Source organism: Triticum urartu, chromosome 6A (genome assembly GCF_056163025.1).
Source record: "Triticum urartu cultivar PI428250 chromosome 6A, HENAU_Tu73, whole genome shotgun sequence".
Lineage (NCBI taxonomy): Eukaryota > Viridiplantae > Streptophyta > Magnoliopsida > Poales > Poaceae > Triticum > Triticum urartu.
In genome coordinates this window covers 575,491,859-575,559,007 of record NC_141878.1, presented here as the reverse complement: position 1 = coordinate 575,559,007, position 67,149 = coordinate 575,491,859, and the positions used below count along the sequence as shown (strand labels likewise).

Here is a 67,149-nt window from a genome sequence, read left to right as displayed (position 1 = left end):
AGCGGCCATTGGTCTCCCATGACCAAGAGACCAAGTCCGACACATCCACCTGTGGCTCCCACGTGCTCACTTTCATCCAAAGCTCCAGGTATTCCTGCAGTGCGGCCACACCGATATTCGGGCCAACATTTATTGCCCAAGACCCATGCTCCACGGCCTGAGCGACTGATGTCGTCGATCTGATCCGCCTCGGGATCATGTCATATATCGTTGGAGCAATCTCTTGCACCCGCATACCGTCGATCCAACGATCCTCCCAGAAAAGCGTATGAAGACCACAATGTGCTTCACTCCTCGTAGCCGCCTGGACAAATAGCTTAGCTTCTTTTGGGATCTTTATTTTAAACTCGCTGCAAGATCTACTCGTGTCCACTCTTGCGAGCCATGACCACCTGGCTTGCATGGCCACATTCAGCCATCTGAGGTTAGGTATCCCTAGGCCACCAGCCCATTTCGGCGCACACACCGAATCCCAAGCTACCGCACAGTTGCCTCCGTTTGCTTCCACTCTTCTGCACCATAAGAATCCTCTGCACACCTTGTTCATCGCCGCTATCGTCTTCTTTGGTAGGTCAAGCGCCATCATGGCATGGATGGGCATGGCACAGAGCACAGACTACACCAGTGTAAGGCGTCCACTCTTCGGCATTAGAGCCGCTTTCCACTTTGGCAGACAATTTGCCATCTGATCTACTAGGAACTGCAACTGTGCCGCTGACTGCTTCCTCAAGGACAACGACAGTCCAAGGTACTTGATTGGGAAGTCCCCTCTCGGGCATCCCAGCCCCTCACACACCATAGCTGCTTCCTGATCATTGCATCTTATCGGTAGTGCCGCCGATTTGACCATGTTTATTCGCAAGCCCGAAGCCTCACCAAACATTTCCAGTATGTTCTTGCATATGTGTAGCTCCATATGCTTTGGTTTGATGAACACCACCACGTCATCCGCAAAGATGGATAGACTCTGCCGCATACCTGTATGTGCCAAAGGCTCCAACACGCCTCTAGCCGTGACTCGCTCAAACAACCTCTGCAACGGTTCCATAGTAAGAATGAATAGCATCGGCGATATCGGATCCCCTTGTCGCAGCCCCTTGCAGTTATATATAGTATCTCCGGGGTCTCCATTCACCATGACTTTGGTGTTGGATGTCGCAAGGATTCCACAGATCCAAGATCTCCAGCGAGGTCCAAACCCCATTTGTTGCATCACCTCAAGCAGGAACGGCCACTGTACAGAGTCAAACGCCTTCGAAATATCTAGCTTTAATAGCACCGTGGGCATCCTCAGGGCGTTCAGCCTTCGAGCCATACTTTAAACCAGCATGAAATTTTCATGTAACGATCGGCCTTTCACGAAGGCGCTCTGGTGGTTTCCAACCAACAGCGGAAGTTGCACCACCAAGTGGCAAGCAAGAACCTTCTCAAATATTTTGATAACCCCATGCACAAGGTTGATCGGCCTAAAGTCGCCCACCTCCAAGGCACCATCCATCTTGGGCAATAATGTGGCCAAAGATTTATTGATAGCAGCCATGCCCCTTGATACGTCTCCAACGTATCTATGATTTTTGATTGCTCCATGCTACTTTATCTACTGTTTTGGACTATATTGGGCTTTATTTTCCACTTTTATATTATTTTTGGGACTAACCTATTAACCGGAGGCCCAGCCCAGAATTGCTGTTTTTTTGCCTATTTTAGTATTTCGAGGAAACAGAATATCAAACGGAGTCCAAACGGAATGAAACCTTCAGGAACGTGATCTTCTCACCGAACGTGATCCAGGAGACTTGGACCCTACTCCAAGAAGTTTCCGGGGAGGTCACGAGGGTGGAGGGTGCCCCCCTTGGGCGCGCCCTCCTGCCTCGTGGGCCCCTCAGAGCTCCACCGACGTGCTCCTTCCGCCTATATATCTCCATATACCCTAAAAACATCAGAGAGCAACATAGATCGGGAGTTCCGCCGCCAGAAGCCTCCGTAGCCACCGAAAGCCAATCTAGACCCGTTCCGGCACCCTGCCGGAGGGGGCAATCCCTCTCCGGTGTCCATCTTCATCATCCCGGTGCTCTCCATGACGAGGAGGGAGTAGTTCTCCCTCGGGGCTGAGGGTATGTACCAGTAGCTATGTGTTTGATCTCTCTCTCTCTTGTGTTCTTGAGATGATACAATCTTGATGTATCGCGAGCTTTGCTATTATATTTGGATCCTATGATGTTTCTTCCCCCCTCTACTCTCTTGTAATGAACTGAGTTTCCCCTTTGAAGTTATCTTATCGGATTGAGTCTTTAAAGATTTGAGAACACTTGATGTATGTCTTGCCGTGGATATCTGTGGTGACAATGGGATATCACGTGATTCACTTGATGTATGTTTTGGTGATCAACTTGCGGGTTCCACCCATGAACCTATGCATAGGGGTTGGCACACGTTTTCGTCGTGATTCTCCGGTAGAACTTTGGGGCACTCTTTGAGGTCCTTTGTGTTGGTTGAAAAGATGAATATGAGATTGTGTGACGCATATCGTATAATCATACCCACGGATACTTGAGGTGACATTGGAGTATCTAGGTGACATTAGGGTTTTGGTTGATGTGTGTCTTAAGGTGTTATTCTAGTACGAACTCTAGGGCTGTTTGTGACACTTATAGGAATAGCCCAACGGATTGATTGGAAAGAATAACTTTGAGGTGGTTTCATACCCTACCATAATCTCTTCGTTCGTTCTCCGCTATTAGTGACTTTGGAGTGACTCTTTGTTGCATGTTGAGGGATAGTTATGTGATCCAATTATGTTAGTATTGTTGAGGGAACTTACACTAGCGAAAGTATGAACCCTAGGCCTTGTTTACCATCATTGCAATACCGTTACGCTCACTTTTATCACTTGCTACCTTGCTATTTTTATTATTTCAGATTTCAAAAACCATTATCTACTATCCATATTGCACTTGTATCACCATCTCTTCGCCGAACTAGTGCACCTATACAATTTACCATTGTATTGGGTGTGTTGGGGACACAAGAGACTCTTTGTTATTTGGTTGCAGGGTTGCTTGAGATAGACCATCTTCATCCTACGCCTCCTACGGATTGATAAACCTTAGGTCATCCACTTGAGGGAAATTTGCTACTGTCCTACAAACCTCTGCACTTGGAGGCCCAACAACGTCTACAAGAAGAAGGTTGTGTAGTAGACATCAAGCTCTTTTCTGGCGCCGTTGCCGGGGAGGCTAGGTAAGTGAAGGTATATCTTTAGATCTTGCAATTGAATCTTTTTGTTTCTTGTTTTAGCACTAGTCTAGTTTATAAAAGAAAACTACCAAAAAATGGAATTGAGTTTGTCTCATATGCTTCACCTTTTTAATATCTTTCGTGAGCATGATGGAAAGGATAATTGTGCTCAAGTGCTAGAAGAAGAAATCTCTAAATTGTTTGGCACTAAATATGTGAATGATGAGCATGATTGCAATGTTGTTAGTATGAATTCCTTGAATATCCATGATGCTAATGATATGCAAAGCCACAAGCTTGGGGAAGCTATGTTTGATGAAGATGATATTTTTTGTCCCCCAAGCTTTGATGAGCAAATTTACTATGATGAAAGAATGCGTCCTATCTATGATGATTATTGTGATGACACGTATGCTATAAAGAATAATGATAACCATGAAACTTGTCATCTTGATCTTAATTTTCAATCACATGATAACTATTTTGTTGAGTTTGCTCCCACTATTATTCATGAGAAGAATTTTGCTTATGTGGAGAGTAATAAATTTTCTATGCTTGTAGATCATGAAAAGAATGCTTTAGGTGCTGGTTACATTGTTGAATTCATTCATGATGCTACTGAAAATTATTATGAGGGAGGAACATATGCTTGTAGGAATTGCAATAATGTCAAGTTTCCTCTCTATGTGCTTGAAATTTTGAAGTTATGCTTGTTTTACCTTCCTATGCAAGTTGATTCTTGTCCCCATAAGTTGTTTGCTCACAAAATCCCTATGCATAGGAAGCATGTTAGACTTAAATGTGCTAGTCATATTCTTCATGATGCTCTCTTTATGTTCAAAGTCTTATCCTTTAGGTGAGCATCATTGAAATCATCGTGCCTAGCTAGGGGCATTAAATGATAAGTGCTTGTTGGGAGGCAACCCAATTTTATTTTTGTTTCTTGCTTTTTGGTTCTGTTTAGGAATAAATAATCCATCTAGATTCTTTTTATATGTGGTTTTTGTTGGGGAACGTAGCATAAATTCAAAATTTTCCTACGTGTCACCAAGATCTATCTATGGAGAAACCAGCAACGAGGGGAAGGAGAGTGCATCTACATACCCTTGTAGATCGCTAAGCGGAAGCGTTCAAGTGAACGGGGTTGATGGAGTCGTACTCGTCGTGATCCAAATCACCGATGATCCTAGTGCCGAACGGACGGCACCTCCGCGTTCAACACACGTACAGCCCGGTGACGTCTCCCATGCCTTGATCCAGCAAGGAGAGAGGGAGAGGTTGAGGAAGACTCCATCCAGCAGCAGCACAACGGCGTGGTGGTGATGGAGGAGTGTGGCAATCCTGCAGGGCTTCGCCAAGCACCGCGAGATATGAGGAGAAAGAGAGGGAGGGCTGCACCAATAGGCAGAGATCAGATCGCGTGTTATGGGCAGCCCCAGGCCTCACTATATATAGGGGAGAGGGAGGAGGGTGCGCCCCCTCTAGGGTTCCCACCCCTAGGGGGGCGGCAGCCCTAGATGGGAAACAAGGGGCGGCCAAGAGGGAGAGAGAGGGAGGCGCCCCCTAGGGTGGGCCTTAGGCCCATCTAAGCCTAGGGTTTCCTCCTTTTTTCCTCCTAGCTGCCCCTTGGGCCTTGTGGGAGGCGCACCAGCCCACTCAGGGGCTGGTTCCTCACCACTCTTGGCCCATGCAAGCCTCCGGGGTTGGTGGCCCCACTTGGTGGACCCCCGGGACCCTCCCGGTGGTCCCGGTACATTACCGATAAACCCCGAAACCTTTCCGTTGACCAAAACAGGACTTCCCATATATAAATCTTTACCTCCGGACCATTCCGGAACTCCTCGTGATGTCCGGGATCTCATCCGGGACTCCTAACAACATTCGGTAACCACATACAAACTTCCTTTATAACCCTAGCGTCATCGAACCTTATGTGTGTAGACCCTACGGGTTCGGGAGACATGCAGACATGACCGTGACGTTCTCCGGTCAATAACCAACAGCGGGATCTGGATACCCATGTTGGCTCCCACATGTTCCACGATGATCTCATCGGATGAACCACGATGTCAAGGACTTAATCAATCCCGTATACAATTCCCTTTGTCTATCGGTACGACACTTGCCCGAGATTCGATCGTCGGTATCCCGATACCTTGTTCAATCTCGTTACCGGCAAGTCTCTTTACTCGTTCCGTAACACATCATCCTGTGATCAACTCTTTGATCACATTGTGCACATTATGATGATGTCCTACCGAGTGGGCCCAGAGATACCTCTCCGTCACACGGAGTGACAAATCCCAGTCTCGATTCGTGCCAACCCAACAGACACTTTCGGAGATACCTGTAGTGCACCTTTATAGTCACCCAGTTACGTTGTGACGTTTGGTACACCCAAAGCATTCCTACGGTATCCGGGAGTTGCACAATCTCATGGTCTAAGGAAATGATACTTGACATTAGAAAAGCTTTAGCATACGAACTACACGATCTTTGTGCTAGGCTTAGGATTGGGTCTTGTCCATCACATCATTCTCCTAATGATGTGATCCAGTTATCAATGACATCCAATGTCCATGGTCAGGAAACCGTAACCATCTATTGATCAACGAGCTAGTCAACTAGAGGCTTACTAGGGACATGGTGTTGTCTATGTATCCACACATGTATCTGAGTTTCCTATCAATAATATTCTAGCATGGATAATAAACGATTATCATGAACAAGGAAATATAATAATAACTAATTTATTATTTCCTCTAGGGCATATTTCCAACAGTCTCCCACTTGCACTAGAGTCAATAATCTAGTTCACATCGCCATGTGATTAACACTCACAGAGTTCTGGGTTTGATCATGTTGCTTGTGAGAGAGGTTTTAGTCAATGGGTCTGAACCTTTCAGATCCGTGTGTGCTTTACAAATCTCTATGTCATCTCCTAGATGTAGCTACCACGTTCTATTTGGAGCTATTCCAAATAACTGTTCTACTTGGAGCTATTCTAAATTGTTGCTCCATTATACGTATCCGGTATCTCTACTCAGAGCTATCCGGATAGGTGTTAAGCTTGCATCGGCGTAACCCTTTACGACGAACTCTTTTACCACCTCCATAATCGAGAAAATTCCTTAGTCCACTAGTTACTAAGGATAACTTTGATCGCTGTCCTGTGATCCATTCTTGGATCACTCTTGTACCCCTTGACTGACTCATGGCAAGGCATACTTCAGGTGCGGTACACAGCATAGCATACTGTAGAGCCTACGTCTTAAGCATAGGGGACGACCTTCGTCCTTTCTCTCTATTCTGCCATGGTCGAGCTTTAAGTCTTAACTTCATACCTTACAACTCAGGCAAGAACTCCTTCTTTGACTGATCCATCTTGAACACCTTCAAGATCATGTCAAGGTATGTGCTCATTTGAAAGTACCATTAAGCGTTTTGATCTATCCTTATAGATCTTGATGCTCAATGTTCAAGTAGCTTAATCCAGGTTTTTCATTGAAAAACACTTTTCAAATAACCCTATATGCTTTCCAGAAATTCTACGTCATTTCTGATCAACAATATGTCAACAACATATACTCATCAGAAATTCTATAGTGCTCCCACTCACTTCTTTGGAAATACAAATTTCTCATAAACTTTGTATACACCCAAAACTTTGATCATCTTATCAAAGCATACATTCCAACTCCGAGATGCTTACTCCAGTCCTTAGAAGGATAGCTGGAGCTTTGCATACTTATTAGCATCTTTCAAGATTGACAAAACCTTTCGGTTGTATCACATACAACCTTTCCTCAAAAAAATGTCGAGGAAACAATGCTTTGACATCCTATCTGCAAGATTTCATAAATAATGCAGTAGTTGCTAATATAATTCCAACAGACTCTTAGCATCGCTACGAGTGAGAAAGTCTCATCGTAGTCAACTCCTTGAACTTGTCGGAAAACATCTTAACGACAAGTCGAGCTTTCTTAATGGTGATACTTACCATCATTGTCCGTATTCCTTTTAAAAATCCATATGTACCTAACAGCCTTACGACCATCAAGTAGTTCTTCCAAAGTCTACACTTTGTTTTCATACATGGATCCTCTCTCGGATTTTATGGCCTCGAGCCATTTATCGGAATCCGGGCCCACCATCGCTTCTCCATAGCTCGTAGGTTCATTGTTGTCTAGCAACATGACTTCCAAGACAGGATTACGTACCACTCTGAAGTAGTACGCATCCTTGTCATCCTACGAGGTTTGGGAGTGACTTGATCTGTAGTTTCATGATCACTATCATAAGCTTCCACTTCAATTGGTGTAGGTGCCACAGGAACAACTCTTTGTGCCCTGCTATACACTAGTTGAAGTGACGGTTCAATAACCTCATCAAGTCTCCACCATCCTCCCACTCAAATCTTTCGAGAGAAACTTTTCCTCGAGAAAGGACCCGATTCTAGAAACAATCCCTTATTGCTTTCGGATCTGAGATAGGAGGTATACCCAACTGTTTTGGGTGTCCTATGAAGATGCATTTATCCGCTTTGGGTTCGAGCTTATCAGCCTGAAACTTTTTCACATAAGCGTCGCAGCCCCAAACTTTTAAGAAATGACAGCTTAGGTTTCTCTAAACCATAGTTCATACGGTGTCATCTCATCGGAATTACGTGGTGCCCTATTTAAAGTGAATGTGGTTATCTCTAATGCCTAACCCATAAACTATCGTGGTAATTCGATAAGAGACATCATGGTATGCATCATATCCAATAGGGTGCAGTTATGATGTTCGGACACACCATCACACTATGGTGTTCCAGGCTGTATTAGTTGTGAAACAATTTCCACAATGTCTTAATTCTGTGCCAAACTCGTAATTCAGATATTCATCTCTATGATCATATCATAGATATTTTATCCTCTTGTCACGACGATCTTTCAACTTCACCCTGAAATTACTTGAACCTTTCAATAATTCAGACTCGTGATTCATCAAGTAAATGTACTCAACATCTACTCAAACCATCTGTGAAGTAAGAACATAACGATGTCCACTACACGCCTCAGCACTCATTGGACTGCACACATCAAAATGTATTACTTCCAACAAGTTGCTTTCTAGTTCCATTTTACTGAAAACGAGGCTTTCAGTCATCTTGCCCATGTGGTATGATTTGCATGTCTCAAGTGATTCAAAATCAAGTGAGTCCAAACGGTCCATTTGCATGGAGTTTCTTCATGCATATACACCAATAGACATGGTTCGCATGCCTCAAACTTTTCAAAAACGAGTGAGCCCAAAGATCCATCAACATGGAGCTTCTTCATGCGTTTTATACCGATATGACTTACGTGGCAGTGCCACAAGTAGGTGGTACTATCATTACTATCTTTTGGCATGAACATGTGTATCACTACGATCGAGATTCAATGAACCATTCATTTTAGGTGCAAGACCATTGAAGGTATTATTCAAATAAACAGAGTAACCATTATTCTCCTTAAATGAATAACCGTATTGCGATAGACATAATCCAATCATGTCTATGCTCAACGCAAACACCAAATAACAATTATTTAGGTTTTAATACCAATCTCGATGGTAGAGGGAGCGTGCGACGCTTGATCATATCAACCTTAGAAACACTTCCAACACATATCGTCAGCTCACCTTTAGCTAGTCTCCGTTTATTCCGTAGCTTTTATTTCGAGTTACTAACACTTAGCAACCGAACCAGTATCTAATACCCTGGTGCTACTAGGAGTACTAGTAAAGTACACATCAACACAATGTATATCCAATATACTTCTATCGACCTTGCCAGCCTTCTCATCTACCAAGTATCTAGGGTAATTCTGCTCCAGTGGTTGTTCCCCTTATTACAGAAGCACTTAGTCTCGGGTTTGGGTTCAACCTTGGGTTTCTTCACTAGAGCAGCAGCTGAATTGCCGTTTCATGAAGTATCCCTTCTTGCCCTTGCCCTTCTTGAAACTAGTGGTTTCACCAACCATCAACAATTGATGCTCCTTCTTGATTTCTACTTTTGTGGTGTCAAACATTGCGAATATCTCAAGGATCATCATATATGTCCCTGATATATTATAGTTCATCACGAAGCTCTAGCAGCTTGGTGGTAATGACTTCGGAGAACCGTCACTATTTCATCTGGAAGATCAACTCCCACTCGATTCAAGCGATTGTTGTACTCTGACAATCTGAGCACAAGCTCAACAATTGAGCTTTTCTCCCTTAGTTTGCAGGCTAAGAAAATTGTCGGAGGTCTTATACCTCTTGACGTGGGCACGAGCCTGAAATCCCAATTTCAGCCCTCGAAACATCTCATATGTTTCGCGACGTTTCAAAAACGTCTTTGGTGCCTCAATTCTAAGCCGTTCAACTGAACTATCACGTAGTTATCAAAACGTGTATGTCAGATGTTCGCAATATCCACAGACAACGTTCGAGGTTCAGCACACTGAGCGGTGCATTAAGGACATAAGCCTTCTATGAAGCAATGAGGACAATCCTCAGTTTACGGACCTAGTCCGCATAATTGCTACTATCAACTTTCAACTAAATTTTCTCTAGGAACATATCTAAACAGTAGAACTGAAGCGCGAGCTACGACATAATTTGCAAAGATCTTTTGACTATGTTCAGGATAATTAAGTTCATCTTATGAACTCCCACTCAGATAGACATCCCTCTAGTCATCTAAGTGATTACATGATCCGAGTCAACTAGGCCGTGTCCGATCATCACGTGAGACGGACTAGTCAACGTCGGTGAACATCTTCATGTTGATCGTATCTTCTATACGACTCATGCTCGACCTTTCGATCTTCTGTGTTCCGAGGCCATGTCTATACACATGCTAGGCTCGTCAAGTTAACCCTAAGTGTTTTGCATGTGTAAAACTGTCTTACACCCGTTGTATGTGAACGTAAGGATCTATCACACCCGATCATCACATGGTGCTTCGAAACGACGAACTTTAGCAACGGTGCACAGTTAGGGGAGAACACTTCTTGAAATTGTAATGAGGGATCATCTTATTTACTACCGTCGTTCTAAGCAAATAAGATGTATAAACATGATAAACATCACATGCAATCAAATAATAGTGACATGATATGGCCAATATCATATAGCTCCTTTGATCTCCATCTTGGGGCTCCATGATCATCTTGTCACCGGCATGACACCATGATCTCCATCATCATGATCTCCATCATCGTGTCTCCATGAAGTTGTCACGTCAACTATTACTTCTACTACTATAGCTAACGGTTAGCAATAAAGTAAAGTAATTACATGACGTTTATGTTGACACGCAGGTCATAAATAAATTAAGACAACTCCTATGGCTCCTGCCGGTTGTCATACTCATCGACATGCAAGTCGTGATTCCTATTACAAGAACATGATCAATCTCATACATCACATATATCATTCATCACATCCTTTTGGCCATATCACATCACATAGCATACCCTGCAAAAACAAGTTAGACGTCCTCTAATTGTTGTTTGCATGTTTTACGTGGCTGCTATGGGTTTCTATCAAGAACGTTTCTTACCTACGCAAAAACCACAACGTGATATGCCAATTGCTATTTACCCTTCATAAGGACCCTTTTCATCGAATCCGATCCGACTAAAGTAGGAGAGACAGACACCCGCTAGCCACCTTATGCAACTAGTGCATGTCAGTCGGTGGAACCAGTCTCACGTAAGAGTACGTGTAAGGTCGGTCCGGGCCGCTTCATCCCACGATGCCGCCGAATCAAGATAAGACTAGTAACGGCAAGCATATTGAACAAAATCAACGCCCACAACTACTTTGTGTTCTACTCGTGCATAGAATCTACGCATAGACCTAGCTCATGATGCCACTGTTGGGGAACGTAGCATAAATTCAAAATTTTCCTACGTGTCACCAAGATCTATCTATGGAGAAACCAGCAACGAGGGGAAGGAGAGTGCATCTACATACCCTTGTAGATCGCTAAGTGGAAGCGTTCAAGTGAACGGGGTTGATGGAGTCGTACTCGTCGTGATCCAAATCACCGATGATCCTAGTGCCGAACGGACGGCACCTCCGCGTTCAACACACGTACAGCCCGGTGATGTTTCCCATGCCTTGATCCAGCAAGGAGAGAGGGAGAGGTTGAGGAAGACTCCATCCAGCAGCAGCACAACGGCGTGGTGGTGATGGAGGAGTGTGGCAATCCTGCAGGGCTTCGCCAAGCACCGCGAGATATGAGGAGAAAGAGAGGGAGGGCTGCACCAATAGGCAGAGATCAGATCGCGTGTTATGGGCAGCCCCAGGCCTCACTATATATAGGGGAGAGGGAGGAGGGTGCGCCCCCTCTAGGGTTCCCACCCCTAGGGGGGGAGGCATCCCTAGATGGGAAACAAGGGGCGGCCAAGAGGGAGAGAGAGGGAGGCGCCCCCTAGGGTGGGCCTTAGGCCCATCTAAGCCTAGGGTTTCCTCCTTTTTTTTCCTCCTAGCTGCCCCTTGGGCCTTGTGGGAGGCGCACCAGCCCACTCAGGGGCTGGTCCCTCACCACTCTTGTCCCATGCAAGCCTCCGGGGTTGGTGGCCCCACTTGGTGGACCCCCGGGACCCTCCCGGTGGTCCCGGTACATTACCGATAAACCCCGAAACCTTTCCGGTGACCAAAACAGGACTTCCCATATATAAATCTTTACCTCCGGACCATTCCGGAACTCCTTGTGATGTCCGGGATCTCATCCGGGACTCCGAACAACATTCGGTAACCACATACAAACTTCCTTTATAACCCTAGCGTCATCGAACCTTATGTGTGTAGACCCTACGGGTTCGGGAGACATGCAGACATGACCGTGACGTTCTCCGGTCAATAACCAACAGCGGGATCTGGATACCCATGTTGGCTCCCACATGTTCCACGATGATCTCATCGGATGAACCACGATGTCAAGGACTTAATCAATCCCGTATACAATTCCCTTTGTCTATCGGTACGACACTTGCCCGAGATTCGATCGTCGGTATCCCGATACCTTGTTCAATCTCGTTACCGGCAAGTCTCTTTACTCGTTCCGTAACACATCATCCCGTGATCAACTCTTTGATCCCATTGTGCACATTATGATGATGTCCTACCGAGTGGGCCCAGAGATACCTCTCCGTCACACGGAGTGACAAATCCCAGTCTCGATTCGTGCCAACCCAACAGACACTTTCGGAGATACCTGTAGTGCACCTTTATAGTCACCCAGTTACGTTGTGACGTTTGGTACACCCAAAGCATTCCTACGGTATCCGGGAGTTGCACAATATCATGGTCTAAGGAAATGATACTTGACATTAGAAAAGCTTTAGCATACGAACTACACGATCTTTGTGCTAGGCTTAGGATTGGGTCTTGTCCATCACATCATTCTCCTAATGATGTGATCCCGTTATCAATGACATCCAATGTCCATGGTCAGGAAACCGTAACCATCTATTGATCAACGAGCTAGTCAACTAGAGGCTTACTAGGGACATGGTATTGTCTATGTATCCACACATGTATCTGAGTTTCCTATCAATACAATTCTAGCATGGATAATAAACGATTATCATGAACAAGGAAATATAATAATAACTAATTTATTATTGCCTCTAGGGCATATTTCCAACAGTTTTATCTTTTAATTAGTGTTTGTGCCAAGTTAAACCTATTAGATCTTCTTGGAAGATAGTTATTTGATCTTGCTGTAATTTCCAGAATCTTTGCGCTCAGTGCCCGAATTGTCAAAAATCACCAGAACGTGATAAAATAGTGATTCCAATTGCTGCTGATCAATAAACAAATTTCCCAGGTCTTCTAATTTTTGTAGAATTTTTTGGGTTCCAGAAGTTTGCGTTAGTAACAGATTACTACAGACTGTTCTGTTTTTGACAGATTCTGTTTTGCGTGTGTTGTTTGCTTATTTTGATGAATCTATGGCTAGTAAAATAGTTTATAAACCATAGAGAAGTTGGAATACAGTAGGTTTAACACCAATACAAATAAAGAACAAGTTCACTACAGTACCTTAAAGTAGTCTTTTGTTTTCTTTCTCTAACGGAGCTCACGAGATTTCTATTGAGTTTTGTGTTGTGAAGTTTTCAAGTTTTGGGTGAATTCTTTTGATGGATTATGGAACAAGGAGTGGCAAGAGCCTAAGCTTGGGGATGCCCATGGCACCCCCAAGATAATCCAAGGACACCAAAAAGTCAAAGCTTGGGGATGCCCCGGAAGGCATCCCCTCTTTCGTCCACTTCCATCGGTAATTTACTTGGAGCTATATTTTTATTCACCACATGATATGTGTTTTGCTTGGAGCGTCTTGTATTATTTGTGTCTCTGCTTGTTAGTCTACCACAATCATCCTTGCTGTACACACCTTTTGAGAGAGCCATGCATGAATTGAAATTTGTTAGAATACTCTATGTGCTTCACTTATATCTTTTGAGCTTGATATTTTTGCTCTAGTGCTTCACTTAGATCTTTTAGAGAACGGTGGTGGTTTGTTTTAAAGAAACTTGATCTCTCATGCTTCACTTAGATTATTTTGAGAGTCTTTAATAGCATGGTAATTTTCTTAATGTCAATATACTTGGTATTCAAGATATGTGAAACTTTCTTTTTAGTGGGTTGAATACTAAGATAAGTTTGATGCTTGATAATTGTTTTGAGATATGGAGGTGATAATATCATAATCGTGCTAGTTGAGTAGTTGTGAATTTGAGAAATACTTGTGTTGAAGTTAGCAAGTCCCGTAGCATGCACGTATGGTTAAAGTTGTGTAACAAATTTGAAACATGAAGTGTACCTGGCTTGTGCATCCTTATGAGTGGCGGTCGGGGACGAGCGATGATCTTTTCCTACCAATCTATCCCCCTAGGAGCATGCGCGTAGTACTTGATTTTTGATGACTTCTAAATTTTTGCAATAAGTATATGAGTTCTTTTGAATAATGTTGAGTCCATGGATTATATGCACTTTTACCTTTCCGCCATTTGCTAGCCTCTTCGGTACCGTGCATTGCCCTTTCTCACATTGAGAGTTGGTGCAAACTTCGCCGGTGCATCCAAACCCCATGATATGATACGCTCTTTCACACATAAACCTCCCTATATCTTCCTCAAAACAGCCACCATACCTACCTATCATGGCATTTTCATAGCCATTCTGAGATATATTGCCATGCAACTTCCATCATCATCATCATCATCATGACATGCTTTACTTTTGTCATATTGCCATTGCATGATCTTGTAGTTGACATCGTATTTGTGGCAAAGCCACCATGCATTATTTTTCATACATGTCACTCCTGACTCATTGCACCATCCCGGTACACCGCCGGAGGCATTCATATAGAGTCATATCTTGTTCTAGTATCGAGTTGTAATCATTATGTTGTAATCAATAGAAGTGTGATGATCATCATTATTAGAGCACTGCCCAATCAAAAAAAAGAGAAAGGCCAAAAAGAAAAAAAGAAAGGCCCAAAAAAAGGAGAAAATAAAAAGAGCAATGCTACTATCTCTTTTTCCACACTTATGCTTCAAAGTAGCACCTTGTTCTTCATGTAGTGAGTCTCATATATTGTGCTTCAAAGTAGCACCATGATTTTCATATAGTGAGTCTCATAAGTTGTCTTGTTCATACTAGTGAGAATTTTTCATTATAGAACTTGGCTTGTATATTCCAACGATGGGCTTCCTCAAAATGCCCTAGGTCTTCATGAGCAAGCAAGTTGGATGCACACCCACTAGTTTTCTTTTGTTGAGCATTCTTAGCTCTAGTGCATCTGTTGCATGGCAATCCCTACTCCTTGCATTAACATCAATTGATGGGCATCTCCATAGCTCATTGATTAGCCTCGTTGATGTGAGACTTTCTCCTTTTTTGTCTTCTCCACACAATCCCCATCATCATATTCTATACCACCCATAGTGCTATGCCCATGGCTCGCGCTCATGTATTGCGTGAAGGTTGAAAAAGTTTGAGATTATTTGAGTATGAAACAATTGCTTGGCTTGTCATCGGGGGTATAAAAGTTGGGAACATCTTTGTGTGACGAAAATGAAGCATAGCCTAACTATATGATTTTGTAGGGATGAACTTCCTTTGGCCATGTTATTTTGAGATGACATAATTGTTTGATTAGTATGCTTGAAGTATTATCATTTTTATGTCAATATGAACTTTTGTCTTGAACCTTTCGGATCTGAATATTCATACCATGATTAAGAAGATTTACATTGAAATTATGCCAAAGTATCACTCCGCATCAAAAATTCTCTTTTTATCATTTACCTACTTGAGGACGAGCAGGAATTAAGCTTGGGGATGCCTGATACGTCTCCAACGTATCTATAATTTTTGATTGCTCCATGCTACTTTATCTACTGTTTTGGACTATATTGGGCTTTATTTTCCACTTTTATATTATTTTTGGGATTAACCTATTAACCGGAGGCCCAGCCCAGAATTGCTGTTTTTTTGCCTATTTCAATATTTCGAGGAAACAGAATATCAAACGGAGTCCAAACGGAATGAAACCTTCAGGAACGTGATCTTCTCACCGAACGTGATCCAGGAGACTTGGACCCTACTCCAAGAAGTTTCCGGGGAGGTCACGAGGGTGGAGGGTGCCCCCCTTGGGCGCGCCCTCCTGCCTCGTGGGCCCCTCAGAGCTCCACCGACGTGCTCCTTCCGCCTATATATCTCCATATACCCTAAAAACATCAGAGAGCAACATAGATCGGGAGTTCCGCCGCCAGAAGCCTCCGTAGCCACCGAAAGCCAATCTAGACCCGTTCCGGCACCCTGCCGGAGGGGGCAATCCCTCTCCGGTGTCCATCTTCATCATCCCGGTGCTCTCCATGACGAGGAGGGAGTAGTTCTCCCTCGGGGCTGAGGGTATGTACCAGTAGCTATGTGTTTGATCTCTCTCTCTCTTGTGTTCTTGAGATGATACAATCTTGATGTATCGCGAGCTTTGCTATTATATTTGGATCCTATGATGTTTCTTCCCCCCTCTACTCTCTTGTAATGAACTGAGTTTCCCCTTTGAAGTTATCTTATCGGATTGAGTCTTTAAAGATTTGAGAACACTTGATGTATGTCTTGCCGTGGATATCTGTGGTGACAATGGGATATCACGTGATTCACTTGATGTATGTTTTGGTGATCAACTTGCGGGTTCCACCCATGAACCTATGCATAGGGGTTGGCACACGTTTTCGTCGTGATTCTCCGGTAGAACTTTGGGGCACTCTTTGAGGTCCTTTGTGTTGGTTGAATAGATGAATATGAGATTGTGTGACGCATATCGTATAATCATACCCACGGATACTTGAGGTGACATTGGAGTATCTAGGTGACATTAGGGTTTTGGTTGATGTGTGTCTTAAGGTGTTATTCTAGTACGAACTCTAGGGCTGTTTGTGACACTTATAGGAATAGCCCAACGAATTGATTGGAAAGAATAACTTTGAGGTGGTTTCGTACCCTACCATAATCTCTTCGTTCGTTCTCCGCTATTAGTGACTTTGGAGTGACTCTTTGTTGCATGTTGAGGGATAGTTATGTGATCCAATTATGTTAGTATTGCTGAGGGAACTTACACTAGCGAAAGCATGAACCCTAGGCCTTGTTTACCATCATTGCAATAACGTTTACGCTCACTTTTATCACTTGCTACCTTGCTGTTTTTATTATTTCAGATTTCAAAAACCATTATCTACTATCCATATTGCACTTGTATCACCATCTCTTCGCCGAACTAGTGCACCTATACAATTTACCATTGTATTGGGTGTGTTGGGGACACAAGAGACTCTTTATTATTTGGTTGCAGGGTTGCTTGAGAGAGACCATCTTCATCCTACGCCTCCTACGGATTGATAAACCTTAGGTCATCCACTTGAGGGAAATTTGCTACTGTCCTACAAACCTCTGCACTTGGAGGCCCAACAACGTCTACAAGAAGGTTGTGTAGTAGACATCACCCCTCATGTCTCCCTTGTAGAAGCAATCCATGGCCTTCATGAAATCTACCTTTATGATGCTCCAACACGTGGCATAGAATCGGCCCGTGACCCATCCGACCCCGGCGCCTTATCCGGTGGCATATCCTTAATCACGCTTTTCACTTCCTCCATAATGAAGAGCTCCTCCAACTGTGATAGGTCTAGATGTGGCAGATCTAGCTCATGGAGATTTAGAGTGTAGCTCCATGGCTCCACGGTGCCAAAAGCCCTGCCGTAGTGCGTATATCCACCGCCGACGCCACCTCTTCCTGGCCTGAGTAAATGCTTCCGTTGTATTTCACCGATCTGAGGACATTCTTTCTCTGCCTGTGGATCGCTTGTTGATGGAAAAGCCTCGTGCTCCCATCTCCTTCCCGGAGCTGCAGTAGCCTGGAGCATTGCCTTGCGATAGTTCTCTCTAAGGAGCACAGTCCTAGCAGCTTCCTCTCAAGGCATCGCCTCAAATCACGCTCCGCATTTGATAGCTGCCTCGACTCCATGGTGATGTCCAGTTGCTTTATCACCTTCAACGCAATAGAGTTGCTTTATCACGTCCCGTTGCGCCTACATATTGAAAAAAACAAAATGACCCTTGAACAAAGAAACTTCTCTGCGGGCGGACCCCACCCATGCTGGTCTGAAGGAAAGTTTGCCCTCGAATCTGACTGGCGTGCAACCAGCAGAATCTCTTTTCAAACCAATCGATCTACTTCCATTATCCCGACCCTTGCTTGTTATTACCGAAAAAGGGTTTCCCCCCGCTTTGTATTTCAAAGCAACCAACACCAATACAAGGATCGCTGAGGCGAATAGCACATCAAGCCCAAAAGAAAAAAAAAGAAGAAACAAATGCCAACAACGGCAACTCGACAAAGCGCGGATGACCCGCCACCGCTACGCCCTCCAGAAACAAACCACCACAACCCGAGGCTCCGAACCGCCGCGTACCAAGCAGCACCTCCAAGAAAGAATGCGACGCCGACGACGCTGCTGCCCGGACATGTCCTAGAGTTTCCCCGGCACGCGGAGGGGGGTGGGGGATGGATATCACCGACACCCTCCAGGAAGGAATGGTGGCACCCACAGGTGTCACCGCATCGGAGCCGAAGAACCGGCAAGGATTTCTCCCGCACTCCACCCCCACCGCCCAACGGACCGTAGCCGACCAGCCAGACTGCCGCCCACCACCATGCGTCGTCGCGGTTGCGCCCCCACCCACACCGCCTCACTGCGGACACCAACACGAGGCCAAGAGGACCGGAGAGAAGCGCCCCACGGAGGGAGAAGCAACACCGAAGCCGAACGAGAGGGAACCACCTCCACCGCCGTCGTGCGGGAGGCCAAAACCTCCGGCACAGTCGCGGTAGCCGTCCGGACGTGGCAGCAGGGCATTGCCAGGCCACCCCTGGCCCGGCCAGGCCCGAAACGGGCCCGCTAAGCCCCGCCGCCACACTGCAGCAAGCCGGCGATGGCGCCGCCAGCACCCTGCCGCTCTTCGCCTCTCCCCGCCTCCTGGAGGACGCGCCGTAGCCGCACCCCACCGTGATAGAGGCCAGCAAGGGCTGTGGGTGTAACAATGGTATTGATGTCCTCATCACACCGCCAGCCCGCCCGGGCTCAGATGGGGCCCGAAGGGCCCAGATCTGGGCCGAGCAAGCGCCGCCAGACCGCGCCGCCGCTCTACCCCGCCGCCAACGGCGACGCCACCACCCAGCCATCCGCCCGCGCAGCGCCAGGACCCCGCCGCCACACGCCGGACCGCCGCCGCCTAGGGACACCCCCCATCCCGCTCCGTCCCGCGCCAGAGGAGAGCCGAGAGGGGAATTGCGAGGGGGCCGCCGCCGCCAGCGTCGCCCGGGCCAGGCCCGGCGGCGAGCGCCGACGACGGCGGCGGGGAGGGAAGGAGGGGGGGGGGGGGGGGGCTGGAGAAGAGGGTCACGGCGCGGCCAGTCGCCCGCGGGGGCGACGGCGGTCGTGGGCGCCCCTTCTAGTTTGTGTCCCTTGCTTGCTATTTTGAGCATGCTATTTTCAAGAGATCAAGTGCATCCATCCGCAGATTCTGCCTGCCAGCCGGCCCCCGCAGTTCTGTCTGATACGTAGGTCTGCGCGAAGCTCAGCGATGGCCGCCCATCTCCATGCCGTCCTGCGCGCCACGCTCGGCTGCCGCCTGGCTCTGCACCCCCGCGTCGGCACCGGCACCGGCACCAACTTCTTCACACTGCACACAGGGAGGCCCAAGCCCCCTCCTCCCCCTCTTCATCATGACCGTGCCAGCTTCTTCGTGCCGGCGCGGGGGCTCGTGGCGAGAGCGAGCAAGAAGAAGGACGCTGCTGCTGCCGCCATTGCAGCGAAAGGTGGCAACGATGCGAAGAAGGCCGACGCTGCGGCGGCGAAGATGGTGACGGCCACGAAGAAGGGAGCGGCGGTGCTGGACCCGCAAATCCCCGACCACATGAAGGAGTCCTGGCACGTCCTGCAAGTGGTACGCATACTACTGTTAGTTGGGTTCAGAGCAGAAACACGTACGCCGTAGGGCATTGGTAACATATGCTATTTTTGTTGCGCACAGGGTAAAGATCTACGACGCCACCTTGAACCAGACCAACGTCGGGGGCAACAACAACAAGTTCTTCATCATCCAGGCATTAGGTTTGTTTCTCCTCCTGCCATTTAATTACTACCTCCTTGTGTGTGTTCTTTTCCTTGAAAATTATACTATTTCTCAATCGATCGATTCAGAAATAGCTCTTCCAATATTTGTGCTAGATGTTCTTTTAGTTGCGACTGAGGCGCAAGTCCACGACACACACACACACACACACACACACACACACACACACACACACACAACATCTAGTACCTTACTGCTATATATCTTCTCAAAACATTCATACGGCATACATCGAATTTTCCCAATTAAGGTTCCTGTGCTCAGTTTATGAGTGATCACTAATAGTAGCATTACATAAAACACCTAACTGATGTGTGTTCACTGTAGAATCTGATGGTGGTGCAAGCTGGATGGTCTACTGGAGATATGGGAGAGTAGGCCACCAAGGCCGGAGCGAGCTGCGCGGTCCCATGACACGGGACCAAGCGGTCGATCTATTTGAATTCAAATTTAAGGATAAAACCGGCAATGATTGGTCCTATCGCAAGAAACTCAGCTGCCGCCCAGAGTACTACACCTGGCTTGAAATGGACTATGGTAAAGGTGACGACGAAACGGTAAGGCTTGCCTCAAGTTTTCACTAGTGATAACTCAAAATTTTGCACCTTTCTAGTTTTAACGCTTTGGTCTTGTAAAAAAAATTCAGGGTAAGACTCAGAAGAAATACTCCGTTGCCGATCAGATAAGAGAGACAAAGCTTGAGACTCAGACTGCACGTTTCATATCCGTGATCTGCGATATTAGCATGATGAAGCAGCAAATGATGGAAATTGGTAGGTTGTTCGATTGACGTTGCTCTTTGAACGCATTAGAGCATCATAATAATAGCCTATTTGCAGTATGCACATGGATTCGGTGAGCCCGGTAGATCCTATAATGTGTGTGTTAAAACTACACGGATTAATTTTATGAAAGAATATATACTAAAACAAGGGTCTGAACATAGTTCATGGCCAAAGAGGCAAATACTGACGATCTAGAGGGACGGAGCTCCCATGTAGCCACTGGTGTCAAATGACACCAGTGCCTCTGTCTTTTGAGCTAATAAGTATTAACAAAAATACATCTGACCCCAGCCTAAAAATTCCATTGACCCCAGCCCATCAGCAGAGCAGTTAATCCCTAAAGCCTTGGCCCATAACATCCATGAGGTTATAAAAAAAATCAACAGCCTGCGGCAGCAAACAATGACATAAGGCCAGGCTCAATGCGTACACACGTCTCTATGTATATCAATTAATCGATGTACACTACTCGGCTGTCGTACGCCTGTATCTGTACGCGAACAGACGGACGCCCTCGTCTCTTCGCCTCCTCATCTCGATCCCTAATTCCGCCGCCGCCGCAGCGAATCAGCGACGAACGACGGGTGAACTCGACGCCATTTCATCGGGTGAATGTTGACATCGGCCGACCGTCCGTCAGTGCATAATCTTTAATTTGCAAGTGTTGGCTCCTCCCATCCCAGGTAATCTGCACCCTCTCTAGATTGTCTACAATTCTACATGTGCTTTGATTTTTTCTCATGATGGCTATTGGCTAGGTAACTTTTTGAGTTTCTTTTCTTTGATTTGCCAAGGACCAGAAGGATATGGATAATTTTTTTGTTGAAAGGGAAACGACCAACACCAGATAGTAATGTGGCAGGGACTTCAAGGCCAGTTAGACCAAGACAAGATCTTGCATCAAATATTGGTACTACTCCTCCGCCTCTGGCAGAAATTAATTTAGATGCACTTCCTCATGATCCAGCTGATCTTGCTAATATTTTCATAGATGAATATTGGTCATGAACTTTGGATTTTCATAGACAATGTCCGAGCGGACCAAAGATTTGCCAATTTGGATGGCATTGCTGATCTTGCTAAAGTGTTGGTGGAAACTAAATTGCATCTTGCTTTTCCTTTGGTGTATCAACTTCTCAAGTTGGTGCTAATTTTGTGAGTTGCCACAGCGTCAGTGGAGAAATGCTGTTCGGCAATGAATATCGTCAAGAGTGTTTTGCAAAACAAAATGGGTGATGAGTTCATGAGTGATAGCCTGATTTGCTATGTGGAGAAAGACATATTTTCTACAATAACAAACGATGATGTAATTGATATATTTAAGAATTAAGAAGATGAAAGATCCAGAAGGGAAGTTATAAAATGTGAGTCTTCGTATCACTTTATTTTTTCCTTAATGATACTTATTTTCTGCATTATTTGTTTCTTACTATTGTTGTAAATATAATATGTTCTTTTGTTCATCCTTTTCAGAAAGTTACAAATGAAACGTTCCAAAGTCATCTTTTTGCCTATTATTTCCGGAATATGTAAAGAAGTGTTACTTTATGACTTCGCTCAGCCAATACTCGCTACTCGGTATGATTTTTTTGATGTAACAATAATATCACCAGCTCGTTCCATATTGTTGCTCTTTATATCGCTCTCGGCCATTATCCATGTTGTTGCACTACTATAATTTCTGCTAGAGGTTTAGTGTGGGCAGCAGTTGACACCAGTGCCCATTTTTTCTAGCTTCGTCCCTGCGATCTACTCAAATACAGGAGTATTGTTTTTAAAGTAGATTTCTATTGATTATTCATGAAGCATATGCTTTTACTAATCCATTCATCTTTGACTAACTAGGTTATAATGCTGAAAAACTTCCTCTTGGAAAGATAAGCAAATCTACAATACGTAAGGTGAGCTTTTCTTTGTTAGGGATTATCAATTCAGCATGGACACAAGATTACATGTTGAATAACAATATGCATAAACAACTTGGACCTAATTATCTCCCAAGGTAGCCAAAAAAACTTACATAAGGTTGCATTTTATCATACTTTCAAGTAAATGACTTAAAACCTGTAAAAAATTAAATGACTTAAATACATTATGCACTCTAAAAGATCTATTGGGTGCACATCCAGTCTTGCATGCAGTAAAAGCGTATCTTTCTCCAAACTTTCCACAGGGTTATTCTATTTTGAAGCGGATCTCTAGTGCTCTTCCAAAGGCTGACCCGATACAGCTGGAAGAATTGACTGGGTGAGTCATAATTTCCTTTTTACTTTCATAAATAGCGTAACGAAGCATGATGATAGTTGTGGAATGCATAATGGCATCCACCATCAGTGTTACACTTGTACTTTCTGACCTTTGAATATGTTGAAACTTACGAATATTCCTGTACAACCACTTGGCTTCAGGGAATTCTACACTGTGATTCCTCACGACTTTGGTTTCAAAAAGATGCGTAAGTTTCAAACTTCCTGCTTGGTTCATTCTACAGTCAGGATCTTCTAACAAAATTTATCTCGCAGGTGAATTTATCATTGACACTCCTGAGAAACTGAAAGCTAAGCTGGAGATGGTAATAGGCCACTATCTTTTGCTTTATTATAGCTTTGATCTATTATGAGATCTTGTATGCATTAATTTTCAAGGATAATTTAGAACATTGGTTCTTCTGAAGAGATTCAGAACCAGAGCCTCTTTTGGCCCTTTGTAAATATGTACCTGCCATTCTTATCAAAGTTTGAAATGAATTGTAACTTAATATTAGTACATTTTTTCAAGAACACTCATATTCATAATTTGAAATTTCATGTACTAATTCCAGCTTCATATCTAATATCACCACTTGTTCTGCTCTTTCGAAGGTTGAAGCCCTTGGTGAGATTGAGATTGCGACCAGGCTTCTGGAAGACAATCAAAGCGATCGGGTAAGACATTTGTAAAGAAATATGATGCGCACACATGAACACTCTGGATTTATAAGTTCGTTTCATTTTGCCATCTAGGACGATCCTTTGTATGCTCGATACAAGCAGCTTCATTGTGACTTTACACCTCTGGAAGTTGATTCGGAAGAATACTCCATGGTAATATTTCTACCAAGAATCTAGGCCTTTATAACAACTTCATTATGGGAAATGGGAATACCATTTATTTTCTTCATTAAAAAGATGTCAAATTCTTATGATCAAGAACTGACTTGGCATGGTTGGATGAGTTATGTTCCACTCTTCTTCACTTACGCGATTTTCATGACTTTTACATTGTATGAACATTTCTGCTGTCCAGATAAAAACATATTTGACGAACACGCATGCCAAAAGGCAATCCGGTTATACGGTCAACATCGAGCAGGTATTTAAGGTGACAAGGCAGGACGAAACAGAGCGGTTTCAGAAGGTAAGTGGATCTTCCTAATCAGCTATGTGGCACCCAAAAAAAAAAACTGCAGTACTTACTGCAATGAAATTGTCAAATGACTGACTCTGAAAGTGTTCTCGCAGTTCATCGGCGCTGGGAACAGGATGCTTCTATGGCATGGTTCTCGGTTGACCAACTGGACCAGGATATTTTCTCGGGGTACTATACACTGGAAACATCAAACTAATGTTGGGTCTGACTAGATAGGACAATGCTAGTTTTAAGTTCAACACTGATCTTTTCTCCCAGGTTTGCGAATTGCTCCTCCTGAAGCGCCTAGCACCGGCTACATGTTTGGGAAAGGGGTTTACTTTGCTGACATGTTCTCCAAGAGTGCAAACTACTGCTATCCTTCACAAGCATCTAGATCTGGAGTGCTGCTTCTATGCGAGGTCTGTTTTGCCAAGCTATCAAATGTTCACCACATACCTTTACATGAAGTGCTGTAGTCTCCGCTCAAGTGTGTTTTTCTCCATTTATGGTGTCATATTGAGTTGTTTGCTGTAACTTACCATCTCAGGTTGCGCTAGGCGAGATGAACGAGCTACTAGATGGCGATATAAATGCTAATAACCTGCCCGAGGGTAAACTAAGGTCGGGTGGTGATGCACTGATGCAAGCCCTTTCTATAAAAGCCCTACACCCACTTACTGATTCAAAAGTAACCCTGAACCTATCATTCTCTTGAACTATATGTTGTTTTGATATGGTGTTGGCGGCGGCAGCAGCAGCAGCAGTAGACTAGTAGTAGCAGTTGTTGTAAACAACACAAAGAGTAAATACTTATCATTGCAAAATTATATATGTTGGTGCAGCACGAAGGGGGTTGGGAAGACGGCACCAGACATGGCAGAATCCAAGATCACCGATGACGGCGTGGTTGTTCCGCTCGCGAAACCTAAGAAGGCGTCCCGCGATAACGTATGCGCGGTCCAATTCAACCCTTTATGGTTTTTCAGGCTTTTCTGCCTATTGATTTCCTGTTTGTGTGCTTTGCGCGCCATCTTGCCGTTCTCTTTCTAATACAACAAGGCATGCATTGCAGGGCGTCCTTTACTACAACGAGTACATAGTGTACAACTTGGACCAGATCAGGATGCGGTATGTCCTCCATGTTTCCTTCAACTACAAACAGTAGTAGATGGTCTCGTGCCGAGGGTGAACAAGTGCCAAGATCCCGGTATCTCCTTTGCGGAATCCAATTTCCCATGGCACATTATTAGCAGCAAATTAATGTGGAGGAAATTGGAGTTTTGGTCCAGTTTGTGGAGAAAGTTTGAATATCTCAAGGTAGCATTAGGCAGTGCAGATTCTTAGGGAGATCAAGTATTAGCATGTTTCCACATAATAATACTCTGTTATCTGTAATATTAGTGATATAAGTATTTCTGGTTTTGCTCTTCCTTTTTATGCGTGCAGTCAGGTTACAATTTACACAAACAAGATGAAACCAATCATGTCAATCATGTTGTATTGCAAACATGATAGCATTGTCACATATATATAAGCTTAATATGAGAAAATATATAGAGCAGATCACTCTTGCTGCTTGTGACAAGCTACAACAAAATCACGGGCAAACAACACTTGTCAGGAGCATCAGGAGAGAGCATCTCCAGCACTCACCTCCTACCTAAGTTCAAACTCTACTTTGGAGACGGGAAACAAAAGCACGCCTGGCGCCATCTGGAGTAGCGGCTGTGGTTTAATATTTGCCTGAGCAAACGGAGGCGGTGGCGGTGGCGGCGACGGCGACTTTGGAAACACGGCATGATGACCATGGCCTGGGCCCCGGTGGCTTCAGTTGCACAACACGCTGTCTGCCGTCACATACTCTGAGGTATGGCGGTCTTGGAGTGACCATGGCTGCAGAGGAGCTTCAAGTGGAAGAGGGGGCAAGGCGGATGAACAGAAGGGCAATTCAGCCTTTTGCATTTTGGCTGATGGAAATGATAAACGTGATGTTTTAGTTCTGTACTTGGCAGCAAATCAGCTGTTCGGAGTCAGGGTGTTATAGTGTAGATAAGCAGCATTGTTTTTTTTTTTTGAGAAACCGATAAGCAGCATTGTTAGGACCTAACCAGTACTCGGGCCTGTCAGTGAACCTACACATGGGCCTGTCCATGCAAGAAACCATCACAACTACAAGTAAGTAACCCGAAGCAGACAACAAGCTCTCCATCCAGTAGATAAGGAAACAGGCACCCGGCTCTCACCTACTCCCTAACCTGTTCTTCCTCTCGCCAGAAATTCCCCGATTCGTCTAGTCCAATTTGTATCGCTACTAAATCAAATCAGCCACTGCTACAAATCGTGTGAGAGAATACTAGATCAAGTATCTTACATCCAATTTCCCATGGCACATTATTAGCAACAAATAAATGTGAAGGAAATTGGAGTTCTGGTCCAGTTTGTGGAGAGAATTTGAATATCTCAAGGTAGCATTAGGCAGTGCAGACCCTTATGGAGATCAAGTATTATCTTGTTTCTGCCTAATATTGTACTCTAATAAAAGTGGTATATTTCTGTGGTTTTCACTTCTTTTTTATGCGCGCAGTCAGGTTACAAATTTACACAGACAACATGAAACCAACCATGTCATCATAGGGTAGTATTACAAAAATAGAGCAGCTCACTCTTGCTGCTTCTGACAAGCTACAACAAAACCACAGGCAAACAACACTTGTCAGCAGCATCGGGAGAGAGTAGCTCCAGCACTCACCTCCGACCAGAGGCTCCCTTGTCACCATCGTGGTCACTGTCAGTGTTGTCACCATCGTGGCCCTGATGTTTTTCGATGGCAATTCCAGTCACGCAAGGATAGCAAATTCCGGTGACACGCGGCAAGTTTCTGTCAAAAATAAACTGAAGCGCGAAAGTTGTCATCCTCACGTAACTAAACTTGCCATGTGCCCATACCTGACGTGTGGCACTTAAAAGGGTCCCTAAGCCCAAATGATAAGTGCCACAGATAAACTCTACCTTCAAGATGGGGAAACAAAAGCACACCTGGCACCATCTTGTGTGGTGGATGTGATTTAATCTTGGCAGAGCAAACGGAGGCGGTGGCGTTGAGTTTGGAAACAAGGCACGATGACCATGGCCTGAAGCCCCGGTGGCTTCAGTTGCACAACATGGTGGCTGCTGCTCCATGTAGAACTTTGTCCTTTTTTGGAAGATTTCACGTCCTTCTTGCGCTTCCTCTTCCTCTTGCTCGCGTTCTGCAAATCGGAGAGGGAAAAAGGGTTCAGGTCCATTGAGTTAGTGTTTGCTTCTAGTTCAACAGCTACATGAAACCGCCCGTACGAAACATAAAGACGTACATACCTCCGCCACCATGTCGCTGAAGTCTTCCTTCTGGTTCCGTAGCTTCTCCTCCTCCCGGGCTTCTTCGTACCTGTTTCATAGTTTTAGAGGGAAGGTGTTAATGTTTCAACTCGTGGATTGACAGGCAAGGCTTGACAGACGCGATGGAGAAGTGCTCTTACTTGGCTGCCAGAACATCGTCCATAACTTCGAGCTCCTCAGGATGTATGGTGACATCCACTTTTTCAGACTTTTGATTCTTGAGAAGATCAACCTGCAAACGAGAACCACAAAGATGTGTCAATGAATCATCAGAGCATGCACGCTATGGGAATACTTGTATACTTGGTGCAAGGAATGTAAAAGCTCACCCTTTTAACCCCAGCTTTATCCTGTGCCCCAACCACATACCTGCAAAAACAGCAAGATGCAAAATGAGTTCTCCATATGATTGAAACAGGAATCCATCAGAGATTATATATAATGAGTTCTCCGTATGGTTGAAACAGAAATCCATCGGAAAAATATTGTAGAGATGACTAGGTTGTATTAGAGTTGCATACGTATGGCTTGACCCATAGAGGGTTCAAGGTGAGATTTTCTCCTCCTTCTGCTCAAGAACCTTCAGATGAAAAAGAACAAATTGTTGGTTATGAACTGCAATAAGCCAACTAAAGCTCCATAACAATACTTGGCCTGAAATGCCACAAAACTGAAGCTATTAACAGAACAAGAAGAGGCGTCATAACATAGTTCCTTAGAGAAGAACCTAAGCTAGTCATCAAATAATTATTACAGAACCTTGACATGGTGTAGACAGACTGCATGCAGCTTCCATGTCTTCATCTTCCATTAGTTCCTCTTCCTCTTCCTCCTCTTCCTCTTCCTCCTCCAAGTCTCCCCAATGCTTGCTGCGGTCAACAGATTCCTCCTGGAATACAATGCACCACAACAGTCAGCTGACTGGTAGAGCTGCAGTTCAATTTCAAGGAAAATTAGGCAATCAAACATACATCATAAGTAGGTTCATCCAGCTGTAGGATACCAAAAACATCTCCGTAGAGGTCCATGCTTTTAGCCAAAACAAATAAGTAGAACAGAAAAAAAATCATTACAGAAGCCGCATTTAACTACAGCCGAGCCCACGAAAACCATATTTGTTGTAAATTACCTCATCCACAGGAGGCTTTCCCCTTTCCCCTTTCCCCATTCCCCAGGCCGGTAACCAAAAGTAGCACCAGGAGGAATTGGGGCATTCAGACTAGGAATCTTCAGTGAAGGATAAGAGGGAGCAGGACCATATCTCGGCCAAAATTATTTGATGTCAGTTGATAGCTGGCCAATAAAAAGAGATCAGTCAACCAGAAGACCAGCTGCCTGGAGTTTTTTTCTTCTTAAAAAGAACAATACCTGCATGTTTATAAGCCATGGGGGCGGTGCACCTTCTGGCATACCAAGTGCTTCTTTAAGTTCTCGGGACAGCATACCTGGCTTCATTTCCCTAAGTTTGACCTGCTGAGTTCATACATGTATTATGCTCGGTGAGCCAGGTTTGAGAACACAGACATATGGATTTTCCAAACAATTATCAGTTACCTCTCTTTCTGACATTAAGAAGAGAGCGAAGCAAAAGAAGTACCTCAAATTATTTCCTTCGTAGTAAAGGTCACCATGACTAGTCAATTTTGGTTTCCGTGTAAAACCTGCACACAAACAAAATTACGGTGAGGCTTGCTTTCCTGCACATTCAGAAGTTCACTCATGTCTAAAATTTGAACATATAGAAGAAACACATCGTACTTATCAGCTATGATATTTTCACACATGTACATCAGCAGTATTAGTGCCTAAGTGGCAGGTAACAGAACACCTGGCAAACCAGATATGCATGTAGAGAAGTATATCACAAGGAGAAAACGCAGGCATGTGTTATTCATCACCTAAGTAAAATCAGCTGGAAAATAAATAGTGCTCTATATCCATCTTGCCCATTATGGAGAAAACACAAATATATATGGCATGTGCTTCTATGTGCAACTCGGATTGGCCTCAACAGGAATTAACTGACCTGATAATCTATATCCATCTTGCCCATTTTTGGCTGCATACGCTCCCGCTGCTTCTGCTTCAACTTTTTGCTATCCTCTTTCTCGATATATGCCTGAAAATGCATTTGGAAAGCTACTTACAATTTGTCCGTCTTGCCCATTTGTGGAATAAAAATTAAAGTGCCAATAAAACAAAACTCCCAAAGTTACCAAGTTGACAAGGGAGAAACAATGTCTCCATAGCATTGCTACAAAGGACCAAGATATTAAGATACTGTCTTATTTTTTCTATTCCACTTGCAGCAATGAAGTCAGGAAGTTGGAATGGTTGTTTTTCGATACCTTTCTTGCCCTGAAAGAAATAACATGGTGATGTAAAATCTATTCGACAAGATGTAGATAATATGAAGCAAAGCATAATTTCATGTTTTGAAGATATAAAAAAGTTGCAAAGGCCTGGACAAATGATATACTTGTATAAGCAAGCAAAGGAGGGCCGAGGATCAAGATCCTAGATGGACCTAAATGTCTTTCAAGGGAATGCCTAGCATGAATCAACTAGATCAAACACTCAAGTACAGTACCACCAAGACCTTGCTCCCAGGAAATTGCAGCATCCCTGCAAGAATTATATATCTGTATAAGAGGGAGGGGAAAAACCTTATCAACTTTATGTTCCCTCCCCCCTTCGAATAACACCCACCCAGGCACTGCCATAACACTTTGTAATGAGTTACACTAGCTTATGCATGCTGGACCGAACAGTCGCGGTTATGGGCTTACACTTTTCAATGATGCAAGGACAAAACCCAAGTGTGCTCGGCATTAAGTGAATTTGGGCCTGGCATGGTCTGTCCCTTGGCCCTTGTGTTGTTTCTCTTTCCTGCTCTGCATAGCTTTTTTGGTCTTGTTTGGTTTTCTGTCTGTTTTTGGTCGGCTTGTATCTGGTTGTTGTAATCATGGTGCTCTATTTTACAAGTGAGTTATTTTTAATACAAAATGAGACGCATTTAGATGCAGGCCCATGGGAAAAACAAACTTCTGTAACAATACATGAAAGCATGCAGTATTAGTTAGATGACAGATATTAATTGAGGGAGATGCTCCAACACTTTTACAAGTGGAGTTCAAAGAAACTGGTAAATCTGTTTGCATCTGCCTACCAACTCCACTACTAACAACACTATTTTCTGATTGTGCAGTTTATTTCTCAGAGGTGCATCCAAGTACTCGTTACGAAATTATGCATAACAAGATTATTCATGGTACATGTATAACAAACCTGCAAGAATTTCCTCTTTTGAGACCAGTGCCTTGGGACAGGTACTGTGTTCCTGTAAGACTTCAGATAGACAAGTAACTTGGGTTCTGATGCAGTCGCATCCCAAACCTGGCAGGAAGAGCATAATTGCATCAGTTGAAGCTAATTCATAATCAACTTTACACTGCTAATAGCAATGAGTTAAAGAAGATGGCACACAACAAAGCGTGTATAAAGAAGATGTCTGCAAAGCGTATATAAACATACTGCATGTAAGAGCATTACACCTCAAAACATTAAGCACTAAGCACATGAATGGATATCATAATCATATTTTCCAGGCTTCCAGTAAATTCATGACTTGTAAAATATATTACCTCGCTGACGAGATTTCAGTGGATATAACTGCAGCGAAATCATACATGTCACTTATACTGCCTTTCCCTCAAGGTTTTCTGATTTAATACAGAAAAGGCCAGTACATGTGGTTTTATTCCCCTGTCTACCATTTCTTCAAAAAGATCTTGTGCCTTCTCTATTTCGCCCTGGCTGCAATATCCACATATCAGAGCTGCGTATACATGTTGATCAGGAGTCAGCCCTTTCTGCAACACTTCATCAAATTCTCCCCGGGCTTTCTCAAAATCACCGGCTTTGCAGTACCCATCTATCAATACGGTGTAAAAGGGTACATCAGGTTCGATTTCCATTTTTTTCATAGAGCTGAGCAACCTGTTCTGCTTTGTTCTAAGAACATAGATCCTTCTCTCCTTACTAACGCCCTGCCAGCACCGCTGCAGGTACTCTTTTAGGTGACCATCCAGTAGCATGGTATATGCAATTACGTCAGGCTTAATACCTAAACTTGTCATCTGATCAAACAATTTGCAAGCTTCTTCCATCTGGCCAACCTTGCAGTAACCATTCATTAGTACAGTGTAGACAATAACATCAACAGAAAGTCCTCGCTGAACCATATCATGAAACCACAAGAGAGCATTGTGCATATCTCCTGTCTGACAATAGGCTGATATGAGTTTAGTATATGAAATTACATCAGGAATAACATTATTTTCTAACATCATGCTGCAAACTGTTGAAGCTCCCTGGGCATTTCCATCCCTACAAAGGTCATTCATCAACTTTGAACATGCGAAACGATCCACAAATTTTCCTTGCTTAGCAACCCTAAGAAAAAGTATGTAAGCATGATCTGTCCAGCCTGAATGCAAATAGCCACAAACCATTGAACTGTACATTACTTCGATGCGTTCGATTCCTTTCTCTTCTACTATATAAAATAACACCTCTGCTTCACTAAGGTTGCCACTTCTGCAAAACCCATCAATTATTATACCATAAGTGAGTGAATTAGGCTCTAACCCTCGATCCGCCATATGGTCTAGAAGGTCAAACACCTCCGTAACAAGACCATTCTTGCAAAATCCACTGGCCAATATGTTATATGTAACTACGTCTGGCTTTACATTGGCCTTCAGCATCACTTCAAATGCTTGACGTGCATTTGGTACATCTCCCTTCAAGCAATAACCCTTGATCACGCATGTATAGTGAACTCTGTCAGGTGTCAGACGCTCAGCCTTCATTTCTCTCAGTAGCTTAACCGCCTCATCCATGTTCCCATCCTTGCAATAAGCATCCATAGCAATGTTATACAGAACGCCATCTAGATGGAGTCCCGAATCTCTGAGTTTCTGGAAATGCTCTGTAACTTGAGATGTCATGCCTAACTTCATAAAGCATTGTAGAAGATAACTCGCAATGTGGCAGTTTGTTTCGAAACCATGGGATACCATGGCTTGATAATGGTCCAACACCTTGAGTAGGTTGCCCGCTTTGCCATAACTCCGAATGAGATAGCTATAACCATATATATCTGGTGTGAGCCCTTGTCTGGTCTTGTTCTCCAAGAGCATTTCAGCCTCCTGCAGTCTCATTTCCTTGCATAGCCCATCCATTACTGTGTTATAAGCCATGTCCTCAACTTGAATCCCCTCTCTGTTGATCTCTTGCAGAATCGCATAAGCCAAATCAACCTTTCCGCAATCACACAGACCAGTTATAAATGATGAGTATGCAATTACATCTGGTTTCACCCCCATTTCAATCATCTCAACCCACATTTGGAATGCTTTGTCTGCCTTCTTTTCTCGAAAGAGAGACCTAGTGATGAGGACTAACGCGTGAGCATCCAAAGTCAATCCAAATTCCTTGATTTGATCATAAGCCGATACAACAACCTCCGAGTCACCGCCCTCGGCTGCAAATTTGAGAAGTATGTTGCAAGTCCAAGCTGCCGGGACGATTCCAAGCCTGCAGAGGTCACCAAACAGCCCTATTGTGTCCTGTGCACTGCAACAAGTGGTGCATGTTTTGATCAAGCAGTCTGTCGCAAACAAGAGAGCATACGAAGTAGTGCACGTACTTCTGAGCTGATCCATGAGCGGCACGATCTCAGGGCCGCCGCCGCCGCCATCGGCCGGCGAGAGGATGTCACTGAACAAGGAGAACAGAATCCTCCCCTGGCCCTTATGTGACAGGACGCGGATGATCTCGGCGTAGGTGGCAAGGTCATGGTGAAAGCCGATGCTCTCGGTGTCCTTGAAGTAGGCGAACGCGATGGCAGGCTTCCTCTCCAGGCGCTGGAGCGTCCTGACGACCCCGGCAGAGCTCAGGCTCGGAGCAGAGCTCCTCCTCCGGGGATTCTCGCCGGGAGCGCAGCCCCTTCTCCAGATAACCTCACGGGGAGGAGCGCAGCTGGGCCTCTCCTCGCCGCTGGAGGTGGAGTCGTCGTCCGGCTGGTGCGCCCAGGCGGCGAGCACGGAGAGGCGGCGGCGGCAGCGGCGAGGGGGTGGGGACGGTTGCGCCGCGGGCGGGGCCCGGGCGTGCCTGCAGCACTCGGCGACGCATTTGCGGCGCCACATGAGCATGGGGATCTAAGCGGCGCGCATCGTGGAGTGGGATTGAGCAGGAGGGTCGCCGGACGGAGGCGACCTAGCTCGCACCTCGAGGCTCGGCGGCCAGAGACCGCGGGCGGGGCGGGGACGGCAGGAGCGCGCCGCGCGATGGCCCAGGGAGGAAGGGCGGGACGGAGGCGGCCGCGGGGGAGTTTGGGGGGTGGGGGGAGGGGAGGGGAGGGGATTGGGTCGTCGGCGGCGACGACAAATGAACGGAACGGAACGGCACGGCGGCGGGGCGGAACGTGGGGCTAGGGCTTTGGGGAGATTTTAGACAGTCTTTTTTTCCACCACCAATTCATCCATTCGTTATGTAGTTAACCCCCCAAAAATGAAATTTGTCATGCTAAATGTATCCTACGTGTTCATTTTGGTCGAAATCGTTTGGAAGCAAGGTCGTGACGATTAAAATTTGTGCCCCCCTCGATGACACCACTTGTAGATCCGGCGATGAGGAGGGGTCTTTGACCGCGCTCCCCAGGAGACATGACTACATATATTGAATTCCGGTGTCCTCTTCAACTCAGACCATGGACTTCATTGGACAAATTCATCTCACCCGGTGAACATCTTTCAAATTTTTCACACAGGCCGACTCCTCAGCTCGTAGACATCTTTGACAAGCCCCAAGATGTCGTTTGGGGCGAGCGGTTTTCACGTCAACATGCGATCAACAAGCGGAGGTAGCGACCTGGCAAGGAGTAGGCGTGGGAGGGCTAGGTCTGTCTGGATTTGGTTGTGGTGTCTCGTTGGTAGGCTTTCGAATGTGTGGTGTATGTGGCTTGGGATGTGGATCCGGGCGAAAGTCTTGTCTCCGGTCATTACCAGAGTCGACGATGATGATGCTTTTCGGTGTTGTTTCCTTCTTGTTGGCGTTGTCAAGGTGATACGTCTAGCCACAATCTTTTGCGGCTTCATGGGAAACTCTAGATTTGTGTGCTCGGGCATTGGTGGCTCACGGGGGGCAGCAGTGGGGAACCTTGGACAATGGGCAAAAACTTGTCCAGCAATATCGCGTGAGTGAAGAAGAGCAATGCCGCTTGTAAAGCTCTTTCGTCGAGTACACGATCATGATAGGACTCAAGGAAGAAGCCCTGGCTTACTCCGTGCTAGCAGCATTGTTTTCTTTCCATATTTGTTCAGGATTTTTTTTTCCATCTGTGGGCCTAGTGAGAAAGGTGAAACACATGGTGTCTACATCGGTTTTTCCTCTTCTTATCTCCTAGTGGACGTGTGACATCCCATCTCAAAGCCACGCGCGGGCGGCTTGCCGTGGTCCCTCATTCCCTCCACCTTCCTCACTCCTCCAATACAGCATCACCTTCTTTGCCCACCATCTATTGTCGTCCTCCACTATGGAGTGTTTGAGGGTAGTTTATTTGCGCGGAGATCGGGTCAACAACCGGAGACCAGGAGGAGGGAAGCGGGAGGTTACTCACCCAGGCAGCGGGTGACGCTCCCATTCTTCCAACATCATGGGAAGGAGTTATGCGCTCGCCGCGGTGAGAGGCATCGGCGTCCACTCATGTAAGGGGGGTCGTGTGGTACATTTTGCATCTTTAGTCCCAATCAGTAGTTCGATGCAATTTCCATGGTTTTATTAGGTCGGGCTTCAGTGGGAGTGTCATCAAGTAGGGATGCGAGGAGATAGTAGTAGTGTACTGTATACGATAGAGAATCTAGTATGCGGTACTAGATATAGGTCAGGGGTTACATCGGAGGAGGTGTAGGGGGGAGCTATGCTCGGTAGGATGGCTAGGGGTGAGGTATAGGGGGGGGGAGGTATGTCCGACGTGACGACCAGATGGTGGGGCTAAGGGGTGTGTGCTATGCCCGGCAGGGCGGCCGCCGGAGGTGGTTTTTTTTGGGGGGGGGGGGTGTCTAGCTCGATAGCCGGCTCGCAGAGGCAGCAGGGGGGATCTATGTGTCTTAGGAAAATTGCCAATAGGGGAGTTGTGTGTTTAAAACTTAAAATCCCTAAAAAAATCCCTCCAGAAATTACTTCGGAAAAAAAATCCCTACAAGCAAGCTATGCACCAAAGGAATACAAGAAGTATTTCATACTTCAGTATATACAAGAAGGGAAGGATAAATAATAAATACCCACTTGGAAGCCCCACACCACAAATTCAACTATTTTCGGTTCTTGCAAGGGCAACTAATTGAACACATAAAAGGTGTTTTCTTTTTATGCGACAATGTGCATTATGAGCAATGTATGATATATATTATGATGTCACTACTTAAAGTTTATTAGACATCAGAAGATTAAAATGGTTAGCATTGTGGTAAATGATGATCCCTGATGTGTTCGATGTTGTGCTGATGATGAGGTTGTCTCGATCTGAATCTCTCACGAACGAGGTTAGTTAGATGGATTTGCATACATGGTACACCGAGTCATTTCTTTCTTGAAACGGGTGCAAAAGAAGAGAATTGCCCAGGTAATTAACGAAAAACCGAGAGAGACCGCCACAAACCGCAGAATGACACACACAACATACTCCACACACAATACCACAGCGAAGAGGCCTCAACGAGGTAGCACACTGACGTCATTGTCACCACTTCTCCCTCGAGCAAGCATCATCACAAACACATCTCCATGAGCAAGGACTCCGAATTCACCGCAGGCGAGTGCCGACCCGACCCATGTTGTAGAGGATGCGCAAAGTACCATGAAGGTCAAGCGCAGCGCGGCATCATAGCTCTGATTGTGACGTATACCATGCATGATTTTGTATTCCATGGAAAACAGCCCGTCCATACAATGTAATACACAGAAACAGAAATTTTTATGTTGCGCTTGTTTTTGCGCCTAGTGCGCAGTCTAAGAAAATAATCTCCAAACCATTTTGTTTCAACATCTACACCACATGCTTACAAATAACCAAGGGTATATCATCGCGATTACTGCAAGATACAAAATTGTGCATACTTTCACAAATCAATGCAAACATAAAACAACCAACAATGTCATCATTACATATATCCTCACAAACATGACACTACTAGCATTTGCCAAAACTGCTGCACATCTTAAGAATAGCTCTCGGTGGTATACAATGGAAGCACGATACAGCCAACTCTTCAGACATAAACACTCTTGCTGCTTCTGACAAGCTAAGCTAAATGACTGCTGAAAACCGACTTAGAAGCGGGTTTTCCGCTTCCGCCCTGTGTATTTCGTGTCGGCGGGGACGTCGCGGCCTCTTTTCCTCATCTGCTCCTTTTTCCTCAGCAGCCAATCCTTGCCCCTGCCGTTCTTCTTGTTCACCTTCTGCCTCTTGTTCGACCTGTTCCGTCCATATGTGCCAACCTGCATTGGAAAAATCACATTATTACCATGTATCACTGCCAATAGAGCACCAAGGCTTCATCACATGGGAGGACAATCAACGATGGACTATTAAGTGAGAGAACAGAATAAGATAAGTATGATGCAAGTTGATTCTTGATCAAGCACAGACAGTTAGCTCATTCCGTTCAAGATAGCAACAGTTTTCAGATAAAGTAAACATCTGGAAATTATTGGGTAGAACTGAAGATGCTAGCAGTTGACACAGGGAATATTACACAGACAGGTAGAAAGATCACCTTAAAAATAACAAACATTTCCATCCCATAATAAGAGAGTAATGGCCTATTTGGTCATGTCATTAACAACATTTCTTATGCAACTGGTTTGTGTACACAGCAACTGGGTCACATATAGTTCCATTGATCAAGGTGGAATGAAGCAGTAGACAAAACACAGAGATTAAAGGCAATCAAGCTCAAAATGTATAAACAGGAAACATATCTTGTTAAGAGTGAGCTTACTGTTTGGTCATCGTTGCTCTCATCATCATCACCGTCATCATCACTGCTGCACATCTCACCGTTTTCACCTTTCCCCTTTGGAAGAGATGCGACAGAAGATGTACCACAAGTGAGGACAAGGTAGGACTTCTTTGCTTTCGAACTGTCAGAGGAAAGGCATCCACATAAGTCCACGGCAGACAAGAAATCCATAAGAGCGTTCATACAACCATGGCTCCGAGGCAATGAAATCCTTACCTATGAGGCCAGTCAATAACCACTCCACCAGCAAATCCAGCTTTCATGGCAAAAGACACGAGCATTTCGGTTTGTTTCACATTATCAGCATAAAACTGTAGAACAGCCCTTGCTCCCCTTGCTAAGCATCTATATAGTGATCCAAAGAAAGCCCTGGAAATTATGCACATCAAGGTTAAGAATTGGTTGCAGATAACCCAAGGGATACGTTACAAAATAGTTTCACGTACTTTAACCGCAATCTTGGTTCATGAGAAGACTTGTCCGCATTGCATAACCACTGCACAACATTGTCAACAAAGGGCATAGTTATGAACAAATCACTAAACACGACAAGCTAGTTGCAGAAACAAAACAAAAACTTGAAGAATCACCTGGACTGCTGAAATACTAATTGCACCATCCATAACTCCTGGGCGCAAGCCTAAGCCCTGGAAGATGCGTTATTATAACATATCAGCTCAAGTAACAGCAAACTGTGGTTGCACAGATGTGAAAAGGTCGACGCAGATGTATGAAGCGAAGATTGGAAATCATGGTAATTTCTTAATCTTCATAGGAACTTCGGTTCAGCATGTGCAATAGAAGATACCATTCGGCAACCATACAATTATTCTAGAGAAAAAGGCAGTACTGAAATGTTCAGGTTCTTTGGATTCATACTCATATCTTCCCACCAGACATAGGTTCGAAGGCCCATTTACTTTTACAGCGTCAATCAGGTCTGACCTCGAGATCATGTTGAACACAAGTCATGCACATTATTATCATTAGCAAGGATACCTTCTAACAGTTAATAACACATAAAACTCAACTATAACAAGAAGAATTGCATAGGACAAGCTGTGACCCAAACATAGCATCTGGAACAAAAATTCTCGGCTAATCCAATGCCGTAGCAGGCATTTTACCTCGCCCATGTCTGCAAGCAGGAGGTCTCCCTCCGTCTCCCGCTCCAAAGCAACATCTGCAAGGGGGAAACAAAACTGAAGCTCTCAAACAGAAACCTAAGTGACACACCAACATGTCCATAAGAGCAACAAACAAAGGCGAGTTCCTCACCAAGCATGGACTGTGAGATATCGCAGCCGATCCAGTGGTGCCCGTGCTCCGTCAGCGTCTCACCGCTAAGCCCGGAGCCGCACCCTGCGATTCACAGCACACAGGACCACGATTGTAAACGCCAGCAATTCACCAAGACACATGGTTTCTCTGTCTAAGCAACAGAGAATCGAGTAGTTCTATGGTACTGTGGGTGAGCGTATAGAGGAAGCTCACCGATGTCGAGCAGCATCTTGGGGACGCCGTCGTCCGGGAGCGCCAGCAGCTCCAGCGCCCTCTCGGAGATCCTCGCCTGCGAAGACGAAGAAGAAGGAGATAACCCGGGTCAGCCTCACCAGGAACCGAGCTCCCCACACAACACGCGACGAGAGGGGGGCTTGGGTTGCTTGCCTGGATTTCGATGATGCGGGAGGAGGTGGTGTACTTGCGCGCCTCCGACTCGTTGTAGAATATCTCCGGCGGGGCCTGCACCTCCGGCCGCGGCATCTCGCCCCCTCTCTCCTCCGCCGCCGGTGAGCTCGCTCCTGTGCCCGCGCGCCGCCGCCGCCGCTTCTGCGAGGGTTCTGTTCTCTCGGGGGTGGAGGAGGAGGGAGGAGGTCTCCACTCCCCACCTCTTTTACGGGCCCCTAACGGGCCACGGGCTCTCGGCCCACTTCCCACGGGCCCCTCAGCCCACGGCCCGCATAACAACGGAGCCCTCCCCTCTATAAAATCTCCCACCCGTCTAGGGCACACCTCCCATCAGCAGAAGCCGCCGCCGCCCGAGCACTCCGTCTCCTCGCCGAAGCGCCGCCGCTCCACCGCCGCAGCCGCCATGGGTAACGCTCTGCTCCCCCTCTTCCCCCCGCTAGATCCCTATCCTACTGTTGCCGTGGTTCTTCTTGGTGCTGACCCGGCGGTGCCTGCCTGCCTTCAGGTAAGGTGCACGGATCGCTGGCCCGAGCCGGGAAGGTGCGGGGCCAGACGCCCAAGGTGGCGAAGCAGGACAAGAAGAAGCAGCCGCGCGGCCGCGCCCACAAGCGCATCCAGTACAACCGCCGCTTCGTCACCGCCGTCGTCGGCTTCGGCAAGAAGCGCGGCCCCAACTCGTCCGAGAAGTAGATCTAGGTGGTCTCGCGCCAGCCCTCCTTTTTTTTGTTTCCCGTCAGTAGCTGTGATCCGTTCCGGTATGCATGCTAAGAAGTAAGAAGACCTAATCAAGTATCTGTAATTTTCTGTGATGTTGGTAATGGAAATCTCACTGCATTGTCCAGTTAATATTTGCCATATGCCTATTTTATCTCATATTATCCTGCTTGTGGCAACCTGCTTCTGTTATTTTATATGGTCTGTAAGCTACAATAGCTGTATACCAGAGTACTGATTAGTGGTTAGAACAAATCCCTAGCTGAATGACCCAGCAATAGTGTACCAGCCAGTTTTTTTGGGTCTTGTTGCTGATGCTTTGTCTGGATTTGAAAACTTCTGAACTTCCTTCTTTTTTAAATTTGGATTTGCTTCTTTTCCAGTATGTGCTGATGGCAGTGACGATTTGCAAATATTCAAGCTCAACAGACCAAATCACAGGTCGTCTCTTTTGAGATTGATTTGTATGCCGATTATCCCGCTGAACCGAGCCATCACTTTGAAGTTCCATTTTTTTCTTTTGAAAACGGTTGGTTTTCTTTTGAAAAATGGTGTATCGTTGTGCGTGTTTTTCCGAGCCTTCTCTGCCGTGTTGTGGTAACTGCTCTCTTTTTCGATTGATTGTTTCCAGTATCAGGTGATGAAACCTTGAAACAATCTTAGGACACCTTCTGACACAGTGCTGTTTTCCTGTGAATGAGAGGTCATTTATTTTCTGATGATACACAACTGGCTCACATTGTGCTCATTGCATATATTTATCCCTCTTTAATTTTTTAGTTACAGGTTTTCAATTGAAATTTTATGCAGCTTTCTGAGCTTTTTGTCAGTTTAAACATTTTTTTCTGTCCCATTTGACTTTTGTTGGTCTGTTTTTGTTGGAAACTCCATTTCATTGTTGTATCTACCGTAATCTAACTTGGGCCCAATGGTCCTTCTCTGGTAGCTCCAGGCATTGACCAGGGGATCTATAATTGGGCCAAGAATCAGTTTTCACTCATTGATAGGAACCTGGAACTTCATTTTGTTAGTCTGCGGAGCCTATTATTGTGATTAAATTGGCTACCTAATATAGTTGAGTTGATTTGCTTATAATTTACGGCAATGATGATAAATTTAAGGCTTGTTTCTCAGAACATTCGCAGTTGCCGCATAAGAGCTTTCGCCATGCCAGGCTTGAGAGCAGATGCTGTTAATTCCTTCCTTGGATGTCTGAGCCTTGTTATTTTTTCAGCTCAATATAACTGAGATATATAGTCCTCCCTTAGTAAACTTTTATAATATATTTTAGATCACTAAAGTAGCTATCTAAAAGATCTTATAAAAGTTTATACAAATGTAATATATTGAAAATGTTGCTGCATTGCAAATGATGATAAAATCAAGGCTTGTTTCTCAAAACATTCGCAGTTGCCGCCTAAGAGCTTTCGCCCTGCCAGGCTTGAGAGCTAGTGCTGTTCGATCCTTCCTTGGATGTCTGATGCAATGCTGGTCATATATTTGCTTTAGTTGTTTGGTGTTAATGTAAGCCTGGCGATGATTAGTTTAAGGCTTGTTTCTCAAACATTTGCAGTTGTTGCCTAAGAGTTTTCGCCCAGCCAGGCTTGAGAGCTAATGCTGTTAGATCCTTCCTTGGATGTCTGCGGGCATAATGTCTGCTGATGTCTTAGGGCTTGAGAGCTAATGCTGTTAGATCCTCCTGTCTTCTTTTGTCAGAATTTGTTTTCTGTAGTAATTTAAGTTCTGTTTTGTCTTCTTTTGTCAGAATTTGTTTTCTGTAGTAATTTAAGTTCTGTTTTGTTGACCTGTTTGTTTGTGTTTGTGTTTCTGTTTGTCCGGTGATGAAAAACCTATTAATCATACCATCTTTCGGGACTGATTGGTCGCTGTGCGCCCATGCTGTCATTCTGCAATTCTGAGGACAAATTGAACAGCTTAGCGTAATTTGTCTGAGTACTTCTGAACATATGTGTCATCTACTTTTCAGTTTTTTTATTTGTTGTTTACTATTTATAGAATACGAGTGGACAATGATGAAAACCATGAACAAAACACCATCTTTCGGGACTGATAGGTGCACTCTGTGTGCCATGCTGTGAAAATCTGCAATTCTGATGTCCACATAGTTATGGCGTAATTTTGGAGACTCAATTTTATGGCGAAATGTTAGTTGGGCTAGAATTTTTCAAATTTGCTATACTTTGGGTCGATCTTGATTTCTTACTGCTACTTGTGAGGTGAGGTGAATTACATTCTCCAAAAGTTGCTCATGCTATTCTTATCGTTTTATGACTTTTTAGTTTGCCATGTTCTCTGCAGTTCATTTCTGTGAGTCCAGTGATGGCACATCTTTGAGACCTGAGATTTCTTCCTTGATGAAAATCATAAGCATAATCCCGGAGGGCTACTGATTGGATCTTCTGTTGTTCCTGGTCCACTGATTTTATTTCCATTGTTCGTTGATTCTCTTCCTTCACTTTTGCTCTGCTATTGTTTGGTTGTATATGTCTTGATGTCATGGATGATGATATGCACTGGGCTCCGAGCAGCGAACATTGCTGCAGTCTGATGGAGATGCATTTGCCTAGAAAGCATTGTCTGACGGCTCAACCGTTTGTTATGAAACTCTTTAAATATTCTTGTTTGAACTGAGGAATCTGTGTAGCGTTTCTGGTTGATTTTTCTTTCCTAATTGGAGATTGTTGTCTGTCGATCGCGGTGATGACTTGTGATGTTAAAAAGTAGTGGCCTGAATCATACATTGATGAGATCTATATTATCACTCTGAGGGATCTGACCAACAACATATTATACTTTTTTTATATTTGTGTTTTTTTGTGATATTTTTCTGTTATCTGGACACAAATGTGCATAGATTTTTTATTTGCTTTGATCGTTGTTGTTAATTTTTGGTTTAAAATCTTTCTCTATGAAGAGTTTCAAGCAGACGGGCGGTCTGAACTGATGCCATGTTGATATGTCTGCATCATCTGTGCTACCCTTGTGGTTGGCATCTGAGAGAAAAAATGTCCGTCTTTATTCTTCTGCTTTTTGTCATGTTTGCACTTAGCTTCTAGTGTCCCTCTTAGTTGCACTCGGATCTGAGGGGGCTGTAGCAGGCGCGGATAGAGAAATGGTTTACTTACCAACCCTTTGCAGCGTTTGCCCTTGCTCTTGGGTCAAATGGTCTAACCAAGATTTTCTACTCAGATATTGTTCTTGGATTTTCGAGCTGGCAAGTGATGATCTGATATCCTACACTCTCAATGGAAAATTCCATGTGTGGATTATTAATCTCATCTTATTATTTGATGCCTTGCACAAAGCGCTCTATTTGTCTTCCTTGTTTTTTCCAATAAAGACTATCAAACCCAGGGTGGCAAATGATGTTAAATATTATATGCTAAGCACTGAATCATTCATATGTTTACAAAACTCCGCTTATTATCTGATGTCACCCATCAACGTCAAATGACTTTTATCATGTTATCTTGTCTGCACATATGCCCATCTCTTATGTTCTTTTGTTTAGTGGCAGTGATTTGAATCTTACCCGTGCTTCTGATTAGTTCTTGAAGGACAAGGGAAAACATGGTTGAATTTCTTAATATGAGCCAAAAAGATCAACTCTCACTATTGTCATTCTTTTAGATTTATGTGTTCTGGTTGACCATGGCTGTGATGATAAACACTTTCAGCAAACATGCCAGTTCTGCTTCTGAAAATTCATGACTGCAAAACCTGTAAAACTAATCTGAGCCTTTGCATCTTCTTTTGTTTTTGTCAAACATTGTTGATCAAACTAAATACATCAAACATTGTTCTGAAAATTCATTGTTCATGACTGAAAATTCATCAAACATTGTTCTGCTTCTTTTGTTTTTGTGCTTTTTTATATGATGGTGGAAGCTGTCTGATGATGATCAAACTAAATACTTTCGTTCTTCTGATGCACTAAGGTGCGATGTGGAAGCAATTTGGAGACCTGAACTGAGGATTATTGTTCATCCGCCAGAACTGGATTTTTTGTTTTTTCTGCTTGAGTGCTGAACAAATTTTGTGTTTGGTGCTTCACAACTGGAAGGATGGCATGTTGTTTACAGTTGGTCATCCTGTAGACGGAAGCATGGATGAGCGGAAACACCCGCCAGCAAACATGCCAGTTCTGCTTCTGGAAATTCATGACTGAAAAACCTGTTAAACAAATCTGAGCCATTGCATCTTTATGTGTTGATAAACACTGTCATCAAACATGCTAGTTCTTTTTCTTTTGTTTTAGTGCTTTTTTATCTGATGTTGGAAGCTGTCCGATGATGATCAAACTAAATACTTTCGTTCTTCTGATGCACTATGGTGCGATGCGGAAGCAATTTGGAGACCTGAACTGAGGATTATTGTTGATCATATTGTTCATCCGCTAGAACTGGATTTTTTGTTTTTTCTGCTTGATTGCTGAACAAATGTTGTGTTTGTTGCTTCACAACTGGAAGGATGGCCTGTTGTTTATAGTTTGGTCATCCTGTAGAGGGGAGCATAGATGAGCGGAAACACCGGCCAGCATTAAACAGCACGGGGCTTTATGGATTGATGTCCTGTGATGGCTGTCCTAAACTATTTGGAGTGGTTTGCCGAGTTTCTTGTCGGAGATTGCTTTTTTGGTTAAGATGGAAGTGAGGATCCTTTCCCCAGCTGATCGACTATGATTATACTGTGCGCAAATGAAATCCTTTATCAGAGGATTCCAAGCCGGAAATCTGATCCATTGTCCAACAATCTCTATCCCTCTCTTCTCTCTATGTTTGTACCGTTGGTATTTTACTTATGTTTTTCTGCTCTGATTTGTAAATTCAATGGAAGTGAAGATCCTTTCCCCAAATGATCGACTATGATTATAATGTGCGCACATGAAATCCTTATCAGAGGGTTCCAAGCCAGAAATCTGATCCATTCTAGTTCTTTTTATTGTGTTATTGAAATCGTGCGTGTGATACAGTTATGTGTTTATAAAAAATTGGTTTTGGACATTCTTTCCAACATGAGCACTGTCCAGGTTTCTTGAGGTGATCATAGATGAGTGAATTGTGTCAGTTGTAAGATCTTCCTGGCCAAGCTGTCGTGGCCACTGGTCGCATAGATTGATGCTGCTTTAATTCTACACAAACCTAGCTATACATTGTTGAGGACCATATTTCATCTAATTGGATAGATATTTCTGTATTTGAGCCTTTTGTGAATGTATTTTGTGCTAGTGCTACATTCTATTCGGCTTCTGCTTCAGACTGTTCTTACGTTGTAATGGGTAATGTGTATTTGTTTGTGTTGAAATAGTAAATTCTGTCAATGTAATCAGTATAAATGGTTTTAGTAATTATATCATTGAGATTTTTGCATCACAGCAGAAAGTTGTTATGCCCCAACCTCTTGATGCTCTTATGTATCCATGGCTAAGAGGCCCCTACCCACCAAAAGCCACATCCCCTCGTGTGTTTTCTGTGAAGATTAAACTATAATCTGTAATTAAGGGAAATCTCTCCTTGCCCATCGAATGAGTGGTTGCGCCCGCACGGACGCCTCTCGTGTGTCTGTCGCAACCGTCGCCTCTCCCGTCCTCCTGGAACCGATGCATCTTTTCGGGATTGTCACATCTTTTCAGGGGATATATATACTCTCTGTAACCATCGATCAATCATTTTCGATTTAAAACACGTTATCAGCGCGAAGAACAACCAGCGAGAGCAAAAGGCAACAGAAAAAGGAGAAGAGAGGAAGCACTCGTCGTCGGGGAGATGACAGGCCTCGTCTCCTTCCTTTGTCTGATCCACGAGGATGGTCGCCGCTACCGCCTCATTGCCCTTTGCCGCCATGGAGTTGGTGGCCATCACCGTTTCCGTCGCCGGATGCAAGCCATCCGTCGATTCGGCCGTAGCGTCGCTGGACGTGGCGCTCCTGGCCGCCACCGCGCCGCTGGACGTGCCCCCCGCGGTGTTCCCCTCGCCCCTGGACGCGCCCATGATGGTGCCCCGTGTGCCCGTGGCCAGGTGCCTATGGGGTTCGACCCCTGGCTAGTGGCCGGCCCGAGCGCCTCCATGGTGCACAGGGCTGCAGCCGCGCCTGCACCGCCCCCTGGATCTCCGCCTCCACTACCTCCTCCGCCGGCCGCGTGGCTCGCGCCGACGACGCCAACGCCCGCCGCCGAGGCCGCCGGCCCGCCCGGATACTTCCCGTGCTGATGCGCGCCGTCGTGAACGAGGAGGAGGCGCTCGCCTTCGTCTCTGCGCCGTCCGGTGCCTCCGGAGTCGTCCGCCTTGGATCAGGCATGGAGGACGGTGCCGCCACCGCCACGCCTCAACAGGAGACGGCCGTTGGCTCGAGCAGCCGCACTGAGCAGCGCTTCGGCCGCCTATTCGGGCGGGCCGTCGCAGCCCTCGAACGCCGTCCCGCCCGCCGCGCCGGCTCGTGGGCTCCGGCGAGCCTTGGACTCGCCAGCGCCGCACCAGGGACAGCTCGCGCGGATCATGTCGTCGTCGACTCTTCTTCGGACGAGGATGGGTCGTCGGTGCTACGCCGGTGACCACTGGAATCGCGAGGGCCTGCGGCGGCCCCTCCTCCCGCCGGCGCCGCCGTGTGACGGTGGGGATCGAGCAGAGGTGGTGGTGCGGGGTTTGGATACTCCGACCCTTATCCGATCCGCCCGCCCCCCTGTCTTGTGCGGTGCGGTGGCGTGTGGGCCGGCCAAAGGCCCAGGCCTAGGCGCTCGCGGCTCCCCCCCCCCCTGTGCAGTGCTGTGGCGGGTGGGCCGGCCAGAAAGTGTGGATTTTTTCCCTTTTCTCTGTTTTCTTAACATTAGTACTAATTATTGTATTTGTGCAATTTTAGTCTATGTTTAGTACCGTTTAGTACTTAGGTTGACTACTACTTACATTTTAGTCCTGTTCTAGATTTATTCTATGTTAGGACTTGTGTAATTATTAGTAGGTGTGTTTATATTATGTAATGGATTGATAATATAAATAAAGTACCAGATTTCATCTGGGAAGAATGACATGTTTCATGTGTTTACCACATCTCATTTTTATCGAACAAGTCTTTGCGATTGAGATCTTCTCTCGCATATCAAACTTGCAAATTTTTGAATGTTTCTCCCTCATTTTATTTGGAATCACAAGGTAATGAGTTGTGATCTACTGCTTATTTGCAGACTGTCCTCTCTTACTGTGAGGTCTACGCTTTGTCATTCTCGACAAACGATTACCTCCAACGTGTATTCCTTATATTTGAATTGTAGCATACACAAGGTAATGGCGATGTAGCCTATTACTGTGAGATCTAAGTGATCTTCAAAGTGTTATGTTCACACAATTGAGGTTGAGAATTTTTCAAGTTTACACTTGAGTATCAAAATTTTGCATTCTTATTACACAACCATGATGGTTTCTAATTTACCACCCGTAAATTAATTATCTCTGGTTCTCCCATGTAGGCGAAGATGACTGCCAAAGAGTTTGAGGAGCTTGCCCTCAATGGCCACAATTACCCTACATGGGCTATGGACATCAAGACCAGTCTTGCGTCCCGTGGGATAGCGCGTGCAATACAACCCCCGGAGACTCCTCTCCCGGATGGGGCCACTCCGCTGACAGAATAGCAGAATTATGCTGCTTTATTCATCATAAGGCACCATATTCATCCAGATCTCAAGTCTGAGTATTTACAGGAGGAATCTCCTAGTACTCTATTTATGGCCCTCAAAACGAGGTATGAACAGCAGAAGGCAGTAGTCCTGCCAGAAGCACTCCATGATTGGACTCATCTCCGTCTTCAGGATTTCAAGTCCATCGGTGAGTACAATCATGTTGTTCATAAGATATGTTCCAAATTGCGTTTTTGTGAGAAGGAACCTACTGAGGGGGAGAAGATAGAGAAAACTTTGTCTACTATGCTCCCTTCAGATAGGATCCTCCGACAGCAATACCGTGCTCGTAACTACACTGTCTATTCCGAGCTTATTCACATGTTACTTCAGGTTGAAAAGCATGATGAGCTACTCGCTAAGAATGGCTCTCAGCGCCCAGTTGGGGCACAACCTTTACCTGAAGTCCATTTGAATGTTGCAAATAGACAGAAGTTTAATGGTACCCCTCGGGGTAAACAATCCAATTTCGAGCATAAGCGAAAGCGCAATGGGAACAGGAGATCTAGATACCCAGACAAGGGAAAAGGCACTTCAAAGCTCAGGTTTGATAAATCTAAGCTTTGCAACAAGTGTGGATGCTCCACGCATTCTACTGAAAAGTGCACAATGCCCAAGCATCTGGTTATGCTGTACCAGCAATCTCAGGGACGCAAAGCACCTCAAGGGAAAAGGTTTGAAGCCAACTTCAACCTTCATCCGGATAGCGCAAAAGGAGCTGGTGGTTCGCACGATGTTCCTCCTGGACCGAGCAACGCCGTGATTCCTTATCTGCCTGAGGCTACTGCTGAAATGGAGAACACGTTGATTGAGTACACCGCAAACGACGTGTTTGGCGACTTCGACTAGTCCCTCAATCTCCTAGTGATCTACTTAATTATGTCCATTTGTGATGATTGTAATAAGAACATAAGTTTGTTGTTGTCTTTATATTGTATTGTATCAGCACATTTGATATAATAAAGATTGTATTCTATATATTACTATGAGGTTTTCTTATTGAAAATTATTTGTTTTATATAGTTTTCTACGGGGACAATCCGATGGAAGAGGAATTATGCCTTGTGGACAGTGGTGCCACAAACTCCATACTGAGGGAGATGAAATATTTCCAAACTCTGAAAAAGACAAATGGAGATATATTCTAACTATCGCTGGACGCGATACTGTGATTGTTGGTACTGGACGTGCCATATTCACCCTCCCAAGTGGTACATATGTGACAATTTAGGATGCTTTACTGTATCCCGATTCTGCACGTACCCTGATCAGTTATCGAGATATCCGTAAAAATGGTTTTCATATTGAAACCCATGAAGACAACAAAGAGGAGTATCTACTCTTTACTAAAGATGACGGATATGGCAAAAAGGTACATGAGAAAATTCCTTCTCTATCGTCTGGTTTGTACTATACGTACATCAAACCCGTGGAACATGTTGCATACAAAGTAATTTTTTAGAATGTTAATGCATTCCAAACCTGGCATGATCGCCTAGGCCATCCTGGAATAGGGATGATGAGAAAAATTACTAGCAATTCCATTGGTCATAATTTGCTTGAGTCAAAATTTCCTCAATCCTCTGATTTTGTGTGCACATCTTGTGCCACGGGAAAGCTAATTTTGAGGCCCTCACACAAAAATACAAGCTGAACCACTTCAGTTCCTTGAACATATTCAAGGAGACATTTGTGGTCCCATTCAACCATTATCTGGACCTTTTCGGTATTTCATGGTTCTGATTGACACATCTACATGGTGGTCACATGTGTGTCTTCTATCCACACGAAACCATGCATTTGCCAAGATAATGAGGCAAGTCATTGAGTTGCAAGCCCATTATCCTGAAAGACGAATTAAGTCAATTCGAATGGACAATGCTGCAGAATTCTCCTCACGTGCTTTCAATGATTATTGCATGGCTTTGGGGATTGAAGTTCAGCACTCTGTTCCATATGTCCATACACAAAATGGTTTGGCTGAAGCATTGATTAAGAGGATCAAACTCATTGCAAGACCTTTGTTGACGAATTGCAACTTGCCAACCTCTTGTTGGGGTCACGTTGTTTTACACGCTGCTGACTTGATACAATTGAGGCCAACTGCATATCACAGTTCTTCCCCTCTAGAATTGGTACGTGGAAATCCTCCAAGCATTTCCCATCTGCGTAAGTTCAGATGTGCTGCATACATCCCGATCTCACCACCACATCAGACATCTATGGGCCCACACAGGAAGTTGGGGATCTATGTGGGGTACAAATCGTCGTCAATTATTAAGTACCTGGAACCCCTGACTGGGGATCTGTTCACAGCCCGTCACGCTGATTGCATATTTAATGAGGAACATTTTCCGGCATTAGGGGGAGATTTCAAGTACCAGAAAGAATGCCCGGAAATTGATTGGAATGCTCATTCCATTTCATTCTCTGATCCATGTACCCATGAGACCGAACTTTAAGTTCGGAAGATCATTAATTTGCAACATCTTGCAAATAATCTGCCAGATTTATTTACTGATTTGAAAGGTGTTACAAAATCCTTAAACCCGGCCAGAAACGCGCCAGAAAGAGTGGAGGTACCAATAAAAACCACTCAACTCCCTATTCCTAAAAAGAGGGGGAGTAGTACGGCCTCTGACCTGGAGCATGCTTCTAGCAAGAAGCAAAGGAAATCGAGGAGAAAAACCTCGGAGTCAGTAAATGCAGGTCAACTCAACGTTGACAAACACCTGATGGGTAGTATACACCCAGTGGAAGGGCAACCTCCACAACCCAGTTCTAGTATGCACAAGCTGACTGGGACATCGGAACACCCAGACTCGATCGTATTGGGAAATCATGAAGAGTCACTAGGGGTGCAGGAAATTTCCATCAACTATGTTGATTCTGGAGAATTATTTGACCGTAAGACTATGACTGTCAACATATTTTTTGCTGAAAAGATTGCAGATACCCTTCTCACTGATCATGATCCAAGGTCTACCGTTGAGTGCCAAAAGCGCTCTGACTGGCCTAAATGGAAGGATGCAATCCAAGCAGAAATTGCCTCGCTTAACAAAAGAAAGGTATTCACTGAAGCAATACCTACACCTCCCAGTGTTTTCCCTGTGGGATTCAAATGGGTTTTGCTCCGGAAACGGAATGAGAACAATGAGGTGGTGAGATATAAAGCAAGGCTCGTAGCACAAGGTTTCGCGCAGAAACCCGGCATTGATTTCACTGAAACATATTCTCCAGTAATGAGTGCAACCACTTTCCGATATCTTATATGTTTGGCAGTGCAAAATCGTCTATCTATGCAGTTGATGGACGTCGTGACCGCATATCTTTACGGGTCACTAGATTCGGACATATATATATGAAGGTTCCTGATGGAATCTCTGTCCCGAATAAAAATGCAAAATGCAACATGTATTGTGTAAAGCTGAATAAGTCACTATATGGCTTAAGGCAGTCGGGACGGATGTGGTACAACCGACTCAGTGAGTTCCTTCTTCAGAAAGGTTACTCCAATAGTGCTGATTGCCCATGTGTTTTCATCAAGAAGTCCTCTACAGGATTTTGCATCATTTATGTGTATGTTGATGATCTCAACATCATCGACAGCACACCAGACATTGATGAAGCACACAATCACCTAAAGATGGAATTTGAGATGAAGGATTTGGGTAAAACCAAATTTTGCTTAGGTATTCAACTTGAGCATCTTCCCTCAGGAATCATGGTACACCAATCTGCCTATATCCAGAAAATATTGGAGAAATTCAATATGGACAAATCCTATCCATCTAAAACTCCCATGGTGGTTCGATCTCTAGACGTAGAGAAAGATCCGTGCAGACCAAGGGATGATGGAGAAGAGGTGTTGGGACCTGAAGTTCCATACCTTAGTGCTGTTGGAGCGCTTATGTATCTTGCAAATTGCACAAGACCTGATATTGCATTTGCAGTGAATCTACTTGCTAGACATAGCACAGCTCCCACCAAACGTCATTGGTCTGGAGTGAATAATATCTTTAGATATCTCCAAGGCACAAAGGATCTTGGCCTATTTTTTCAGTTCCCGGAAAAATCAGGACTCTGATGTGATTGGATATGCAGATGCCGGCTATTTGTCTGATCCCCATAATGCCAGATCTCAGACCGGCTTCGTGTTCCTACATGGTGGCACTACTATATCATGGAAGTCTTCGAAACAGACTCTGGTGGCAACATCTACCAATCATTCTGAAATAATTTCATTATTTGAAGCAACATGCGAATGTGTATGGCTTCGCAGAATGATAAACCACATAAAACAGTCATGTGGAATGGGTTCGATAAAATCACCTACCATTATCTATGAAGATAATGCGGCCTGTGTTGCGCAGATGCAAACAGGATACATCAAGAGTAATATCACCAAGCATATTTCTCCTAAATGGTTTTTCCCCCATAATCTTCAGAAAAGCGGGGAAATAAGCATTCTGCAAGTCAAATCATGTGACAACCTTGCTGATTTATTTACCAAGTCTCTACCAAATTCTACGTTCCAGAAATGTGTTCATGGAATTGGTATGCGGAGACTTAGGGACTTACAGGTGTCAGGGGGAGTCTCTTCTTGAGATATCCTTATTTTAATGACATCACATTATGATGTCTTTCTTTGTGAGTATATGTTTCAGGATCTCATCAAAGATTTTATGAAGAACTTTTTGAAGGAGAATCTTTTGAGATGATAGAGCTTCCCGGACAATCGTGAAGATGATTCTACATGGTCAAGCGTAGATTAGGGGGAGTGTTAAGATTAAACTATAATATGTAATTAAGGGAAATCTCCCCTTGCCCATCGAATGAGCGGTTGCGCCCGCACGGACGCCTGTGTCCGTCGCAACCGTCGCCTCTCTCCCGTCCTCCTGGAACTGATGCATCTCTTCGGGATTGTCGCATCTCTCCAAGGGATATATATACTCTCTGTAACCATCGATCAATCGATCAATCACTTTCGATTTAAAACATTTTCGATCAGCGTTCGCAATCATGCCTGTCCATAACGAAATCTACTGCTCATTGGTGCCGGTTGAACGCTACTCACATTGACATGAGGTGCTGCGGTGTCTCCTTCGGCTCCACCCGTCTGTCATATAAAAACTGGTTCCCCAGCCATAGTCGTTGTCATCCACCTTCGAGCCCTCTTCGCACCTCTCCCATGGATCTCTCCCCCGTCAAAGCTCTTTGGAAGTCTGTCGCCCACCTTTGAGGCACCTCTCCCACCATCGATCTCTCCCCGCCAAAGCTCGGAGGACGATGATGTCCCAATGCAGGACGTCGTCGTCGACGAACCGGCGAAGGCTCGTGCCCATTACATGAACATGGTGCAGGAGGAGCGGTTCTAGGAGACATAGGCCGGCGCCGCCGATAACCACCACTTCCTGAGCACGTGCAGGCGAAGGAGCAGCTTGTCGCTGGTAGGGTTGTCGCGCCGGTCGCGCACCTGGCGTTGCTCGAGTCTTATCGCTTCGCTCGCGAGATCTGCCACGCGCGGTGGCGGCACCGCCGGCAGGTGGTGGAGGTGGAAGCCGCCTACAAGGAGAGCGACGACTCGGGTGAGGCGGTGTTCGGCGAGACCGAGTACGAGGAGCACATCGCCGAGTCCATGCCCCGCCACGACGAGCACGAAACTGACACGCCCGCAGGCATAGCAGACAGAAAGGAAGAGAAGTGCTGGTCTTCCCCTCCCGCCGACGTCAAAGTTTTTGAATTTTTTACACAGTATTACTATGCAAATTGTTTATTTTGTACTAATTTTTCAGATTTTTTTGAGTTACAAAAGTATATGTACCATTCACAGACTGTAGCCCCATTAACTCGAGAGCCATAGAATTGTGATAGCGTACTGTGGGTAATGTTTGATTATAATTATACAATAATGTTACAGCAAGACATGACGGTTAAGTTTTTTGTGGATGTAGTGTTTGAAAATCGAGGAGGTATCGATATAAGAAGAATAAGGAGAGGCAAGAGTTCAAGCTTAGGTACCCAGTAAATATTCAAGGAGGCGTCTAAGCGGGATGTCCCGGAAGGCATCCCATCTTTCTTCTTCGATAATTATCGGTATGTCTCAGTTTTTGTTTTGTTCACATGATATGCGTAAATTCTTCGAGCATTGTGTGTTTTTTTCTTTTTCTTTTAGTAATGCACCATGCTGGCATGTGATAGTCCTTGGTTAATTTCTAGAATGCTGTTTGCACTTCACTTATACCTTTTGAGTATGGCCTTATAGAGAATGCTTCATGTGCTTCATTTATATCATTTGAAGTTTGGATGCATGTTTCTCTACATATAGAAAGCTTCACTTATATTTATTAGAGCGTGGTCTTTTGTAGAAAGAGTTGAACTCTCATGCTTCACTTATATAGAGAATCAACAGGAATTGGTCATTCCCATGGTTAGTCATAAAATCCTACATGAAACTTGTAGATCACTTAATATGATATTTCTGATTCCTTGCAATAGTTTTGCAACATTAAGATGTTGATATGTGGGAGGTACTATTGAATGATTGTGGTTTAGTAAGAATATTGGTGTTAAGGATTGTGATTCTCGAAGCATGCACGCATAGTCTCTAGTTATGCGATGAAGTTGGAACATGATTTATTATTGAGTGTCTTATGAGTGGTGGTCGGGGATGAGCGGTGATCTTTTCCTACTAATCTATCCCCCCAGGAGCATGCGTAGTAGTACTTTACTTCGAGGGGTAATAAACTTTGGCAATAAGTATGTGAGTTCTTTATGACTAATAATGTGAATCCATGGATTATACACTCTTACCTTTTCGCCATTTGCTAGCCTCTTCGGTAACATGCATTGCCCTTTCTCACCTCGAGAGTTGGTGCAAACTTGACCGGTGCATCCAAACCTCATGATATGATACTCTCTATCATCCAAACCACATTGCCCTTATATCTTTCTCAAAACAACCATCATTACTACCTATCATTCCATCTCCATAGCCCCATTCCGAGATATATTGCCATGCAACTTCCACCGTTCTGCTATTATGACATACATTTTCATTGTCATATTGCTTTACGTGATCATATAGCTTACATAGTATTTGTGGCTCAGCCACCGTTCATCATTATCATACATGTTACACTAGATCATTGCAAGAACAGAAAGTTTATTATCCTGCCAATTCACGCAAGGCAATAAACACTGGCACGCATAGTAGTACACTGCCAGAGACATTCATATAGAGTCATATTGTTCTAGATATCGAGTTGTAATATTGAGTTATAAATAAATAAAAGTGTCATGATTATGATTACTAGAGCATTGTCCTAGTGAGGAAAGGATGATGGAGAATATGATTCTCCCACAAGTTGGGACGAGGAACCGGACAAAAAAGAAAATAAAAATAAAAAAAGAGAGTCCAAAAAGAGCCCCAAAAAAGAGAGAAAAAGGGAGAAGAGGCAATGTTACTATCCTTTTACCACTCTTGTGCTTCAGAGCAGCACCATATTTTTCATATGGAGTCTCCTATGTACTCACTTTCATATACTAGTGGGAATTTTTCATTAAAGAACTTGGCTTGTATATTTTGATGATGGGCTTTCTTGAATGCCCGTGGTCTTCATGAGCAAGCAAGTTGGATGCACACCTAATTAGTTGTCAGTTGAGCTTTCATACACTTATAGCTCTTAGTGCATCTATTGCTTAGCAATCCCTACTCCTCGCATTGATATCGATTGATAGTCATTTCCATAGCCCATTGATCCGCCTAGTTGATGTGAGACTTTCTCCATTTTTCACTTCTCCTTATCGATCTCTATCATCGCATTCTATTCCACCCATAGTGCCATATCCATGGTTCATGCTCATGTATTGCGTGGAAGTTGAAAAAGATGAAGCGTGTTAGAAAGTATGAACCAATTACTCGGCTTGTCATCGGGGTTGTACATGATTAATACTTTGTGTTAGAAAGATCAAGCATGACAAGATTATATGATTTTATAGGGATAGTGTTTTTTTAGCATTTTTATTGTGAAAGGCATGATTGTTTGTTGGTATGCATGAGTATTGATGTCTTTATTATATCAAATGGTAGACTATTGCCTTGAATCACTCGTATGTTAATATTCATGCTATGATTAGATCATATGATCAAAATTATGTTACGTAGCATTCCACATTAAAAAATTATCTTTTTATCATTTACCTACTCGAGTACGAGCAGGAACTAAGCTTGGGAATGCTAATACGTCTCCGTTTGTATCTATAATTTTTGATTTTTTCATGACAATATTATACAACTTTCATATACTTTTGACAACATTTTATATTATTTTTGGGACTAACATATTGATCCAGTGCCCAGCGTCAGTTCTTGTTTGTTGCATGTTTTTTCTTTTGCTGAAAGTCCATATCAAACGAAGTCCAAACGCGATATAATTTTGTGGAGAATTATTTTGGAATATATGTGATTTTTGGGAGGTGGAATCAACGCAAACGGAGGCCCACAACCTTCATAAGGCGTGAGGGCGCCACCACCCCCTGGCCGCGCGGGGTTGCCGTGTGGGCACCTCGTAAGTCGGTTGGGGTCCTTCTTCGGCCGCAAGGAAGCTTATATCGAGAGAAAAAACGTGTTAAAATTTTAGCCCGATCGAAGTTACGAATCTCCGGATATTTAAGAAATAGTTTTCGGCCAGAAAATAGGAACACGAAACAGAAGAGAACAGAGGGAGAGAGATCCAATCTCGGAGGGGCTCCTGACCTCTGAGAGCCATGGTGGTCATGGACCAGAGGGTAAAATCTCCTCCCATCTAGGGGAAGCAAGAAGGAGGGGCTCTCTCTCCCCTCTCTTCTGGTGGCGCCGAAGCGCCGCTTGGGGAACCGTCAACACCAACTCTCTCCCCTTTATGCAGCGGTGTAACACCTCTTCTACCCGCTGTAATCTCTAATTAAACATGGTGATTAATGCTACATATTATTATCCAATGACATGTTGCCATCCCTTTTAGCAAGGAATTGATAAGAGGTTTAGTAAGGTATTCTCTGCAAGTGCTGTAAGTAGTAGTAATGTATAGTTTGATAGCAAGATAATTTGTAGCAAGTAGCAATAGTAACAAAGTGGCCCAATCCCTTTTATAGCAAAGGACAAGTCGGAAGTACTTCTTATAGTGAGCAAAGCGTTCTTGAGGACACATGAAAATTTCACCAGTCATGTCCATTATGTTTAGTTGATTAGCATTCACTACTTTGATAACTAGGTAATTACCCCGCGCGTTGCTGCGGAAATATAAAGATTAATTACAGACGACTTACATATGAAGGAAAAGATCTAAATCAAAAGCTACTAATTTTATTATATAAATATTCCGTACTTGCATTATGTGTAAATCAGGGCATTTCATAACCTTTTGGAAGTAAATAAATTAAATAATTATCTAATCTACTACATATGGCCAGTGACAAAAATAAACATATTGGTATGGTTTGCGTGGGCTGAAAAATATATTAGATTATGGTGGAGTGGGATGCTTGCATGTTGAGAGAATTAATGATAATGAAATAAGGTTTGCACGGGCTGAAAATATTGTTAGTGGATGCTGATGCGGCACACTTGGTGAGGTGGATGGCATGCATGTTGAGATAATTAGAAGTATTGCATGGGCTGAAAAATATTGTTAGTGGATGCTGACGTGGCACACTTGGTGAGGTGAATGGCTTGCATGTTGAGAGAATTAGAAGTAGTGGGGATCAACTATTTAAGTATTATAGATTATAGATTTGATATGTGGGTGGACCGGTGCTAGACTGCTGTTACCACTTATGGTTACCCCCTCTAGCAAGCATCCAAAACTACAAAAAAAGAATTAAGATAAATCTAAGCATGGCATGAAACATATAGATTCAAATCTGCCCTTTACGGAATAGCACATAAACTAGGCTTTAAGCTTTTATCACTCTCACAACCCATCATATACTTACTACTCCCCAATGCCTTCCCCTAGGACCAACTATGGTAATGTGTCGTGTAATCGACATTTTACATAACACCACCAACGGACGAACAACATACATATCATCAAAATATTAAATGAATACCAACTTCACATGATTACTTATAATAAGACTTCTCCCATGTCCTCAAGAACAAACGGAACTACTCATAAATCATATACATGTTCAAGATCATAGGAGAATATTTTTTTGATTAATAATGTGAACATATGATCTTCCACCAAATAAACCAACTAGCATCAACTACAAATAAATAATCAACACTACTAGCCACCCAAATGTACCAATCTGAGATTTTGAGGCAAAGATTGAATACAGAAGATGAACTAGGGTTTGAGATGAGATGGTGCTGGTGAAAATGCTGATGAAGATTTGTCCTCCCACGATGAGAGGATCGTTGTAATGTCAATGGCTTCGATTTCCCTCTCCCGGAGGGAAGTATCCCCGGTGGAATCGCTCCGCTGGAGAGCAAACGTGCTCCTGCCCAGGTTCCACCTCGAGACGGCGGTGCTTCATTCCGAAAGTCTTCTCTTATTTGTTTTTTGAGGGAAAATGACCTCATATGGCAGAAGAGGGGCACCGGAGGCCTTCTGTGGGCCCCACAAGGGGCAAGGCACGCCCCTTGCCTTGTGGGCCCACCATTTATCTTCTTCGGTGGTGTTTTCTTACAGTATTTTCTATATATTCCAAAATAAATCTCCATATTTTTAGGTCATTTGGAGCTTCGAAGAATAGCTATATCTGATGTAGCTCTTTTTGGTCAGAATTCCAGCTAGCGGCAATTTCCCTCTTCATGTATATCTTGCATATTAAGAGAGAAAAGGCATTAGAATTGCATCATAAAGTGAAATAATGATCAAAAACATTATAAATAATAGTAGGAAAATATGATGCAAAATGGACGTATCAACTCCCCCAAGCTTATACCTCACTTGTCCTTAAGCGAATGCCGAACTCGATAATCATGACCACATGTTTATAGAGAGGGGTGTCGATAAAACAAAATATAGAACTAGAAGCATCATGACCATTATTATAACAACAATTATCCATCATAAAACTTCTCATGATCAAGTAACAGTTCATCCACAAGCTGAAGTATAAACAATAAACTTTCTTGAAAACTAACAAATTATGTTCTCAATCATCAAAGCAATTACAATTCATCATATTTACGGGAAGAGTCTATGTAAGAGCTTTTGGTTTAGCAAATTACACATACTCAACTATCATATAGTCTTCCATGATTGCTGACACTCAAAACATATTTTTAGAACAAACAGTTCAATCAGACACACATGAAGATGGGGGTTTAATGTTTCACCTCCCAACTCGTTTACCTTAGGGATAATGTCAACAATAATAACTCATGATCACCTACATCCAACTGGATATATGTGCCTGAATCTTTCCCTACCGCATGATGATTACCAAGTGTAGAATAATTGAAATCGGAATATGAATGAATACTATTGACTCTTGCATAAACGTTAAAACTAAAAAGTAAAAGATAGACCCTTTACAGAGGGAAGCAGAGGTTGTCATACGCTTTTTCATTTGGGTTACCCCTTAATGCAAGAGTCAATAGTAGAGATACCACTTGTGTATCTCTGCTAAAAAGTGATGCTCGTTTGCATTAAGGGCCTATCATTTGCATTATATTGCCCCTTGTGGTAGCGACATTTATTATGCAGTATGTCGCTTTTACTTCTTCACCATCACAAGTTCATACAAAACTTATTTTTCCTTACAATAAAACATCATGCATATTTAAGAGTAATATTTTATTGCTTTGCATCGATGACACCTTACTTGAAGGATCTTATTCAATCCATAGGTAGATTTGGTGGACTCTCATGACAAGAAACTGGGTTTAAGGGTATTTGGAAGCATAAGTAGTATCTCTACCCACTACAAAATTTTGGCTAGAAAAATATTATGAGCAAGCACCACATGTTAGAGGATCCATGACAGTATAACTTCTGTGTAAATATAAGCAAACATAACTCATTACGTTCTCTTCCTTGTCCAACATCAACTATTTGATCAAGCTTGAAAATAATTAATGGGGGCTTACAATCATAAAAGATGTCCAAGATAGTGTATTTATATGTGAAATATCTATTCCTTTATTATTCTTTCATGAATGGCATCAATGACCAATGCTATGTTTGTCAACTTCCAATAAATTTTATCAACTATACTTCTTGTATGTGAAGTCATTACTCCCCATGGGATTAGCACATGATCTTTTTATTTTCATGCTATGATTGATGCAAGAAAGTAAAGTAACAAAACTCAAACTAATTTTTATTATATAACTCTCACTCATGATTACATAGATAGATAGGACGATCACAAAACAAGCACTCGAAAACTACTTCATACTAAAACTTTTATTCTTCTAAATCATGAAGTAACTAAAGATCGAACTAAAATAAATAATGATAATAAAAGTGATGGTGATATGATACCGGGGCACCTCCCCCAAGCTTGGAATAAGCTAAGGGTGGTGCCCATACCCATTTCTTTCTTCGGTGGTGGCAATGAAGTGGTGGCCTTGTCCTTCCATGCTGCCAACTCATTCATCTTTCTGATGATCTCACAAAGTGCACAGTTCTGTTCCTCGAATGCAATAACCTCTTGAGCGAGCGCCATATTTTGAGCACAGATTGCCTCAACGGCCTTTAATGCATTAATATCAAATAAAGAAACATCAGGATAAAGCTGAGAATAGAAAGTGTCTCCCTTTTCCATGGCCTTGAAGGGGAGACCGAGTTGTCTTCTCCTCCCTTGAGAATTTTTAGTAGTTTCATTTTCTTTAGCTTGAGCAATATGAGAATCCAATAATTCACCAAGTGGAACAATATTATGAAGCAAAGTAGAAGCATCATCATAAGTATCATCAATAGCAAAATCAGTGCCTACTGTGTGTGACATATGAGTATGTAAAGTATGTGGTGGTGTCACAAGTTGACTTAAAACAGAGGGCGAATCGAGAGTAGAGCTAATTGGAAGTTCCTTACCTCCTCTCTTTTTCAGAGGGCATGATCTTAGTTTTGGAATCCCTGAGATTCTTCACAGTAAAGATACAGTGCAACGAATAATTAACTCCTAAGTGAACTTAATAAACAAAGTTATGCTCCTCGGCACACACTCCAGAAAATAGTTTTGATGACCAACAAGTATAGGGAATTGCAACAGTCACTGAGGCTAGTATTTCAACCCAAATTTATTGATTCGACACAAGGGGAGCCAAATAATATTTATAAGCTTTAACAGTTGAGTTATCAATTCAACCACACTTGAGAGATTCCCTCCCGCCGGCTCAACGTGGGGGCGGAGGGGGGGGGGAGACGGGCACCCTATGTCCCGAACCTTCCTACACCGGCTCAAAATGGACCACATTATTAAAAACATTTTTTACACGAAAATCTGGTTATGGAAAAATAGGCGATGTAAGCCGAGTGCCGTTTATCGGGGCGCTCGGCTTACAGCAGGCGTCGTGACGCTGCCGTTGATAACCCACAAGTATAGGGGATCGCAACAACTTTCGAGGGTAGAGTATTCAACCCAAATTTATTGATTCGGCACAAGGGGAGCCAAAGAATATTCTCAAGTATTAGCAGCTGAGTTGTCAATTCAACCACACCTGGAAACTTAGTATCTGCAGCAAAGTGTTTAGTAGCAAAGTCATATGATAGTGGTGGTAGCGGAAACAAAAGTAAAGACAGCAAAAGTAATGTTTTTGGTATTTTGTAGTGATTGTAACAGTAGCAGCGGGAAAGTAAATAAGCGAGAACCAGTATATGGAAAACTCGTAGGCACCGGATCAGTGATGGATAATTATGCCAGATGCGGTTCATCATGTAACAGTCATAACATAGGGTGACACAGAACTAGCTCCAATTCATCAATGTAATGTAGGCATGTATTCCGTATATAGTCATACGTGCTTATGGAAAAGAACTTGCATGACATCTTTTGTCCTACCCTCCTGTGGCAGCGGGGTCCTATTGGAAACTAAGGGATATTAAGACCTCCTTTTAATAGAGAACCGGAACAAAGCATTAGCACATAGTGAATACATGAACTCCTCAAACTATGGTCATCACCGGGAGTGGTCCCGATTATTGTCATTTCAGGGTTGCCGGATCGTAACACATAGTAGGTGACTATAGACTTGCTAGATAGGATCAAGAACTCACATATATTCATGAAAACACAATAGGTTCAGATCTGAAATCATGGCACTCGGGCCCTAGTGACAAGCATTAAGCATAGCAAAGTTATAGCAACATCAATCTCAGAACATAGTGGATACTAGGGATCAAACCCTAACAAAACTAACTCGATTACATGATAAATCTCATCCAACCCATCACCGTCCAGCAAGCCTACGATGGAATTACTCACGCACGGCGGTGAGCATCATGAAATTGGTGATGGAGGATGGTTGATGATGACGACGGCGACGAATCCCCCTCTCCGGAGCCCCGAACGGACTCCAGATCATCCCTCCCGAGAGGTTTTAGGGCTTGGCGGCGGCTCCGTATCGTAAAACGCGATGATTTCTTCTCTCTCATTTTTTTTCTCTCCGAAAGCAAATATATAGAGTTGGAGTTGGCGTCGGAGGGCATCCAGGGGGCCCACGAGGTAGGGGCGCGCCCTAGGGGGGGGCACCCTCGTGAGAAGGGTGTGGCCCCCCTGGTCTTCATCTTTGGCGAGGATTTTTTTTATTTTTTCTAAGATGTTTCGTGGAGTTTCAGATCATTCCGAGAATATTTGTTTTCTGCACATAAAACAACATCATGGTAATTCTGCTGAAAACAGCGTCAGTCCGGGTTAGTTCCATTCAAATCATACAAGTTAGAGTCCAAAACAAGGGCAAAAGTGTTTGGAAAAGTAGATACGACGGAGACGTATCAACTCCCCCAAGCTTAAACCCTTGCTTGTCCTCAAGCAATTCAGTTGACAAACTGAAAGAAAGAAAGAAAAACTTTTACAAACTCTGTTTGCTCTTGTTGTTGTAACTATGTCAAGCCAGCATTCAAGTTTTTAGCATAGATCATAACTAACCACATTTGCAATAATTCTCAGGTCTCACAATTACTCATATCAATAGCATAATCAACTAGCAAGTCATAATAATAAATCTCGGATGACAACACTTTCTCAAAACAATCATAATATGATATAACAAGATGGTATCTCGCTAGCCCTTTCTGAGACCGCAAAACATAAATGCAGAGCACCTTTAAAGATCAAGGACGGACTAGACATTGTAATTCATGATGAAAGAGATCCAATCTTAGTCATACCCAATATAAATTAACAGTGATGAATGCAAATGACGGCTGTGCTCTCCAGCTAGTGCTTTTTAATAAGAGGGTGATGACTCAACATAAAAGTAAATGGATAGGCCCTTCGTAGAGGGAACCAGGGATTTGTAGAGGTGCCAGAGCTCGGTTTCGAAATAGAGATAAATTGTATTTTGAGCGGTATACTTTCATTGTCAATGTAGCAACTAAGAGATGACGATATCTTCCATGCTAAACACATTATAGGCAGTTCCCAAACAGAATGGTAAAGTTTATACTCCCCCTCCACCAACAAGCATCAATCCATGGCTTGCTTGAAACAACGAGTGCGTCCAATATACATCAGGTCCCAGGGGGAGTTTTGTTTGCAATTAATTTTGATTTAGTTTGCATAAAGCATGGGACTGGGCATCCCGGTGACCAGCCATTTTCTCGTGAGTGAGGAGCGGAGTCCACTCCTCTTGAGAATAACCCGCCTAACACGGAAGATAAGGACAACCTTGGTTGATACATGAGCTATTCGAGCATACAAAACAGAATGATTATTTGAAGGTTTAGAGTTTGGCACATACAAATTTACTTGGAACGGCAGGTAGATACCGCATATAGGAAGGTATGGTGGACTCATCTGGAATAACTTTGGGGTTTAAGGGATTGGATGCACAAGCAGTATTCCCGCTTAGTACAAGTGAAGGCTAGCAAAAGACTGGGAAGCGACCAACTAGAGAGCGACAACAACCATGTACATGCATTAAAATTAATAAACATTGGATGCAAGCATGAGTAGGATATAATCTACCATGAACATAAATATCGTGAAGGCTATGTTGATTTTGTTTCAACTACATGTGTGAACATGTGCCAAGTCAAGTCACTTAAATCATTCAAAAGAGGATACCACCCCATCATACCACATCATAATCATCTCAATAGCATGTTGGCACACAAGGTAAACCATTATAACTCATAGCTAATCAAGCATGGCACAAGCAACTATGATCTCTAATTGTCATTGCAAACATGTTTATTCATAATAAGCTGAATCAAGAACGAGGGACTCATCATATTTACAAAAACAAAAGAGGTCGAGTTCATACCAGCTTTTCTCATCTCAGTCAGTCCATCATATATCATCATAATTGTCTTTCACTTGCACGACCGAACAGTGTGAACAATAATAAGAGTGCACGTGCATTGGACTAAGTTGGAATCTGTGAGCATTCAATAAACAGGAGAAGACAAGGCAATATGGGCTCTTGGTTAAATCAACAATAATGCATATAAGAGCCACTTTAACAATTTAATTATGGTCTTCTCCTACGGACCCCCAAAGAAAAGAAAAGAAATAAAACTATTTACACGGGAAAGCTCCCAACAAGCAAAAAGAAGAACGGGAAATATTTTTGGGTTTTCTTTTTAGTTATTACTACTACAACAGAAAAATAAACTACTACTAATTTTTTTTTTGATTTTTTGTTTTTTTGTTAAGTTTTAGCAAACACACAAGAAGAAAGCAGGAACAAGAAAATAAACTAGCATGGATATTACAGTGAAAAAGTATGAGCACCGACATCTAGCAATGAGTGTGTGTGAACATAAATGTAATGTCGGTGAGAAATATGTACTCCCCCAAGCTTAGGCTTTTGGCCTAAGTTGGTCTATGGCCACGGCTGGCCTGGCAGATATCCATAATAATAATTGTTGGGGTCGTACTGTGATGAGGAAGAATAGTTGGGATCATACTGATGTGCAGCGGTTATCGCCTGCTGAGCTGCAGTGTGGAGTCGAGCTGCCTCCGCTCTCCTCTCATACTCTTCTGCCTCCTCTCTGGTAATAACATATCTTCCTTTTGTCTGTGAATCAAAGAAGGCGGGAGCAGGGAGAGTAATATGGAAAACACGTCGTTTATCAAAAATTAAACGATATAAGAGAAGTGATTCAGGCCTCTCGACGAACTGGTGCGAAGCCATAGAGTCATAATCTAAATATGCAGGAGGCAACTCCATATCACCCTCACGAATGTCTATCTCAAGAAAATGAGCTAAGCGGGTTGCATAAATTCCTCCAAAGAAATCTCCATTATGTCTATTATGATGCAACCTACAAGCTACAATGGCTCCCATATGATAAGATTGGTCTCCTAACACAGCACTCCTAAGAATGCTAAGATCAGGGACACACATGTGACATGCTTCATTCTTAGCATTTATGCATCTACCGACGAAGAGAGCAGAATAATGTATAGCAGGAAAGTGAATGCTCCCTATGGTAGCCTGCGTTATATCTCTAGATTCCCCCACAGTTATTTTAGCAAGAAAGTTTCTAAATTCAGATTTAGGGGGATCCCTAACACTAGCCCATGATGGAAGTTTGCAAGCAGAAGTGAAATCCTCTAAGTCCATGGTATAAGATTTGTCATAGAGATCAAACATGACTGAAGGAGAATTACGCAAAGATGAATACTCAAACCTCCTCACAAATGAACTTGTGAGATCATGATACTGGGGGCATTTGTTAGCCTCAAAATCCTCAAGACCGGCATTGCACAAATATGCTTTGAATTCTTCTTTAATTCCCGCACGGTCCATAAAATTTTCCGACGGCCATTCGCAAGGCCGTACTGGAGCATCTCTTGGTGGATCCTCGTCAGCATCGCGCATAGCAATCCTGGGTCCTTGCTTCTTAGAGGAACCACCTTGGAACATCTTCCTAAGCATATTGTTTTTCTCTGAAAAATTCTGAAATTTTTAGTAACTTCAAACAAAAGTGGACCAACTTCAATAAAACTGATAGGAACTACTCCTACAAGTGCCTAGAGCCTATATCAAGCATTAGAACTACTTAGAACCATATAAATTTGACATGCAAGCTCAAGAACATGGTCACCTATGCAGCACAAATTTTCAAAGAATAAAGCACTAGAACAAAAACTAATTGGACCAATGGAGGAGTCACATACCATGGAACAATCTCCCCAAGCAGTTTTGCGAGAGGTGCTTTGAGCAAGGAGATCGAAAATCACAACAAAAGTGGCTGGAACTCGTGCTTGAGTTGGTTTTTCGGGTTTGTGTGAGACAGAGGAAGAAGATGGGTGCTGGGATAAGTGGAGGAGGGCCACCGTGGGCCCACAAGGCAGGGGGCGCGCCCTAGGGGGGCGCCCACCACCCTTGTGGCCAGGTGGCAGCTCCTCCCGCGGTAATTTTTGCACAGTAAATCCTCAAATATTCTCGAAAAAATAATATTAAATTGGCATGTCATTCTGAGGACTTTTATTTTCGGGATATTTTTATATTGCATGGATAAGTAAGGAAACAGACAGAAAATACTATTTTTACTTTATTTAATATAAATAACAGAAAGTATAGAGAGGGTACAAAAGTTTGTGCTTCTAGTTTCATCCATCTCATGCTCATCAAAAAGAATCCACTAACAAGGTTGATCAAGTCTTGTTAACAAACTCATTCCGATAATCATGAAACCAGAGAAATTTCGAATAGCACTAAGTTACCTCAACGGGGATATGCACATCCCCAATAATAAGTATATCATATTTGTTTTTGACAGTTGGTAGAGGAAATTCAAAACCTCCAATTATAATCGATGGAATTTTTCCAATGGAGTTGATACTATGAACTTGAGGTTGTTTCCTCGGAAAGTGTACCGTATGCTCATTACCATTAACATGAAAAGTGACATTGCCTTTGTTGCAATCAATAACAGCCCCTGCAGTATTAAGAAAAGGTCTTCCAAGAATAATAGACATACTATCATCCTCGGGAATATCAAGAATAACAAAGTCCGTTAAAATAGTAACGTTTGCAACCACAACAGGCACATCCTCACACATACCGACAGGTATAGCAGTTGATTTATCAGCCATTTGTAAAGATATTTCAGTAGGTGTCAACTTATTCAAGTCAAGTCTACGATATAAAGAGAGAGGCATAACTCTAACACCGGCTCCAAGATCACATAAAGCAATTTTAATATAATTTCTTTTAATGGAGCAAGGTATAGTAGGTACTCCGGGGTCTCCAAGTTTCTTTGGTATTCCACCCTTAAAAGTATAATTAGCAAGCATGGTGGAAATTTCAGTTTCCGGTATCTTTCTTTTATTAGTA

General features: G+C 43.8%; 7 protein-coding genes, 1 long non-coding RNA gene, 16 other non-coding genes and 4 pseudogenes across 35 annotated transcripts in view; 25 read left to right on the top strand and 3 right to left on the bottom strand.

The window, feature by feature from the left end:
- Positions 1–2,376, top strand: part of LOC125515247 (poly [ADP-ribose] polymerase 2-B-like) — an 8,524-nt gene extending 6,148 nt beyond the window's left edge. For 2 of the 5 annotated variants that reach the window (XM_087528941.1, XM_087528938.1), the window contains one exon: positions 1–2,363. This exon is cut by the window's left edge and continues 2,535 nt beyond it. The gene's annotated coding sequence lies outside the window, so the exon portion shown is untranslated. The other 3 variants (XM_087528940.1, XM_087528942.1, XM_087528939.1) reach the window with 3 other exon arrangements.
- A 16,853-nt stretch (positions 2,377–19,229) lies between these two features.
- On the top strand, positions 19,230–19,971 carry LOC147966527 (uncharacterized). Its single transcript, XM_087530862.1, has 2 exons — positions 19,230–19,779; positions 19,867–19,971. Exons 1-2 carry the CDS (start codon positions 19,417–19,419, stop codon positions 19,969–19,971), a joined length of 468 nt encoding a protein of 155 aa, XP_087386988.1. The 5' UTR covers positions 19,230–19,416.
- Positions 19,972–21,543: 1,572 nt separating this feature from the next.
- Positions 21,544–22,979, top strand: LOC147966526 (uncharacterized). Its single transcript, XR_015608968.1, has 4 exons — positions 21,544–21,663; positions 21,745–22,117; positions 22,227–22,331; positions 22,599–22,979. It is a non-coding gene; the product is annotated as an uncharacterized LOC147966526 (long non-coding RNA).
- Positions 22,980–23,000: 21 nt separating this feature from the next.
- LOC125516999 (poly [ADP-ribose] polymerase 2-A-like) lies at positions 23,001–26,597 on the top strand. The gene is made up of 10 exons (XM_048682237.2): positions 23,001–23,208; positions 23,276–23,325; positions 23,615–23,677; positions 23,756–23,836; positions 24,039–24,149; positions 24,254–24,329; positions 24,420–24,562; positions 24,691–24,764; positions 24,986–25,091; positions 25,216–26,597. Exons 1-10 carry the CDS (start codon positions 23,118–23,120, stop codon positions 25,306–25,308), a joined length of 888 nt encoding a protein of 295 aa, XP_048538194.2. The 5' UTR covers positions 23,001–23,117; the 3' UTR covers positions 25,309–26,597.
- A 135-nt stretch (positions 26,598–26,732) lies between these two features.
- LOC125515246 (uncharacterized) lies at positions 26,733–33,961 on the bottom strand. Of its 8 annotated transcripts, none has more exons than XM_087528930.1 (15): positions 31,163–33,961; positions 30,807–30,914; positions 29,998–30,143; positions 29,735–29,876; positions 29,545–29,637; positions 29,116–29,179; positions 28,887–28,991; positions 28,648–28,811; positions 28,490–28,547; positions 28,278–28,407; positions 28,040–28,098; positions 27,848–27,887; positions 27,659–27,750; positions 27,498–27,567; positions 26,733–27,391 (listed from the first exon to the last, which is right to left on the bottom strand). In XM_087528930.1, exon 1 carries the CDS (start codon positions 33,734–33,736, stop codon positions 31,211–31,213), a length of 2,526 nt encoding a protein of 841 aa, XP_087385056.1. In that variant the 5' UTR covers positions 33,737–33,961; the 3' UTR covers positions 26,733–27,391; positions 27,498–27,567; positions 27,659–27,750; positions 27,848–27,887; positions 28,040–28,098; positions 28,278–28,407; positions 28,490–28,547; positions 28,648–28,811; positions 28,887–28,991; positions 29,116–29,179; positions 29,545–29,637; positions 29,735–29,876; positions 29,998–30,143; positions 30,807–30,914; positions 31,163–31,210. The 8 variants fall into 8 exon arrangements, with proteins under 8 accessions (XP_087385056.1, XP_087385060.1, XP_087385058.1 ...); XM_087528934.1 differs by lacking the exon at positions 29,998–30,143 and having other exon boundaries at positions 26,733–27,035; positions 27,153–27,391; XM_087528932.1 differs by lacking the exon at positions 29,998–30,143 and having other exon boundaries at positions 26,733–27,035; positions 27,180–27,391.
- LOC147966525 (uncharacterized) lies at positions 27,209–31,067 on the bottom strand. Its single transcript, XM_087530861.1, has 15 exons — positions 31,053–31,067; positions 30,807–30,914; positions 30,104–30,160; positions 29,545–29,637; positions 29,200–29,215; positions 29,073–29,080; positions 28,887–28,988; positions 28,648–28,745; positions 28,490–28,547; positions 28,273–28,407; positions 28,168–28,172; positions 27,848–27,887; positions 27,659–27,750; positions 27,498–27,567; positions 27,209–27,391 (listed from the first exon to the last, which is right to left on the bottom strand). Exons 1-15 carry the CDS (start codon positions 31,065–31,067, stop codon positions 27,209–27,211), a joined length of 1,080 nt encoding a protein of 359 aa, XP_087386987.1.
- Positions 33,962–36,643: 2,682 nt separating the features above from the next.
- RID2 (S-adenosyl-L-methionine-dependent methyltransferases superfamily protein) lies at positions 36,644–39,483 on the bottom strand. The gene is made up of 9 exons (XM_048680680.2): positions 39,275–39,483; positions 39,101–39,176; positions 38,885–38,968; positions 38,734–38,789; positions 38,197–38,253; positions 38,053–38,102; positions 37,823–37,975; positions 37,586–37,727; positions 36,644–37,082 (listed from the first exon to the last, which is right to left on the bottom strand). The coding sequence occupies exons 1-9, from the start codon at positions 39,368–39,370 to the stop codon at positions 36,915–36,917; spliced, it is 882 nt and encodes a 293-aa protein (XP_048536637.1). The 5' UTR covers positions 39,371–39,483; the 3' UTR covers positions 36,644–36,914.
- A 129-nt stretch (positions 39,484–39,612) lies between these two features.
- Positions 39,613–40,141, top strand: LOC125516997 (small ribosomal subunit protein eS30z/eS30y/eS30x). The gene is made up of 2 exons (XM_048682236.2): positions 39,613–39,702; positions 39,801–40,141. Exons 1-2 carry the CDS (start codon positions 39,699–39,701, stop codon positions 39,983–39,985), a joined length of 189 nt encoding a protein of 62 aa, XP_048538193.2. The 5' UTR covers positions 39,613–39,698; the 3' UTR covers positions 39,986–40,141.
- A 259-nt stretch (positions 40,142–40,400) lies between these two features.
- LOC125517796 (small nucleolar RNA Z107/R87) lies at positions 40,401–40,505 on the top strand. Its single transcript, XR_007287804.1, has one exon. It is a non-coding gene; the product is annotated as a small nucleolar RNA Z107/R87 (small nucleolar RNA).
- A 133-nt stretch (positions 40,506–40,638) lies between these two features.
- On the top strand, positions 40,639–40,735 carry LOC125517794 (small nucleolar RNA snoR31/Z110/Z27). The gene has a single exon (XR_007287802.2). It is a non-coding gene; the product is annotated as a small nucleolar RNA snoR31/Z110/Z27 (small nucleolar RNA).
- A 196-nt stretch (positions 40,736–40,931) lies between these two features.
- LOC125517807 (small nucleolar RNA snoR2/U65) lies at positions 40,932–41,070 on the top strand. The gene has a single exon (XR_007287812.1). It is a non-coding gene; the product is annotated as a small nucleolar RNA snoR2/U65 (small nucleolar RNA).
- A 38-nt stretch (positions 41,071–41,108) lies between these two features.
- LOC125517683 (small nucleolar RNA SNORD14) lies at positions 41,109–41,229 on the top strand. Its single transcript, XR_007287731.1, has one exon. It is a non-coding gene; the product is annotated as a small nucleolar RNA SNORD14 (small nucleolar RNA).
- Positions 41,230–41,373: 144 nt separating this feature from the next.
- On the top strand, positions 41,374–41,494 carry LOC125517679 (small nucleolar RNA SNORD14). The gene has a single exon (XR_007287727.1). It is a non-coding gene; the product is annotated as a small nucleolar RNA SNORD14 (small nucleolar RNA).
- Positions 41,495–41,537: 43 nt separating this feature from the next.
- On the top strand, positions 41,538–41,657 carry LOC125517684 (small nucleolar RNA SNORD14). The gene has a single exon (XR_007287732.1). It is a non-coding gene; the product is annotated as a small nucleolar RNA SNORD14 (small nucleolar RNA).
- A 184-nt stretch (positions 41,658–41,841) lies between these two features.
- LOC125517700 (small nucleolar RNA SNORD96 family) lies at positions 41,842–41,933 on the top strand. Its single transcript, XR_007287743.1, has one exon. It is a non-coding gene; the product is annotated as a small nucleolar RNA SNORD96 family (small nucleolar RNA).
- A 101-nt stretch (positions 41,934–42,034) lies between these two features.
- On the top strand, positions 42,035–42,129 carry LOC125517701 (small nucleolar RNA SNORD96 family). Its single transcript, XR_007287744.1, has one exon. It is a non-coding gene; the product is annotated as a small nucleolar RNA SNORD96 family (small nucleolar RNA).
- Positions 42,130–42,342: 213 nt separating this feature from the next.
- LOC125517737 (small nucleolar RNA R66) lies at positions 42,343–42,414 on the top strand. The gene has a single exon (XR_007287777.1). It is a non-coding gene; the product is annotated as a small nucleolar RNA R66 (small nucleolar RNA).
- A 112-nt stretch (positions 42,415–42,526) lies between these two features.
- Positions 42,527–42,614, top strand: LOC125517812 (small nucleolar RNA snoR118). The gene has a single exon (XR_007287817.1). It is a non-coding gene; the product is annotated as a small nucleolar RNA snoR118 (small nucleolar RNA).
- A 626-nt stretch (positions 42,615–43,240) lies between these two features.
- On the top strand, positions 43,241–43,328 carry LOC125517751 (small nucleolar RNA R16). Its single transcript, XR_007287785.1, has one exon. It is a non-coding gene; the product is annotated as a small nucleolar RNA R16 (small nucleolar RNA).
- Positions 43,329–43,384: 56 nt separating this feature from the next.
- Positions 43,385–43,468, top strand: LOC125517749 (small nucleolar RNA R16). The gene has a single exon (XR_007287783.1). It is a non-coding gene; the product is annotated as a small nucleolar RNA R16 (small nucleolar RNA).
- A 73-nt stretch (positions 43,469–43,541) lies between these two features.
- Positions 43,542–43,626, top strand: LOC125517809 (small nucleolar RNA U36a). The gene has a single exon (XR_007287814.1). It is a non-coding gene; the product is annotated as a small nucleolar RNA U36a (small nucleolar RNA).
- A 53-nt stretch (positions 43,627–43,679) lies between these two features.
- LOC125517710 (small nucleolar RNA Z223) lies at positions 43,680–43,774 on the top strand. The gene has a single exon (XR_007287753.1). It is a non-coding gene; the product is annotated as a small nucleolar RNA Z223 (small nucleolar RNA).
- Positions 43,775–43,918: 144 nt separating this feature from the next.
- LOC125517730 (small nucleolar RNA Z159/U59) lies at positions 43,919–44,009 on the top strand (annotated as a pseudogene).
- Positions 44,010–44,128: 119 nt separating this feature from the next.
- Positions 44,129–44,227, top strand: LOC125517712 (small nucleolar RNA Z223; annotated as a pseudogene).
- Positions 44,228–44,312: 85 nt separating this feature from the next.
- On the top strand, positions 44,313–44,403 carry LOC125517729 (small nucleolar RNA Z159/U59; annotated as a pseudogene).
- A 270-nt stretch (positions 44,404–44,673) lies between these two features.
- Positions 44,674–44,772, top strand: LOC125517728 (small nucleolar RNA Z103). The gene has a single exon (XR_007287772.1). It is a non-coding gene; the product is annotated as a small nucleolar RNA Z103 (small nucleolar RNA).
- An 87-nt stretch (positions 44,773–44,859) lies between these two features.
- On the top strand, positions 44,860–44,957 carry LOC125517726 (small nucleolar RNA Z103). The gene has a single exon (XR_007287769.1). It is a non-coding gene; the product is annotated as a small nucleolar RNA Z103 (small nucleolar RNA).
- A 2,538-nt stretch (positions 44,958–47,495) lies between these two features.
- On the top strand, positions 47,496–48,548 carry LOC147966524 (uncharacterized; annotated as a pseudogene).
- The last annotated feature ends 18,601 nt before the right edge of the window (positions 48,549–67,149 follow it).

Excerpts from the sequence above, each read along its gene's own strand:
- LOC147966527 (XM_087530862.1), top strand. The coding sequence starts at position 19,417 with ATGGCCGCCCATCTCCATGCCGTCCTGCGCGCCACGCTCGGCTGCCGC. Across the intron at positions 19,780-19,866 it reads CCTGGCACGTCCTGCAAGTG|GGTAAAGATCTACGACGCCA; the intron begins GTACGCATACTA and ends TGTTGCGCACAG.
- LOC125516999 (XM_048682237.2), top strand. The coding sequence starts at position 23,118 with ATGTTGAAACTTACGAATATTCCTGTACAACCACTTGGCTTCAGGGAA. Across the intron at positions 23,209-23,275 it reads CTTTGGTTTCAAAAAGATGC|GTGAATTTATCATTGACACT; the intron begins GTAAGTTTCAAA and ends TTTATCTCGCAG. Across the intron at positions 24,765-24,985 it reads CTGCCCGAGGGTAAACTAAG|CACGAAGGGGGTTGGGAAGA; the intron begins GTCGGGTGGTGA and ends ATGTTGGTGCAG.
- LOC147966525 (XM_087530861.1), bottom strand. Across the intron at positions 29,638-30,103 it reads AGCAAGGTCTTGGTGGTACT|GCATATATCGAGAAAGAGGA; the intron begins GTACTTGAGTGT and ends ATGCATTTTCAG. Across the intron at positions 28,746-28,886 it reads CATGGCTTATAAACATGCAG|ATTCCTAGTCTGAATGCCCC; the intron begins GTATTGTTCTTT and ends CCTTCACTGAAG.
- LOC125515246 (XM_087528930.1), bottom strand. The coding sequence starts at position 33,736 with ATGCTCATGTGGCGCCGCAAATGCGTCGCCGAGTGCTGCAGGCACGCC.
- RID2 (XM_048680680.2), bottom strand. The coding sequence starts at position 39,370 with ATGCCGCGGCCGGAGGTGCAGGCCCCGCCGGAGATATTCTACAACGAG. Across the intron at positions 38,103-38,196 it reads TTAGTATTTCAGCAGTCCAG|TGGTTATGCAATGCGGACAA; the intron begins GTGATTCTTCAA and ends AATGTTGTGCAG. Across the intron at positions 37,083-37,585 it reads AGAGCAACGATGACCAAACA|GTTGGCACATATGGACGGAA; the intron begins GTAAGCTCACTC and ends TTTCCAATGCAG.